This window comes from Lolium perenne, chromosome 4 (assembly GCF_019359855.2).
Source record: "Lolium perenne isolate Kyuss_39 chromosome 4, Kyuss_2.0, whole genome shotgun sequence".
NCBI lineage: Eukaryota > Viridiplantae > Streptophyta > Magnoliopsida > Poales > Poaceae > Lolium > Lolium perenne.
Window position 1 is genome coordinate 162716881 of NC_067247.2, and position 72089 is coordinate 162788969.

At 42.8% G+C, this 72089-nt stretch overlaps 2 protein-coding genes and 1 long non-coding RNA gene across 4 annotated transcripts in view; all 3 read left to right on the plus strand.

The window, feature by feature from the left end:
* Positions 1–838, plus strand: part of LOC127348722 (non-specific lipid-transfer protein 1-like) — a 1007-nt gene extending 169 nt beyond the window's left edge. Inside the window, exon 1 of the mRNA XM_051374649.1 lies at positions 1–838. This exon is cut by the window's left edge and continues 169 nt beyond it. Coding sequence (XP_051230609.1) covers positions 14–526 — 513 coding nt within the window. The 5' untranslated portion in view covers positions 1–13 and the 3' untranslated portion in view covers positions 527–838.
* A 29501-nt stretch (positions 839–30339) lies between these two features.
* Positions 30340–32445, plus strand: LOC127294382 (uncharacterized). Of its 2 annotated transcripts, none has more exons than XR_011742989.1 (4): positions 30340–31208; positions 31385–31454; positions 31675–31781; positions 31863–32445. It is a non-coding gene; the product is annotated as an uncharacterized lncRNA (long non-coding RNA). The 2 variants fall into 2 exon arrangements; XR_007846596.2 differs by having other exon boundaries at positions 30352–31208; positions 31895–32445.
* A 5060-nt stretch (positions 32446–37505) lies between these two features.
* On the plus strand, positions 37506–38296 carry LOC127294381 (probable non-specific lipid-transfer protein 3). The gene is made up of 2 exons (XM_051324185.2): positions 37506–37939; positions 38029–38296. The coding sequence occupies exons 1-2, from the start codon at positions 37584–37586 to the stop codon at positions 38036–38038; spliced, it is 366 nt and encodes a 121-aa protein (XP_051180145.1). The 5' UTR covers positions 37506–37583; the 3' UTR covers positions 38039–38296.
* The last annotated feature ends 33793 nt before the right edge of the window (positions 38297–72089 follow it).

The following is a 72089-nucleotide window of genomic DNA, read 5'->3' on the forward strand; positions in this document are numbered from 1 at the left end:
TGTTCTGCTGCCGATGATTAATCACTCCACAATTGGAAAATATAGTGCCAAATCCACCAAGTCCTATTTAAGCTCATACATTCCCTCGTATCCTCCTCGTCTACAAAAGCCTCAGAAGCTATTTGCACTGCTAATTAGCTTGAGAGATCAAGTGATGGCACGCGCTGCAGCCACCCTTCAGCTCCTGCTGGTCGCCGTGGTGGCAGCGATGCTCCTCGCGGCGCCTCACGCCGCCGACGCGGCCATCTCCTGCGGCCAGGTGAACTCCGCCCTCAGCCCTTGCATCCTCTACGCGCGGGGCCTCGCCGGCGCCCCGTCAGCGGCTTGCTGCGGCGGCGTCAAGAGCCTCGCCGCGGCGACGAAGACCACTGCCGACAGGCGCGCCGCATGCAGCTGCCTCAAGATGGCCGCCGGCCGCATGACCGGGCTCAACAACGGCAACACCGCCAACATCCCGGCCAAGTGCGGCGTCAGCGTCCCCTACGGCAACATCAGCGCCTCCGTCGACTGCTCCAAGGTCAATTGATCTGGAGATCACTCGACGGTCGACGCCACACACGGCGTTTAGCCCGGTCCACCATCGGTGCCGAGACAGCTGACTTGAGGTTAAGTATGCGTGGTGTTTACTAAATAAAAGCTTGGGCAGCATGCACGGATGGTACATGGTACGTAAGTATGTGCGGTTTGTATACATGTACGCTGTCTAGCTGTCGATGGACGGTACCAGCGTTTACTTAAGAGTCTATGTTCGGTTTGCCCCACTTCGATCGAGCAGAATGTTGTAGTTTGTGACAGCGTCAGCAGTGTTGATGAATATACTTTCCCCGTCCTCAAATAATAAGTGTGTGTTTGAACATGTCTAATTCAAGTTTTATTAGCTCACTACAGGAATGGGCCTATACGCCGACGGCCAAACCCTACGCCGAGGGCATTTTATCGGGGCCGTCGGCGTACGGCCTCGCCAGGGCAGCGCCGGAAGCCGACCGTCGGCGTCTAGGTACCGTCGGCGTATAGGCTCCTACGCCGAGGGCCGTCGTCGGCGTCTACCTGGCCCTCGGCGTAGAGGTCTCCATCACCTCCCCTCGCACCCGCACCGTCACCGCCCTCTCACGGCGTCAGACAGACGCCGAGGGCTACCCTCGGCATAGGGCATGGCCACCCTATGCCGACGGCCACCCTCGGCATATAGACTTTTTTTTTTATTTTTTCTTTTTTCTCTCTCTCATATTACTTTATATTATGTTTCTATTATTTATTTACTAGTATGCATTATGTAAAAAATGGTTCTATTTTTTAAGAATTCGTAGATGGCATATGTAGGTCCCACGGGTGACGCTCTTCGCAGACGGGTCAACCGGAGCCACTAGGCCCAACATTTGCTATCGATGTACATATGGGTAGATCCGCGGGGTCCCCGCCCTACGGTTTCCCTAACCCTAACTCTAACCCTAACCCTAACTCTAACCCTAACTCTAACCCTAACTCTAACCCTAACCCTAACCCTAACTCTAGCCCTAACCCTAACCCTAGGGTTTCCACATACATTGCTAACTCTAACCCTAACCCTAACTCTAGCCCTAACCCTAACCATAGGGTTTCCACATACATTGCTAACTCTAACCCTAACCTAACCCTAACTCTAACCCTAACCCTAGGGTTTCCACATACATTGCTAACCCTAACTATAACCATAACAGATCACTTGGTAAAACCCTAACCCTAGGGGTCCCGCCCTAGGGTTTCCCAAAAGCAGATCACCGGAGCGTCAGAATTGTTGGAAAACTTGCTTCTGCCCCTAACATACATGTACAAGTGTGATGTAAGGTTTGGCTAACCTTGGATGTACCCGGCGTTGACGATTTCCGCATAATGGGCTACCAGTTGGTAAAATCCAGGATCTGTATGTGGAAACCCCCGCCATGGCTCGAACGGAGCCTATTTTATGGTAAAGTATGCCCAACCTATCGTTTCCATGTACATATGTCCTAAACAAAGCAAACTAAATAAAAAAGTCCACTGGTAAACCCTCGCACGGAGAAAGCTATAGGGGTAGATGTGTGGGGTCCCCGCCCTAGGGTTTTCCAAGTTCTGAGACCACCGGAGCGTCGGAATCGCTGGAAAACTTGTGTGTGCCCACATGGCATGCACAAAAGTGATTTGAGATGGTTTTATATCCAAGGATACCCCCCCAAGGTGTGTCCGGCTTCTCGGACAGGGGGTTCCTACACTTAGGCAGATTCTGGATGTATAGGGGGGAACTCCCTCGGAGGTGAACTGGAGAGAAAAGTGATACATTTAAGAACTTAAGACCCAGACACGATACAAAACACTTAAATAACTAGACCCACACACATACCAAAGCGCTTAAAGTACTAGACCCACACACGAACTGAAACACTTAAAGAACTACACCCACACACAGGAACCAACACACTTAAAGAACTACACCCACACAGGAACCAAAACACTTAAAGAACTAGACGCACACACAAACCAAAACATTTAAAGAACTACACCCACACACGAATAAAGCACTTAACGCTAGACACACGAACTCGACACACACACATATTAATCAGAGAAGTCAAAATCTTCGTCCTCGCTGGGGGTGTCCTCTGAAGCGGTGGTTGTGAAGATCCACGACCACCGTTCATCATCCTCCCCCCATGTCGACGCCTCTCCTTTGGCGTACTCTGCTTCAACCGCAGCCTTCCTCTGCCGCTTTCCCGCCCTCCTCTCTCTCAGGTACGTCTGCTGGTCCGTCCAGAATGCGCGTTCTGCCTCGTCGGCTCCGGGATGGTCTCTGCGCCACTGTGCCATGAACTGCTCGTCCGCCTCGGTGGTATCAATCCGTCGCTGGCCAGACCTGTACCGCCGCCGCGCTTCACCCTGTGAGCGAAGTAGCGGCTCAGTAGAGAGACTCTGAGCTTCCGTCAGAGACCTGACCTCCGGGAAGTTCATTTCGTGGCGCGGCCGGCCAAACCTCCAAGCTGCAACGTCGTATGCGCGGGCAGGAGCCTCCTTCGTGTAGAAGGTGCCGAGCCACACACGCGTACCACCGGCGGTGATTTCAGCCGCGAAATGTCCCGCAGGCCGCAGGCGAACGCCGATGAAGCCCGTGTTGCTACGGCGACGAGGAGCCATCTCAGCGGCAGCTCAGCTCAGAGGATTTTGTGGTGCTGTTGGATGAGAGAAGTGATGAGGGGAGAAATGTTGCTGGTGCTGTTAGTGGAGAAGACATGGCTATATATAGGCCGACGAGGGGCTGAAACGGCGGGAAAACTTGGCGGGAGAGAATGGGCGGGAAAACTTGGCGGAAGAGAATGAGCGGGAAAGGGTGGGCGGGAAAACTTGGCGGGAAATCATGGCGGGAAAAAAGGGCGGGGAAGAAGCAGCGGGAAAGGGTGAGCGGGAAAAAAGGGCGGGAGAGAAGTAGCAGGGCGTAGGGAATGGCCCCAAAACTTGTGTGTGTCCACATTGAATGCACAAAAGTGATTTGAGATGGTTTTATATCCAAGTCTACCCCCCAGGTGTGTCCGGCTTCTCGGACAGGGGGTTCCTACACTTAGGCAGATTCTGCATGTATAGGGGGGAACTCCCTCGGAGTTGAACCGGAGAGAAACTTGAGATCATATGGGATGATCCTTGTTTCCACATGTACCTATGGCCTAACCAAGCTCAAATGGAGGCATATGCCCACCGGGGGAGCCCCGATGGGATGCAGTCAAAGGGGTAGACCGCGCGGTCAACAGAACTAGGGTTTCATCGGAAATCGAGCATCCGATCAAGGGAATGGCCCCAAAACTTGTGTGTGTCCACATGGAATGCACAAAAGTGATTTGAGATGGTTTTATATCCAAGGCTACCCCTGTGTGTCGGCTTCTCGGACAGGGGGTTACTACACTTAGGCGGGTCTGCATGTATAGGGGGGAACTCCCTCGGAGTTGAACCGGAGAGAAACTTGGGATCATATGGGATGATCCTTGTTTCCACATGTACCTATGACCTAACCAAGCTCAAATGGAGGCATATGCCCACCGGGGGAGCCCCGATGGGATGCAGTCAAAGGGGTAGACCGCGCGGTCAACAAAACTAGGGTTTCGTCGGAAATCGAGCATCAGATCTAGGGAATGGCCCCAAAACTTGTGTGTGTCCACATGGAATGCACAAAAGTGATTTGAGATGGTTTTATATCCAAGGCTACCCCCCCAGGTGTGTCCGGCTTCTCGGACAGGGGGTTACTACACTTAGGCAGATTCTGCATGTATAGGGGGGAACTCCCTCGGAGTTGAACCGGAGAGAAACTTGGGAAATATATAATTTAATAAATATAATTGACATTAATAAAATTTAAATACAAAAAAAATTGAAAAATACAAAAAAAGGGGCTATGCCGAGGGCTGCCCTCGGCATATGCCTGGCCCTCGGCATAGGGACGGTCGGCCGGGTCAGTTTTATGTGCTGGTCTGGCTCGACCAGCACCTAACCTAACCACCACGCGCCCTCTCCCCCGAGCCCGAGCTCCCGCCTGCCCGCCGCCGCCTCCCGCCTGCCCGCCGCCCTCCGCCGCCGCCTCCCGCCTGCCCGCCGCCCTCCTCCACCTCACTCCTGCCCTCGCCGCCCTCCTTCGCCGCCCTCCTTCCCCGTCGCCATCTCCCCTTGCCGCCCTCCTCCTCCCGGCCCGGCCTGCTCGCGCCGCCTCCTCCGCCTCCACGCGCCCCCTCCCGCCGGCCCGCCGCCCTCCTCCTCCTCACGCCCCCGCCCGCCGTCCCCGCCCACCGGCCCGGCCTCCTCCTCGCGCCCCCGCCCACCGAGCTCCCTGGCCGGCCTCCTCCTCGCGCCCCTGCCCACGGTAAGATTTTTTTTTTTTATTTGTGTATTGGTTTTAGTTGTTGAAATTGAAATGTGTAAGAAAATAGTAATTGAAATGTGTAATTGATTTGAAATAGAAAGAAAGAAATAGTAATTGAAATTGAAATTGAAATTGAAAGAAATAGAAATAGAAATTGAAATTGATTTGAAAATTGGAAAGAAATAGAAATGAAATGGAAATGTGTAATAGAAATAGAAATGAATTTGTTTAATAATGGAAATAGAAATGCAAATGTGAATTTGTTCTAATAATGTGAATTTGTAATAGGCCATGTGGTGACCGCCTCGTCATGAGCACCCCGGCGTGACAATCCCGGATCTTTGACGCGCTTCTCGACGTTCGCCGACATCGACACTCCGTTGTTGGACTACTTCCTCTTCAGCCGAGGGTGAGCTAAATTTCCAACTTCTTCTCCGCATTTTCTTATGTCACTAGATTCATTTTCCAAGTCCAGTTGCGTAACCTAGGTGTCACTTCCCGTCCGCGAGCGTTACGCGGATAAATATGCATTAGTGGTCCGCATATTTTGAACCGTAACGCTTGCGGCATTTACGGGACAGTCGACGGATGCGTAGTTGTCTACGTTTTCCATGTTCTACTCCGGTCCGAGTCAGGATTTCGGCGGCGCCTCCCCGTTGTTCTCCGGATGCACATCCTCTCGGCTTTTTGCCGAGACGTGTATCGGGAGAGCAGCGGGGAGGTGCTGCCGAAATTCTGACTTGGACCGGGGTAGAGCATGGAGAACGTAGCCAACTACGGATCCGGCGGCTGCTAGGAGCCCACCTAGTAGAGATGTAGGTTGATGCATGCGTTTCGCCCGGTAAAATAAATAAAAATATGATGCATTTAATTTCCTATTTGATATAAATGCTATGTACGTGGTTTGGCTCCCAATAAAGCGAGAGGATGGCTGATAATGGATGGATGTACAATGAGCGTGTTAGTGCGGCGAGAAAACAGAGATGAGTGGACAAGGAAGACCCATTTTCTAGTGAATGAGTTAGCGCGTGGTACAAAGGGGCTGGTTCGGGCACTTTGCCCTGTGTTCGCTGCGTGAAGCGTCAACGTCGTGGGAAGGATGAAATGTATAGACACCTTCTGCAATATGGGTATATGCATGGGTACGTCACGGAAATCGACTTTGATGAGCGCGAACGTGACAGAGGTGAGGTGATGCGGCAGCGGCTCAATGGCAATGCGTACGATGGAGTTAGAGACTTTCTAGATGATCTCGTCCATGCCGATGTCCCGGATTCGCCGCCAGAACCGGAGGCGCCGCTGTAATCCGGATGCGCCGCCAGAACCGGAGGAACCAGAGCCAACCGCGAAGGCCTTCTATGATATGATTGCCGCGGCTAAGAGGCCTCTGTACGAGGGCGCCGCGATTTCTCAGCTCGATGCCATCTCCCAATGTCTAGCCGACAAGACCCGGTACAACACCACCCGTGAGGGCTTTGAAGCAAGTCTGAAAATAACTGGTAACATGTTGCCCAAAGATCATTGTCTGCCTCAAAGCCTGCACGCGACGAGGAGAATGATGAAGGACCTCAACATGGATTATCAAAGGATAGACTGTTGTCCGAAAGGCTGCGTTCTATTTTGGAGACAGTATGCGGAGGACAAGTACTGTCCCATCTGTAAGCAGTCTAGGTATGAAGAGGTAACGGGAAAGGATGGTCAGGTGAGGCAGTCAAGCACCGCAAAGTCGATTCTTCGATATCTCCCATTCATAAAAAGAATCCAGCGGCTTTACATGCACGAGGAGACAGCCAAACAGATGACGTGGCACAAGTATGGGAAGAGATTCGTGGACGAAAACAAGAAGTTGAAGATGGGACATCCATCCGATGGTACGGCATGGAAGAACTTCGATACAAAACACCGCCTTAAGGCAGCCGAGGCTCAGAATGTCAGAATTGCGATAGCAACAGATGGCTTCAATCCATATGGTATGTCCAATTCCAATTACAGTTGCTGGCCCGTGTTTGTTATTCCGCTCAATCTCCCTCCCGGAGTCCTAATGACGAGGAAGACCATGTTTCTGTCGGCCGATCATTCCAGGCCCTCATTACCCGGGGAAGAATTTGAGTGTCTACATGCAGCCGATTGTGGAAGATTTGAACCACTCTTGGCACCACGGGACATTGACGTACGACCGAGCATCGAAGACAAACTTCTGCATGAGAGTTTGGTTGCAGTATACCATGCATGACTTGCCCGGGTACGCCCTAACATGTGGATGGTGTACAGTTGGTAAGTGGCCATGCCCGGTGTGCGAGCATCGGCTTGAGTTCCTTTGGCTACGAAGGGTCGCAAGTATGTTGCGTTTGACACGAATCGACAGGTCCTCAAAAAGGAGGCATCCGTTTAGAGAAGACAAAAAGAACTTCAAGAAGGGCAAAGTTGTGCATGAAAAAAAAGATGTGCCGAAGTTTGATGGTACACTTGTTGAAGCCGAGCTACGTGCTCTCGTGCCGGCAGCGACGCCAACTGGCCATCAATTTGAGGGATATGGTGTAACGCACAACTGGACTCACGAGGCGGCTTTAACGAAGCTCGAGTATTACAAGGACCTCGAACTTCCCCATAACATCGATGTGATGCACACTGTAAAGAATGTCGCGGAGTCCGTCTTTCACACATGCCTGAACATTCCCGGGAAGTCAAAGGATAATGTCAAGGCTAGAGTCGATATTGAGATCCTCTGTGATAGGGAAAAATTACACATGAAGCGTCCTATTGGCCGTCAAAAGAATTGGTTCAAGCCGCATGCCAACTTCTGCCTTGATTCCATCCAAAAGAAGGAGGCATTCAGGTGGCTCAAATACGTCGTGATGTTCCCGGATGGTTATTGCTCGAATATGAGTAAGGGAGTTAATCTTTCGACGGGAAAAGTCACCGGAGCTCAAGAGTCACGACTATCATATATGGATTCAGCGGCTCATGCCGGTGATGCTTCGAGGGTATATCCCCGAGAAAGTCTGGCGAGTGCTTGCGCAGTTGAGCCATTTCTTCCGCACGCTATGTGCTAAGCAGATATGTCCCGAGGTTATTGCAAAGCTACAACATACAGTGCCGGAGTTGCTATGCAATTTGGAGATGATATTTCCGCCAGGCTTCTTTACTCCGATGGCACATCTCATTGTGCACCTCGCCAACGAGGCACTCTTGGGTGGTCCGGTGCAGTTTCGTTGGCAGTTCTGTATTGAGAGAGAGTTTAAGTATATTCGAAAGATAGCGGAAACAAGGCCAAGATTGAAGCATGCATAGCTGAGGCAATATGCCTTCGGGAGATGGCAGATGCCGCGACAACGTACTATCCCGATGATGTTCCCACTCAGCATAACCCGGTCACTCGTTACAATGTCGACGTGCCCGAGAATGACCCCAAGCTAAAACTATTCCAATTCCCCGGTGGCAAGGCTGGTAAAGGAACAAAATATAAATTGGAGAACGAAGAGAAGGATTGTATAATGCTATATGTGCTTATGAACATGGAGGAAGTGATCCCATTCGTAAGGTAAAATGGTGAACAAATTACTTTGCAGCTAGTAACCTCGTCTCGGTCTAATGCTTATTTTCTCCTTTCAGCGAATTCACGGATGAAATGTGGCCGTATGATGAATTGCCCGAAACCTCGGAGATGGACACTCTACTGAAAGACGGTGCTCCCGGAATTAATAAAAACTTTGTGACATGGTTCATGGAAAAAGTAATTTCTAACCTTTCCTCTTACATTGCAACACGTGACTTGTCCCTCTTATTACACGTAACTAATGCACACAACAAATTTGAAATGTTCTTGTAGGGCCGTGAGAGAAACGTTGATATGATAGATGAGTTGAAATGTGTTTCCCAAGGTTGTAGCCGTGAGGTGACCAAGTATGAGAAGTATGATGTGAATGGGTTTCGCTTCCACACAGAGACGCACCAGAAGGGCCGGGCGAATCCCAAAACGATAAATACTGGGGTCTTCACCAAAGGAGCCAACAACTTTGATTACTACGGAAGGTTACAAAGTGTATACGAGTTGACATTCAATCGTACGAACGTGCAACTCAATATCGTCGTGTTCAAGTGTCATTGGTTCGACCCAATAGGTGGACAGAGAAGTGATAAGTCCATTGGGTTAGTTGAAGTTAAGCTTTCAACCACCTATAGCGGAGCCGATATCTTTATTGTGGCTCACCAAGCCAAGCAAGTTTATTATTTGCCCTACCCATGCCAGAAAGCGGAACTCAAGGGTTGGGAAGTCGTCTTCCAGGTATCGCCACATGGTAACCTACCGATTCCCTACGAGGATGATTACAACAACATTGACCCCGTGACATACGAGGGGATTTTCTATCAAGAGGAACAGGACTTCGGGGAATATATTTTAGAACCGTTTGTTCAAGAGGACCTCGGGAACGATGCGAAACTCGTGGTGAGTCAGTGGTGGATCTAAAGGACATATCTATGCTCGAGAAGTTACTTGAGGCGAATGACAATTATGATGAGCCTCCACCCGTCGACCCTTCAACTTTGTACTCACAAGATAGTGATAGTGATAGTGGGCCAGAGAAAGAGAAAGAGAAAGAGATGGAGTATGAGAGTGAGCATGAGAGCGATGATGGCTGGTGAGGGTCTTTTATTCTTAGTATTTATTATGTCAACATGCTTCTTAATTGCATTGTGCCTTTTATTCTTAGTATCTTCATTTTATTATGTCAACATGCTTCTTAATTGCATTGTGCCTTTTATTCTTAGTATCTTCATTTTATTATGTCAACATGCTTCTTAATTGCATTGTGCCTTTTATTCTTAGTATCTTCATATAATATGTCTTTGTGCTTAACTGTTTTATTCTTCTCAATGCAGGTGACTGGACAATATGAGCAGCGGCAAGGCAGACTCCGAGAGCTTGCTTAAGACGCTGGCGCAGGTGAAGAGGAATATTCCTAGACCCACTAGACGGAGTGATCGAGCCCCGGTGCAAAATCCGCGTTACGCCGATGGTACCGATGGAGGACGAGGACGAGGAGGACGAGGTGGAGGTGGAGGACGAGGACGAGGAGGACGAGGTGGAGGACGAGGTGGCGGCGGGGTACACATGGACTTTGACGAGCCACCCTCCGCTTCTGGCGACGTGGCTCCTGAGTTGTACCTAGAGGGTCCGTCTAGTGGGGAGGTGGAGATGGAGACGGAGTCTACACACGAGTCGGACTCTAGGGCTGAGTTGGAGGTGATGGAGGATGGGGGTGCGCCGAAGCCCTTGAAGCTTCGTGGAGAAGCTAGAGTCCCCGATGCGAGGAAGGAGCCGAAGACCCATGATGACAAGGCCCTTATCATTCCTTCGAGCGATGAGTAAGTGTACTACTTCAGAAATTTCGAACATGTATTTTCATCTTGGGCATAATAAACAATTTGGCATGTGTACTAATGTGTGATTTATTTGCAGCAACTGGACATGGGATGCCAAGCCCCCCCGCATGCCCAACAGCTTGCTTGGGGCTACGATTAAGAAGTTACGGCCCGGCAGATACACTCCCCTTAGCACGGTCCCCGGTGGCCCGACGAAGCTAGCCACTACTTGGGCGGACTATGAGGATGCCCCTGCCGTAGGCTTCGCGGCTTGCCGAGGCTGTGACCACCAAGTTACGGGTAAGGCATATATTTCTCGAGCACCGTTCATAGTTGATGACCCTAATGTGCTAACTCATGACTTTCACAACTGATTTATGCATGATTGAAGTGCTTCTATCGTGTGGACCCGGAGCATGACACGCAGGCGCGTCTCACTTTGCGTGGCGCTTGCGAGAGGTTGACACCGCAGCATGGTACAACCAAAAGTTCACCAGCGCTAGTGCCTTCTGGGCTAACAAGGGTAAGAGGGTCAAGAAGGAGTACTATGTTGGTAACGAGCCTACGGAGGAATGGGCAATGACCATTGAGGAGTACATGTCGGTGAGTAAAATGTCAATGAGATTCTACATTGCTGCTAAGTTTTCATTGAATTATCTTGAGCTGAGTATTGCGTTTTCAGGTTTGTCCGGAGTGGGCCGAGCAGCATAGGGAGGCATGGGAGGAGCTGATTAGGCGAGGTGGCTCAGGCGGGACGAGGAGTTTGCAGCCGTGTCGAGGCGTAACATGGAGAACCGAGGCACCGGTGGCACACACTGCGCGGGAAACCGCGACTACACCCGCTTCAAGGGGAAAAAGGTATGTATATACATGGAACGACCTTCATTCATTTCCCGCCATGTCTCATTTGTGGTACGCTTAACTTTTCTTTTCGCGATGCTGGTGGCCGAGGCACCACCTGGGGTGGTGCTTCATGATGCCCAGATATATGACATGATGCGGACGAAGCGAAGCCCAATCCCGCATTGCCTCGGCCACGGTACTACGGCAATGCCAAGGCCGCCAAGGAGGACTATCGCGACATGGTCAAGTCTCGTCACCCCGAGGTGGATGACCCCTTGAGCATTCCGGTCGACGAGGAGTCGTTGGTCCTGTCGGGGCACGGGCGTCCGCATGGCCGTTTCCCTTGAATGAATAAGGCGGTCAAGCCTACCCACTCCACGAGCTACACGCGCCTCAAGCATACCCTCACCGCCGACAGCCCCCAGCCTCGTCCACGGCCTGCTCGTCCACCCGCCTACGATGTAAGTTTCCTCATTTTCATCCTCTTTCCGGTTTTCCTTCCTACATGGCTAAGTGTTTACGAGATTCATTGTTTCTGAAATTGTAGCGACTTCGAGGCGGCCTTCGAAGCCTGCAATGAAGCGTATCGGCAGGCCGTTGCCCGGTGGAATAGGCGGAATACGGCCTATATCACGTATATATAATAAGTCTGAATCTTCCTTCTCGCGCAAGTAGATGACAAGTCTCGGTTTGATGCTTTATTTACGCAAAGCCTAACTTGTAACCTATCTTGCAGGAAATGATGATCTCTATGTCTACTGGTACACCGCCACCGGATCGAGTTGCCGTGGCGGGGGACATGCCTATCATGCCATCGAGGGCAGCTTTCGCTGCGACTTACTACGGATCCACACCGGAGGTAAGTTCTTTGCCAAACCGGTAGTTACCACTTTCCTTTGCCTCGCAAGTTGCTAACATGTAGGGAACACGTAGGGAACGGGATGGTCCGGGAACCAGGCATCGCCGGGTGGGCGCGAGGTCACACCGGTTCATGAAGGTGGTCGGTCTCTGGTCGGTCAGCCGGTGTGTCTGCGTCGACTACTCCTGGGACTACTCCCGGTGCCTCTCCGTCGACTTCTCCTGGGCGTGCTACCGGTCCTTCTCCAGGTGGTTCTTCTGCAGCTTCTACCGGAGCGAAACCCCGGGCTGCTCGTTTCGCCAACGATGTGGGCGGACACACCCCGCCCGGGTCCTTCCTCCGCTAGTCAGCACCGGGCTTCTTGCTTGCCATCATTTGCTAGCTACTACTATGTATTGGATGACATGGCACTCTCCTCTTGTATGCTACTACATGCACCATGTATGCTACTATGTGGATTTCATGCTATTTATGTGAATTATGGTGATTTTGGATGAATTATGGTACATTTGGTTGATTTTGGATGAATTTGGTCGATTTTGGATGAATTTGGTCGATTATATGATATTTATGTGAATTTGGTCGAATTTGGTCGATTATATGAACTGGAACTGGATTGCATTGCAAGCTGGGCCAGGCTGAAAACAGAAAAAAAAATGGCAGGCTCCTATGCCGAGGGTAATGCCGTCGGCATAGACCCTGACATAGGGCCATATGGTCAGGTCTATGCCGAGGGGGTTGCCCTCGGCGTAGCCCGACGCGCCAGGTGCTGCCGCGTGTCCACGGTGGCGCTGCATGGGGCATGCATACGCCGAGGGGGTTGCCCTCGGCATAGCCTCCCAGCTAGGGTGCGCCTCCGTGCGCCACGTCGCCTCTCCCGTCTCTCTACGCCGAGGGGTTGGGCCGTCGGTGTCTCTGGCCGCTCCGTTAACGTCGACGGCGCGCCGCCACGCTACGCCGACGGCGTCAACGCCGAGGGGCTTCTTCACCGTCGGCATAAAGCCAGGACGCCGAGGGTTAGCTCTACGCCGACGGCCCACCTACCTATGCCGAGGGACCCAGACGCCGAGGCGACACGCCGAGGGCTGCCGTCGGCGTAGCCTACGCCGAGGGCAAGGCGTGGCTACGCCGAGGGCAGCCGGCCGTCGGCGTAGAGTAACATTCCTGTAGTGGCTTCGATCAATTTTCTACAAAAAAAAAGTAGTAGCATGACACTAAATTAATATTGCTAGGAGTATGTTGCTATTTTTATGTAAAAAATCAGTCAAGGTTTTAAATGTTTGACTTCTAAAATGAGAAAATGTACAATTACTCACAAACTCGCGGAGGGAGGGAGTATATATTCAATACTAGCAAGGCTTCAATCGTTGAAAATTGTATAGAGATGCAGCAGGGAGACTTTTCCTCCAGCTCGGCCCCTACTTTCCCTTGTTTTGTCTCATCGGTATCACTTTAAACTCCATAGAACTTATTTTTCTCTGTTTTTAAATGCCCAGCCACACCAGATTGAACTTGTTGAAACAATAGACTAATTCTAACGGGAAAATCACTAGTTGTTGACTTGTTGACGTAACCTATAAAGCCTTTCATGGAGAAAAGTGAATGGATGAGAATGAGATATATACACACAAACCAAACTTGTTGCTCTCGTAGACCTACTCTATTTATTTTTAACAAATCGTAGACCTACTCCGGGGGAATATTAGGCTCTATCGAACATACAGGAAATTGGAGATAGCACTTTACTTATGTGTTGGTGGAAAACAATTTCTATAACATACTCAAGCACGTATCTGTAGTAAGGCCATGCATGCACCGATGCACGGCTAGTATTCCTAGTCGGACTCTGATGCAACAATATCTAGGCCCGTATAATTTTCTTTCCCAGAAACCTACGACCTCAGGCCTATAAAAACTCTGGCCCATGTGAAAATTAAAAGCTGGCCCATATGTAATACCATGCAAACTGCAGATCCTGGAGTGGGTGGGATGGAAACGGATGATGGGAGCAACTGATTGCCTGCTGATAGTTGGATATGCTCTGTCTGGAGAAGTTTTGGTCTCATGCTCCTGTTACCTCGAGTTTCTTTTTGCTTGTTTTTTGTTTGAGGTTTTTTACATTGCTCTGTAATAATATATATAAATCCTCTGAACGCCAGCAGTAAATGGCGATCCCCTCTTTCCTGCTACATAAACTCATGTTTTTTCGTTATCGTGATGGTAATGAAAATCGATCCCATGTTGGATCGTTTGGGGAAAAAATGTAACACAATGTAACTCAGCTATTCGTATTCTTTTGGACTGACCCGGGAACAAAAAATAATTGATGTAAAATATGTAGGTAGGAAAAATTGGACACAACAAAAACGTTTCCGTCCACCGTAGGGTTTCGGACCTTTGGTTACTGGACAAAATTTCTCTTCACGTCGTTTACACTACAACAAACAACCGATTGTCAAAATGTGCCCCAAGTGTATTGTGTTGGACACTCGGCGAAGCATCTTTTCTAAACCGAGTGCCATAACAAACACCGGGTAAAGGGTTTAATGCCTACCAAATTAAAGTAGCAGAATTGCTAGTTCTTCCTAAACTGAGAACAAAGCTCATGCTTAGTAGATTCTTGCAACGATCAGATTTATGCACTTGAGATGCAAGTTAGGTTGCAACTTAATATTTCAGTTACAAGTTGGGTTACAACTTAAATTTTTCAGTTGCAAGTAAGGTTGCAACTACGAGAATGACCATGAACCATTAGGTTTACTTTGTGATCCGTATTAATGGTGTGTTGCAACATTGGTTACAACTTAGATTAGAGAACATCATTAGACCGAGAATGAAATTAGTTTTCAGTAGCCTAAGAACTTGTAACACCCTTAAAGTCAACGATTGAGTGTCTGGCGGGCGACAGTCGGCAAGGCATAAAAACTCTGCAAACTAGAGCACCACGTGACCATGCTCACTGCGGTCGATCCCGTATCTAGTTATGAGGAGTGCTCAAGGCAAGGAGAAGACTACTGGCTATGGTGGGATCTAAGCTTCAACCTAGCTCTGACCCTTTTCCCTAGTGGTCGTGGTCCTCCTTTTATAGTTGGAAGGGGAAACCATATATAGTAGCAGACAATATATGGCCATCTGCCCACAGCTGGGGGTGATTACAAAATAACCCTACACCACATGTTTCAAGGAATGGCACGCAGTATACGACAAAGATGCACCAACATATAGTCCCGTCTCTTGGCCTGGCTCTTCGGGCCTTCATGCCTTCCGCTCCCGGGGAAACTTCCTTTCCTGCCAAGTTAGGGCCGCAGGCCCCCCTCCACCGGCCTGGGCGTAGGTACCCTCCAAAAATGGCTAGGATACAATCTTGTCTAAAAAAAACTTTAAACATGGCAGGGAAAATGCTAAGGGGGGTGTAGATACGACACGACTTCAGGTGGTCTTGCCACATCCTCTTTAGGCGCAAAGCGGTCAATACTGACTCATGGCTATGTGTCCCACCTTGGGCCCGTATGGAGGGCATCACTGCTGATGACTCATTCCTATGGAAAGGGGGAAGGGCTCAACTGTGCTCGCGAGAAACACGCCAAGACTCCTTGGCGGTTAGTTGCTCACTCCAACTAACACCCTCAATCCTTCCAAGTTAGCTTGGAAGGGTGTGGGGCACAATGGCCCACACTCAGTGGATCCGAGATACCCTAGTTTTCTCGAGAGACGACACCGAAAGCTAAAACTCATCATTTTATATTCTATATAAAAGATGAATGACCATGTTGACTCTATGCCTACACCTTACACATGAGTAGTCCAATTAGTGACATGGGCAATTGGACGGGCCCAGTAACCTGCCATCATGCCACATATGGGGAAAGTACAAATCAGTGTCACATCATCCAAAAGTTTCTTGTTACTTAGCAAAAAAGAATTTCTTATTTTAGTGAAAAACTAAATGTGTGTTTCATCGAATAATTTTCTAGCACTGAGTGGTGGGTGATACATCTCAAACGTATCTATAATATTTTATGCTCCATGCTTGTTTTACACCAATTCATATATGTTTTGCTTACATTTCGTTGCACTTTTACTTGATTTCCGACACTAACCTATTAACAAGATGCCACAGTGCCAGTTCCCTGTTTTCTGTTGTTTTTGTATTTCGGAAAAATTGTACATGAAATATTCTAGGAATTGGACGAAACAAAAGCCGAAGTCAATATTTTACCGAAACGAAGATGAAGTCCAGAGGGAGTTCGAAGAGGCGCCACAGGGCGGCCAGACCACCCCATGGCGCAGCCTGGGTGTGGCCCGCGCCTAGGGGTGGTGTGGGCCCCCGAGGCACCGCACCGACCTAAATCCTCCGCCCGCTTATACATCTTCTCAGAAAACCCTGGATACATGAGCCTCCATCCACGAAAAGTTCCGTCGCGGACGCCATCGCAGAACCCATCTCGGGGGGTTCTGAAGCTTTTCCCGGCACCCTGCCGAAGGGGGAAATCATCGCCGGAGGAATCTACATCGCCATGCCCACCTCCGAAGTGCTGCGGGAGTAGTTCATCCCTGGACTATGGGTCCATAGCAGTAGCTAGATGGTTGTCTTCTCCAATTTGTGCTTCATGTATAGATCTTGTGAGCTGCCCTACATGATCAAGATCATCCTTATGTAATCCTACATGTTGTGTTTGTTGGGATCAGATGAATATTGTATACTATGTTGAGGTCGATTATATATTCATATCATATGTTATTTTTGATCTTGCATGCTCTCCGTTGCTAGTAGATACTCTGGCCAAGTAGATGCTTGTGACTCCATGATGGGGTATTTATGCTCGATAGTAGGTTCATGCATCTAGTTTTCTAGGAGAGTGACAGTAACTTCTAAGATTGTAAATGTGTTGTTGCTACTATGGAGAAAACAACAATGTTTTATCCAATGGTAATTCTATTATTTACTTTACACACATTGCTTAATGCGATAATCTACTGCTTGCAACTTAATACTAAAAGTGGTTCGGACGATAACCGGAAGGTGGATTATTAGTCATAAACGCAGTTGGATTATGGTCTATGTATTGTGTTGTAATGCCCAATCAAATCTCATAGTAATCATCTTGTCATGTATGGTCGATATTCTGTCAATTGCCCAACTGTAATTTGTTCACCCAGCATGCTATTTACTTTTATGGAGAGACACCTCTAGTGAACTGTGGACCCCGGTCCTTTCCTTTACACTGTAAATTCAACCACTGCAATCCTACTCTGTTTACTTACTGCAATTCATGTTTCCTTTAATTACTGCAAACATCTCTTTCCACTTGATACGTCTAATCCTTTCTGTTCAGCAAACCGGTGAGATTGACAACCTCACTGCAAGTTGGGGCAAAGTACGTTGGTTGTGTTGTGTGCAAGTTCCACGTTGTTGTTGACGCCGGTAGTGCGCCCTGCCACTAGTCAGCTAGCAACACCTTCAGAAGTCACGTCTTTCTCCAACTGGTCGATTAAATCTTGGTTTTGTACTGAGGGAAAACTTGTTGCTGTGCTCATCACACCTTCCTCTTGGGGTTTCCCAACCGCTTCCACAACAACGCTCAGCAAGATTGCCTGGCGCCATCACCGGAGCACGATCCAGATTTTCTGGCGCCATTGCCAGGGAACTGAAGAAAAGTTACACCACAGAGATTTCCAACTCCCACAGCAATCTGCGCTCAGCAAGATTTTCTGGTGCCGTTGCCGGGGAGAAAGAGGATTTCTGCAAGGGGAGTCTCTCATCTCCAATATCTTTACTTTGTTATAGTTTGCTTAGTTTACTTTTTTTTATTTGCTTTATCATATAAAAAACATGAAAAAATTAGTTTCTTTTATAGTTGTTATTTTGTTTCTAGTTCATTATGTTGTTCCCTAAGTACGCTCTGAAGGAGCTATCTGTAGGTAGTGGTTCTATAATTGGGAAAGATAATATGAAAAAATCTTCAATCATGTTAGTAAGCATAAAGATATTGAGGATAAATCCCTGGTAGAACTTGCTCCTAATTATGAAACTATTGTAGCTTGTTTTGTTCAAATGCTGGAGGCTAGATTTGTTAGCCTTAATCCTATTATGCAGCAAAAGTTTCTTAAACTCTATGAAGTTGAGGATGATGAAAAGAAAGACTTTATCCTAGAAACTTTGCCTAGAGAATTTAAGATGTTGTTATAGAAGCTAGGAAAGATTTTGATCGGTTTGAGATGCTAGACTCATGTGTAGATATCTTTGGTACACTTATAAAAATAGACAAAACCAAAGATATGAGAGAAAGTAAAATACCAATACCTTTCAAATTAGTAGCAATGCATGAAGCTTGGGAAAAGAATTTTGATTGGATTGTTCCTGAAAATCCATTTGATGAAAGTAGTGAACCTAAAAGTGCAGAGAAAGGATCTTCTAAAACCCATATTGATAAAATACAATTTTTTGTTGAAAAGACTTCTCGCATTGATCTTAATTCTTCTTCACTCGATAATACTTGATGCTCGCTCTTTTTCTGTGCCTAGCTGAAAGGCGTTAAAGAAAAGCACTCTTGGAAGATAACCCATGTTTATTTACTGTAATTTTCCTTTTTGTTGAGTCTTGGAAGTTATTATCTCTTTAATAACATCTTCTTATTATTTTTATTTTGTTTTTCTACCAAGAATAATCTCTAATAGGAAGAAAGTAGGATTTAGGGGAAGTTGCTGTCCTGAAAACATAATTTGTGCTGTTACCATAAAAATTCATAAAAATAGCCAGAGAGGAATTTTGATCTGTCATGTTTTATGCATATGCCCCAGGTTATTATCTAACTTTCTTTAGTTGACCACTTTTCGAGATGAGCGACATAGGATTTTCTAAAAAAATCGATCTTTACCTGTTATTCTGTTTTAACAGATTTCTGCACTATCTGCATTTGCCTCTTAAATCTCTTTATTTTTGAGTTCTTTTGATCAAAGAGAATTTTGAAAGGTTGCTATAGTAGCTAATTCTTCAATAGATGTTTGATATTTGTTATCACTAAACCCAACTGGATTTGTTTATTTTGATTGTACCAATATTGCTAATAGAGAATTGTGTGAAGTTTTGTATGAAGGAAGTTTCAAGTGTAAGGAGAGAAGAATGATGTGATGAGATAAAAAATAGATAAAAGCTTAATCTTGGGGATTCCCCTGCGCCCTAAGAAATATTCAATAGGTACAAGCGTCAAAGCTTGGGGATGCCCAAGGCATTCCCTCTTCATCAACAAAGTAGCAACTCATCTTTCTATGCGCTATATTTTATATTTTTATTGCTTCATACGCTATGTGTTATTCTTGGAGCGTCTTTATTTTTGTTTTGTTTTGTTTTGTTTGATGTAGCATATGTTGGATCCCGGCACATTTATTTTGTACAAAGACCCGCTTCGTTTTAATTGCATAGAACTCTCTAGTTTTCGCTCTTACTGTTCTGCGAGTGTTCTAGTTTTCTGGTACTGCGTTTAGCTCTTGTTCTTTCACTTGAATTTTGTTCAGAGCTCGTTAGTATTCTTTATTTATTTATGACTAGCTCTCTGGTCTATAATGTATTTCATATCTGAGCGCTATTTCAAATAAGTTGATTGGTGTTGGATACGAGTAGAATATGTCATGACTATAGTGATGCAAAAGGAAGCTTGTCTAGACTGTGGCATAGACTTCGGCATGTCATGTTGGATGTTATTCTTGTTATATGCTTAATATTTATTCTTGTATCATGACTTGTCTCAAATAGCTAAGAGTGCATAATGTGTCATTGAAAGATTCATGTGTTGTTTCTATCATAAAAGCATAATATTGCGGTATTCTCATTTGATATTTTATTGAGTTGACTTGGCGCATGATTATACCATGTTATGACTATAACCAGTCAACTAAAGACTCTATGATCATTTAGTTTTTGACTTGTAATATCACTTTATGCTTTGATTGATAATGTTTTGTTGCTATGCATGATTATGGTCATTATTGCTCTCTTAGTTGGTCGCTCCTAGTCTTTTCCTAGCCTTTGCTTGTGATGAGTATGATCTCTACTCGTGCATCCAACCACCACGAAACAAATTTTGCCAATTGTGTCCACCATATCTACCTAGTAGCATTATTGCTATTCCAAGTAATTCATCATGTTTTTATTTATCTTCCAAATTAAATTTTTGCATGAGAAAATTAGTCAGTAAAGCTCTCACGAACATGATGGCACATTTACTTTCTTGCACCTAATAAACTTGATCATTGTGCATATCTTAGGAGGTTTATATGTTTGCAAATTGTGAGTTGGGAGTTAGTATAACCATGCTTTCATGGGGAACACTTTCGACATTGCACCTATATTTAGTTGATGTCATGTTCTTTTATTTATGGATGCCTAGCGGTGCAAAATAAAATGAAAACTTGTAAGTCCATGGAATTTGTATATGAGTTAGAGAAACGACTGGACCGCTAATCTAAGCCTTGCATCATTCATGGTGGAAATTTACAGCTAAACCATAGTGAGCATTCTATGAAGCGTTTGCAATAAAAAGCTATAGCAATAGTAAATAAAAAAGTTGTTGAGATGCTTGTTGTCTGTTTGTCTTGTCATTTTGGCATGGGATTGCTCCTACAAGAGTACCTCCATATCATCGGGCAAGAGGAACCCCGTTAGCGGTTCTCAATGATACATGTATACTTACAATGACAAGAACTTATTTGGGACCTAAATTGAGTAGCATGAGGTTTAGGTACTCGCATTCAAGCGGCATGAGATTTTCAACTTGTGATTTGCAAGCATATAGCTCACATTAACTTTAACCATTCAAGATGCTTATGATAGGGGCTATGAGAGCTCAAAGCTAATAAGTACCATACTTTTGGAAGGTTTATAAAACTTGTTTATCTTGCTTACTTTGCAAAGAGTCTATCTTTTACTATTATGTTGAGTCTTCATCTTCTACTTTATGCACCAATTAAGAGAGCGTAGTTGTTATTCTTAGTTCAATGTGCATAGTCCCAAAATTATTATTGATTGATTCATGATTGTGAATATTGCTTATTGTCAAATTACTTGTATCTATTCACCCTCTCAACTTTAAAGGTGTCCTAGCATTTATGTTTTGCTATTCCATAAAGGACATGTTGAGTACCACGTTGTTATGTTTAATCTATGCTCATAAACAAACAGTTGCTTTCAATGCACTATTATTCATGATAATTGGTTTGAGTTAGTCTTCATGTTATAACATAGTTGGTAAGTTCTATTGAATTATATCTATCATGCCTATGTTTAGAGTACTTAGATCCCATCTCACAATGCTTTACATGCTTGATCAAGATTGTGTTGGCTTCATGTCACCTCAAAAATTATTTTGTTATCACTTACCTACTCGAGGACAAGCAGGAGTTACGCTTGGGGATACTTGATACGTCTCAAACGTATCTATAATTTTTGATGCTCCATGCTTGTTTTACACCAATTCACTACATGATCAAGATCATCCTTATGTAATCCTACATGTTGTGTTTGCTGGGATCCGATGAATATTGTATACTATGTTGAGATCGATTATATATTCATGTCATATGTTATTTGTGATCTTGCATGCTCTCCGTTGCTAGTAGATACTCTGGCAAAGTTGATGCTTGTGACTCCAAGAGGGGGTATTTATGCTCGATACTAGGTTCATGCTTCTAGTTTTCTGGGAGAGTGATAATAACTTCTAAGATTGTAGATGTGCTGTTGCTACTAGGGAGAAAACAACAATGTTTTATCCAAGGGTAATTCTATTGTTTACTTTACACACATTGCTTAATGCAATAATCTGTTGCTTGCAACTTAATACTGAAAGGGGATCGGACGATAACCGTAAGGTGGATTATTAGTCATAGACGCAGTTGGATTACGGTCTATTTATTATGTTGTAATGCCCAATCAAATCTCATAGTAATCATCTTGTCATGTATGGTCGATATTCTGTCAATTGCGCAGCTGTAATTTGTTGACCCAACATGCTATTTATCTTTATGGAGAGGCACCTCTAGTGAACTGTGGACCCCGGTCCTTTCCTTTATACTGATAAATTCAACCACTGCAATCCTGCTCTGTTTACTTACTGCAATCCATGTTCTCTTTAATTACAGCAAACATCTCTTTCCACTCGATACGTCTAATCCTTTGTGTTCAGCAAACCTGTGAGATTGACAACCTCACTGCAAGTTGGGGCAAAGTACGTTGGTTGTGTTGTGTGCAGGTTCCATGTTGTTGCTGACGTAGGTAGTGCGCTCTGCCACTAGTCAGCTAGCAACACCTTCAGAAATCACGCCTTTCTCCTACTGATCGATTAAACCTTGGTTTCATACTGAGGCAAACCTTGCTATTGTGCTCATCGCACCTTCCTCTTAGGGTTTCCCAACCGTTTCCACAACAACGCTCAACAAGATTTTCTGGCGTCATCACCGTAGCACCATCAGTGGGGACAGTGGATTTTATGTGGCATCACCAGATTTATGCTCGATTCTCTTAGATTTGCCATGCTTTTCTTGCGTTAGCTTATCTGTGTTATGTAGTATAGATGAGTCCATAAACACTTCTTATCATTGAGACGATTTTGCTTGGCTTATTTAGAGAGTTGAGATGAAAGCATTTATCTAATATCAACAATTATGCAGAATATTGTAAAACATATTTGTGAGTTTTAAGAAGATTTTTTCACTCTCAAAATTACGCATATTCATACTAAAAAAAAGGAATTGTACGAGGATTAATGAAGCCTACACTTTAAAGATGTTTCTTTCCTTTTACGGGCCTATTGTTTTATTGGTTTCTTTTAAGCGAATGTTACCAGTGTCGATGGAAGGGTTGATTAATATGAAGGATTACATTTTGAAAGGTTATGCGCGTGGCTTGGCAGGCATCTATCTAAATTTAGAGTGGAAGTTATATGTTTTTTTTGCGAATTCAGAGAGCTTTATTTTTATTGATTACTGATAGCATACAATCACTCGTAAGAGTATTTGTGAGAAAATTTGGGTTATAATTGATCCACACATATCTCCTCCTATCAACACTAGCTTGCTTAGCACATAAGTGGGCAGCCATATTTGCATCACGGCCAACTGAAACAATGCTAAAACTAGAAAAGGCTCTCCTAATCTCCCTAATCTCTTGGCATATGGACATAATTTCTGATCTATCTTCATCAATCCTATTACAGAAATTGACAGCTAGCTAAGAATCACTCTCAATAATTACCCGGTTATAGTTTCTCTCCATGGCCAGTCTTGCACCATCAAGGATAGCCCTTGCCTCCATAATAATAGCACTATCACCCTCCCCATACCAGATAGCTTGTCCTCTAATCAGACTGCCCCAGTGGTCATGAACAACCAAACCGGTGCCCCCAGACATTGTAGCTTCAAGGAAACTAGCATCTGTGTTGATTTTGATCACTCCTTCATCGGGTGCCTTCCAGCGATCTTTTTTGTTTGGGGGTCTCTTCGGATTCCCACTTCCAACCTGAGCCAGGTCGACCGTGGTCTGCATCACCCACCTGACCGAATCTGCAACCGATTGGTCCCCCTCTCCATGCTATTGAGCATTTCACTCCTTCCAGGAAGCCCAACATCCGCATAAGGTCAAGCTGGTGTGCTCTTCCGACAAACAACTACCATCAATTAGGTCCATCGCCCATGATCTTGGGTGTAGTAATGGAATTTTGATGCCCGCCATACTTCTAAGTTCTGACCAGAATATTTTTGCCCATGTACAATCAAAGAGGGCATGCTGGATAGTTTCTTCATGTTCTCCATAAGCTTCACAAAAGGCGAGTTGCTCGATGTGTCTATTTTTTAGTATTCCCCTAACAGGAATAAATCGCTTCATGACTCGCCACCAAAATCATTGCACTTTCGGTGGGACTGACAATCTTCATAGATTTTTCCAACAAGCATTATGATCCTCTCCTGACCCCGAGGGTTGGGAGGCCCGTTGACTTCTTGAAATCAAACGGTATGCGGACTGAATTGAGAAAATTCCATTTTTCTCATGTGACCATGCCCATTCGTCCTCAGCAAATCTACCAAGCGGAATTTGACGGATAGCACGCCTATCTGTCTCTATAAAGTTCACCTCCAATTTTTCCTCGGACCAGCACATTAGTTCTATGTCAATCAGCTCATCGACCATTGTAATTTTTGCCTCTCGCGGCTTACAGATTGGCCGATCATTTATGTAGCCGCTATTCATGGATCATCAAAGGCACGGATCGAAGACCCGTCTCCAACTCGTTTAATCAATCCTTTATTCAAAGCTTCTCTTCCATGAAGAATTGCTCTCCAAACATGTGACGAGTTCCTCTTCTTTCTCGCATCCAGAAAATTTGAGTTCTGAAATCCTTTCATTACTCTAGCACATAAAGAATCAGGTTTAGTCATCGGTCGCCACCCCTGTTTTGCAAGCATGGCTTGATTAAATAAATGGAAGTCCCTAAACCCCATTTCTCCAGCTCGCTTTGGGATCGCTATGTCACTCCATTTTTTCCAATGTATTTTCCTTTTCAGTTCGTCTCCCCCCACCAGTACCTAGCAACGACACTAGTGATCTTCTTGCACGTTTTCTTTGATAAGCGGAAGCAACTCATAGAGTACGTCGGTATTGCTTGGCAGATAGCTTTCACCAAAACATCCCTGGCTGCTCCACTCAGATTCTTTGCCGTATATATATAAGTACTATACTATTTGGGAACTGGCTTCATTTTTGTAAGAATTTTGGACTTATTTCTGAGCTCATGTGGTGCTGACAGCGTTCTTTTGGTGTGTATTTTCGGTACTGTCTTGGAATTTATGGGCTCCTTCTCTTCTCTTGAGTGGTGAGTTTATTTGTGTAACGCCGGGGTGGATGTAGCCGTTTCTATCTTCTGATCTGTGTCAGTTACCCAGAGTTGTAGCATCTCGATGTTCCTTTTGGTTCAGTCAAAGAGTTGCCAAAATCTCCACCGCTTCCAGATAAAAAGTGGCCCCACCGCTTCCGTAGAGTTCTCTAGAGACCAGCCCAGCACAGCTGCTTAGATCCAGACATCCGCTAAATCCCCTTCCCCGCACCTCCACCGGACTTGCCTCCACTTCCACCACGTCGTCGACCCGTGCCGCCTCCCCTGCGCTTGCCGCTGCTATTTTCTGCCTCCTTCCGCGTATTGCCCTCTCCAAGTGGAACCCGTCCAAGCGCGGGACCTTTTTCCGCTCGCTGTCTCCGACCTCGGCACCGGCGAGCTCGCGCCCATGGAGGATGCCGTCGGCGAGCCCGCAGTCATGGAGGGAGTCATCGGTGATATTTCCCGCGACGGATTCCGTATCGACTCGGCCAACGGCAACGCCTTCATGCGCCAGTTCTTTGGTCTTTTATTGTTCGTTGCTCATAAGATTGTGAACTCATTTTTTTTCGATAACAAAGATTGTGAACTCATGCATTCTTCCGTCAGGTTCTGAACCATCACCATGCAATCTCTTGTTTTTATTACATGGCCTATCAACCTGTTTTGGTTCAATGATGTTTTTCTCTAATTTTGCTTCCATTGATTCTGGTTTTCCCGTGCCTTTTTATGTATAGGTCCGTTTATGAATGCGTGCAGTGGTCCCGTCGCCTCCACCGGTTCCGCGTCTGCATCTTCGTCTTGACAATGTTATTGGCTGGTAGATGATCTGGTTCTCTTGCTGCTATGCGTGCAGGGGCGTGAAAGATCTGCAGGTTGTGGAAGTGCTGCTACGCTTGCAAGGCGAGGTACATCACTAGGTCGTGGATAGACTATGGAGTAGGTCTCCACTCTATACGTGCATGAGGCCGCGGTCTCAGCTGTTCAATATTTGCATGTTCTGCCTTCTACTTGGCTTAGTTAAAATTGGCGAGGCGTGCATCAGAAACTAAGAGCTGCAGCCGGTGGGCTTTGCTTTCGATTTTCAGTTATCGGCATTAAACTGACTACTGGTTCCTGTTTTATCTGAATTTGCTAGCTGATGAATTGAGATCAATGGTATGTCTGAAATGTTTCTAGGTATTCTGAATTTTAGTGTTATTGCCTTTCATCCTATAAAGTGCATGTATTATAAATTCACTACTGTACATGTTGCCGGTGAATTTGTCACTGGACAGGAATACACTGGATGGTTAGTTTATGCACATTTTACTGTTACATTTATTCTTCTTGTTTTTAAAAAAAAAATTAATACATGAATGGCTTATTACTGATGCATTTTAAACTGTTGCATTCTTGCAACAGAAATTGACAGGTTTTCTGACAGGATGATTTCAATACACACGTTCCTCAGATTAGGCAGACACGTTTGTGTGCGGTGGTGAGTTAGGACTGTTCGTGGCTTCCCATGTCTTCAGTAAGTAATGGACATGCTATGCATTCTTATTCTTGGGTACCAAAAGTGCCTACCACCAATACAACATCGAGATTTAACTGTATTTTTTTACCGATCTATATCCTGTAATCTATATAGCTTTCCGGAAAAAGCACTGGCAGTGAAATGAATGGACCTCTTCTTATTTTTGTCTGACATCTTCCTATTATGCTTATGCCAAATCATTATGAGCCACAAATTCCAATAGATATAATGATATTTTTTATTTTTAGAAATGTACAGAATAGATTAACTAGACAACATGCAATCAATATCACTAAATTCTGCCCATAGTTATAATTAGACAGCTCAGAAGTTTTCATGTCAATGCAAAGTAAAAACGTTTGTTCCTGATTTGATGTTTGTTCAGTTAACATTCACTTAAGCAATATGTCCATAAAGAAGTAGAATGCCCTTACATACGTTTACACAGGATGCCAATGCATGTGTAGTTGTGTACATGCGTGATGAAGATGATGGTTCTTTGATAAATATTGCAGAATACGACCAAGAGTACGACAAAGAAGATCCAGTATGAGTTCAGTATCATGGCTTTGGCCATTATGATTCCCTACAGATTGCACATCGATCTGCAATGATAAGAATGTATAATATTGGAGTTCGAAATTCAAAAGGTATGGTCAAGGTATTATAGTCTTTGTCTTTCCATATCTATACATTGTTGAGTGATACAGTGAGAGTGAATTTTAAATTTTTAGCCTCAATGTGCATTACAAGCTTTGCAGCATTAGCTATGTCAAGAACCCAGATTCGGATGTCCTTTGTTGAACTAGAATGAATGATAGTGGACAAACCATACTTTAAAAATATTTTTCAAACGTTCCTTTGATCTACTTTGAATGTATCATGATGCCTCTTCGGCTTTTGTTTAACATTACGGGATCTTGGATTGCGTAAACGATGCCATTATGATATATACTCCCTCCGGTCGGATTTAATCGACGCGGAGGGAGGCTTCCGCATGCATCTCATTAGCAGGAGTGTGCGTCAATTAATTGAGTCCCGAGGTAGTAATATTCAGTTCAATATTTCCTTTGGCTGTTAATTTTTAGATACCTACACGGAAATTTGTGTTTGAGTACTTTTTTTTTGGAAAACGATATGATTCGAGCAAAAGCTAACTACAACATATCATATCTCTTTTTTCTCTATACGCATACATCTCTTTCAGAAATGCACATGGATAGGAGAAAGAAGTTAAATCGTATGAGATGATTCTTATTGTTCTATTTTTTGTGGTCTACTGATATATTTTGGATTCTTTTCATTTGTTGTATTTCTTTTAGGTTTGCATAGGAATTGTTCAACTGTTCCTGGACCTTTGCCCTTAATTGATTGGCAGACACGTTTATCTGCTGGTTAGCCTTTGATGGTGATAACCCTTTCTTTATTTACAGTGTTCGTTTCATGCAGACGAAACTAGGTAGCTTACATCTCTCTGTTGTTGCACATTTTGAGCTAAACAGACTTCTTGTCATGTGCTTCTCTATTTCGTCTGATGGATTATTTTATCTGTCACTTCTATACCTTGGCACATCTGTAGTTCTTTGTTAGTTCAAATCTTAAAGTAAGCTTTAGTTAAATAAAATATGTTTCATCTGACCATAAGACATTGATTCTAAACTTTTCTCCTTGCAGTAAATACCAAGATTTCACCTCCAAAGAACAGGTAAGCTAACCTAAAAGAGAGAAGGAAATAAGTATTCAAACTGATGAGGCAGATAATCTGCATCGAGGTATCCATTTTGTCAGCACCTGCCATCGAAAATACCGTGTAAAATGTTATCCTTCTACCTACTGATTTAGCAAGTCTAAAAACTATCAATGTGCCCTCATATCAATCCCTTAAGTATCCATATAATGCTACACATTTTTTAACCACCTACCTATTGCTGTAAAAAGCCTGCACACTACCAATGAACCCTAACATCAAGTAGGTAAGTATCCATGCATAAGCATAATATTTTTGTACTCGGTTTGGTCCCAATGTGCTTAAGTATCCCATTTCATTGATTTTCTGAACCATCAATAACCGAGATAGGATTTTCAGTTGGTTTAGGGTCACATATATCATGCCTCAGTATGTAGAGTTCTCAAATAAATCATGACTAGGAGGTATTCCGCCTTTTGCTATTTTGTTTTTGTTTTGATTCACTATCTTCTGAATCTACTCATTCTGTTCCTTCTTCAGTTGTTTTACGTCCATATGTCTTTTGCTCTTTTTTCTTGAACATACAAAGCAGTTTGTTAGTTTTGGAATTTGTGTATTGTGATTAAAGTAGGGAACACCCTGTATTTTACAGATTTTTTATCTATACAGTTACATATGTGGCATTTTTAAATTTATCAAGGTGTTATGGCATTCATCCTTGAGACCAAGATGCAAAATGCCAAGCAACAGTGTAATATAAAAAGCTCATTGTTTGTCTAAGCTGGCACTTACAGAAAAGGTATTCGTGGTATGTCTTTTGCATACACCAACACACAATGTAATCTGAAATGCTCATCATTCGTTCTCCTATTTCATTTATATCCCTTAAAGAATCATCAGATAAGTGATTACGCGGATTGGTTGTAACTGATTCTGTTCAACCATTTTTCTCCTATGCTACAGGCTAAATGTCTACTGAAAGCAGAATTACAGGGACTGAAACAGGATTCCTTACAGAGGGAGAAAAAAGGTCTACGGCATGTCTCCACAAAGTGACATACATAGAAGCCAAGGAAAGCAACAAAATGAAGGGCTGACAATAAAAATGTATTTAATTAATTCATATATTCAGGAATATATGCACATGTTACCACTCACTATGTTGATTTTGTGATATATCGAAATTGATGTTAGCGAAGATGCTTATTTTTTGTACAGGATCTTATAGCACCTTAAGGCAGTTTATAAATGTATTATATTTATCTATTCGTAACACAAAACTGTTTCTTGCAGTCTGCTCCCCCGCAGCAAAGCGTGAATCGTGAATATTTTTGTTCCCACTTGCAGTTGGTCAGAACGAGGTCCAACTTCTGATAAGCAGTTTTTTTTCAAATTGCTTAAGTTCATGCCCTCCTCCGTGTCATAATCGATTCTGTTTTCTTAATACAAGAAATACGATTCTGTTTTCTTAATACAAGAAATACCGCTTCTAAATATTTCGAGTAATTCAGACAATGAATCCATATGTATGGTGATGTCCCTACAATTTCTATTTCCAGTTTTAGTCTACATTGCCGGTGTTGTCGTACAGAGGAATCCAATATCATGTGAGCTACTTTGTTTTTTTCTCATAGTATCCCGTTTTATAGGATAGATGGTTATGAGAAAGTTGGTGTCTCACGAGGTTGCTGGAACTTAACCACATTTTCTTGCGTTATTCTCGACTCTTGCATGCATGTCTCCTGACAAAAAAAGGGGCAGCACATTCATCGAATTGAGCACTCTCGACAATGCATTTATTGATTTGATCACCGGCAGTCCAAGCAGTAGAGGGAAACAATTCTTCTGAGTACAACATATGCCTACATAAAATTCATGTGGCATATTAAGAAAATTCAGGAAATACAGGTAAGTTTGAGACATATTTCTTCTGAGTACAACACCTGCTTGCAGAAAATTCACGTGGCAGATTAAGAAAATTCAGGAAATACAGGTAAGTTTGAGAAATACGACATGATAATCTCCTTTCAGTACCACTACAAGATGACATCTGAAGGACACTACGGGGGATAAGTAAGTAAGATGTCAGATGTTTTCACGCATTGCTTATCCTCCCTTTTATTTTACACTTTCAGTGTTGTAATTTAACATGGAAGCATCATTTACTATCGACTACCTAACGGCGCGGCGTGCCGCCGCGCCTATCGTTGCTAGTACTATACTTAACCGGTAACCAACTTCTTTTTTCTTACAATTTTGGATTTCTTTTGAGATTAACAGCATGATGACACGTATGCTAATTTCTGGTTCAATCCTGCAGTGATTTTTCGGTGTACACTTCCGGTGATGTGTTGGAATTTATTTGCTTCTTTTCTTCTGTTTCCTGGTCTGCTTCGTTATGGCCTGGGTGGATGTAGCAATTCGTCTCTGGCCCAATGAATTTCACAGCGTGTGTAATTGGGCTTCGTTCAGCGGCTGGTCAAAGCCGTGCTGAGAATCCCCACTACCGAACGATTTGAGCGGTCGCCCCACCTCTCCTTCTCTGTCCCATCCGCTCTCCTCTCCATTGCCGCCGACCCCGTTCTGCCCGCGGCGCCGATGCCCGTGCTAGCCCAGATGGTGCTCCCGTGCGTTTCCCTACGGATTTAAGTGGGGTGGACGTGCGCCTGCTCGCTGGCTGAGCGGTCGGATTGGAGGGGTGGAGAGCTCGGGCGGCGCTACGGGCTCTCTTCGTCATTCACCGGCGGGCATATAGCGGTGCTCCAGATTCCCTCTCCATAGGACGGGGCTTGCTCCTCTCTCTGGTTGCCGTGGTGCCTACCGAGCCAATTATGACATGGCACGCCCTGGCTTGCCGTTCTGAGGAGGAACTCGGCACCCTAATCCCCTTCGCCGGCGGCTGGCGGCGCGGTGGAGCCGCTCGGCCCCCTCCTCTCCGTCCGCGGCAGTTGTGCACATGCGTGCTAGAGGGCTTCATCGGGCTGCACGACGGTGTCAGACGGCCGTGGTGGCCTCTGTCGTCTGTGGTGCTGACGGTGGTAGTGCTGGGCGAGCGCCAACGGCGGAAGGATGCATAGTTGGCCGGCGCGGCCGAGACCGACATATGACGACCATGGGCGGACGGTGGAGTATAGGCCGTGGGGAGCACGACGAGGGGTCGAGTCTACGCCGTGGAGGACCACGATGACGACGACTATATCCACGCGACTCTTACTGCTGTGTAGGTACGTCCGCCTCAACCCCCTCTCTACTCCTGAAAGTTCATGTGTTCTAGGTACGTGTCGCACGAATCCGGTGAAGAGAATGGCTGCCCTTTTCCCCCTTCTCCAACTCTGATTCAATCTTTTCTCTTTGAAGTTTCTGGATTCTCTGAAAGTGACCAGTGTTTTTAACTGTTCAGTATGCTTCAGTTGAATAGATCAAAACGAGGGGCTGGTCATGCGTTTCAGAAGAACACGGATCAAGAACAGGTACATAATGTTACTTCATAATGATGTGTTGTAGCTCCCATATAGGACAGCTTTATAAATTCAAGGTGCTATTTCTGGTTTATTTTGAAAGTACTTTTATGCTCCATGCAAAAAAAGTGCTACCGGATCCTGAATATTGATAGTACTGCCAGAATCTTTTATTTTTAGATGCTGAATTCCGTCCAGCATTTTGGTCTAAAAATATTATTATATTTGTTAGGATGCAGATTGTGCTCCTGGAAAGCCACCTCAATGATCGATGTACTGGAGGAAGCATTGGGTTCTTATCCTGCTCGAGAGACTCTCGAACGAGAGCCACTCATCAAGGTGACATTTTAACTTCATCCATTCATGAACAAGAATACATGAATAGTATATTCATTACTTGAAACTGAAGTTTTTTTTCAGCCCAATCAACCGAACCTCTTGCCACTGCACAGGAAACTATTTCAGCAAGCTCCTACATTGCTATCTTCACGTGGTGCTGCTGTGTTTACTCGCGCGTGCTGTGTGGCCGCTGCTCTCTCTTTTGTGTGTGTGTGCTGCAGCATATAGCTGCACATGGTGCTCCCTCCCTCTAGCACATGTGTTGTTGTTTTGTTCCTCTCTCACACATATGGCTGGTGTTGCTGTTCCTCTCTCTCTGATCTAGAGAAATTTGTGCATGCAAAATTGTTTGATCATGTCTATGAAGCCTAAAAAGTTCATTTGGGCCTTCTATTGCAGTTTATCAATTGTGATCTTGTGTATGTTTTGCTTAGTTCTCGGATTTATAAATGATGTTTGTTCCTATCTTTCTCCATTTAGTATGACACGAACTCTTAAAAAAATATTGGTCTTCTCAGTTGATTATTGCTAGGAAGGGTTTGAAGAAAAACAATGGGCATGTAATGTTTAGGTCTTTTAAAGCGCATGCTATACTTTTGTGTTGTTCGAAAAAAAAATGATAATTAGAAACCATAGATGATTGACTTTACCTTCTATTTATTACAATACTTGCAGCTGCTGTTTGGGGCTTTGGGGACTTGGTGGAGATAGCTAACCGCTTTGCCCTGGATGGATGGATGCTTGGATTTCGATAGCTGGAGATTAAATATTTTCTTATCTACTCTAATGTTCAGGTGAAATTTAGGGTTGTGTAGTTTTTTGTTCATGCCAGCGTTTTTCACGCCGTAGCACCTTGGACAGGGAAGTAGTTGTTTTTTGGTTCCCTGGAGATCTTATGTTTCTTGTGTAAATTGAATTAGTTTGACTGAAATCCACCTTTTTTTTCATGAGAATGACAATGTTTGCTAGACATCTTTCTGCATGTTTATAGACACATGAAAATTTTATAGGGTGAAGTTCTGTAAATGTAGGAATTTTGCAGAACAGAGATTCATGAGCCGTGCCACATTTATCTTGGTGCTTATGTGCTGATGTTAGAAGTTTACTTATAGTATTGCAAAGAGAAATACAATACTGCATTTTTCAAAGGAATGATCATGTAGATATCTATAGCAATGAATTAAGGGTAATCTATTTTTGTACTTTATTCATCAGAGGTGGGAGTCAGTTATGATGGTAACTTAAATCAATTCCTAAGTCCTAGCTATTCCTTCTCTACGAATTTGAGAAGGTTTCTGCATATTGGTGGTGAAAGCCAGGCTGCTGATTTCATCTTGGACATGGAATAGCTCCCAAGGGCAGTCGCCGAAATAGAGGAGGAGATTTAATTTTGAGGTATAGGTTCTGTTGATTTAATTCAATTTTTGCACACAGATTTGAAATCTTGCTTGCTACCATTTTTGACTGTGGCTGCATCAAGTCAAAGACATGTTAGTCTTCACCATTTCGTTAGAGTAGAACAAAAATCTTACCATATCAAGCTATGCTCTGTTTTTATGGTATCCATGCCCCTGAAGAACTAGATCTTGATTAGCAGCAGAGTCTCATTGCCGGGCATGCTGGGAGAATGAAACTTCAATTTATTCATAATGGTTCATTATTAGGCCGTGCAGATCCATTGTTAGGACACCAGCCGCTTGACCAACTTATCTGAATTGCTTCCCGCCTGTACCATGTTTAGTATCACTAATATATCATTGTATTTTAATTCAGTTATACGCATGTATGCTGCTGCACCCAATGGACATGCTCATTTGTGATGAAAATACGTACTTAGATTATATGTTTTGTTGCGTCGAATTGTTTTCCTTTGATTGTTATCATTCACGCACAGATCTGGTCATATGATTTATGGACCAGGGGATGGCATTTCATTGCAGTGTCAGAAATAGTGTTCCTTAGCTGCTGCGTTTGTCTCGGTTTCCATCTATAGACGTTCTCCAGAGTAGTGTTAGGCTCTGGATCGAGCTAGAACATGTAAATGGCGTGCTGTCGTTGAAGTATGAAGGAGTAGCCCCTAAGTTTGAGCTCTTGAAATTTTATGCTGTAGACATCAACAGCCAGTCGCTTTCAGAACAACCATCTCTCAAGCCTCAAGGAAACTGTACTCCCAGGTCTCTGCTCTAAATCTACATTGGCCTTTGCTTATTGCCCACAGAGAATGGAACTGTGTTTAATCAACTGAAGATGAAACTCAAAGTGCAACGATTTTCTCTCTTCAATTGAGAAGGATAAATTCCAAACTAGCTGGACTAACTAGATAGCAGTAGTAGCACATACGAATCATTTTCAGTGATCCAAGAAAGAAGAACGTACCGATTACTCAGTTAGTTGGATATCGGATTTGATGTGCACCTGGGTACTCCCGAGCCGCCGGAAGTATTTCCGCCGACTGGTTTCCTTCCTTTTATCGGCGGAGCCTCCATCTTGCCCCTCCCTAATACGCCTGTTCACACCCGCCAGTGCCAAGGCTGAGCGCAGGACCTGGACCATTACCACCCCCGGCGCAGGAGACGGCTTCGGCCGCCCACATCACCCACTGCCGACCGCCGCCATAGGAGAGGACTCCGCTTGCGTCTGCTCCCGCGACCGCCCCTGATGTCGGCCGAATTGCTGCCATGGCGCGGCGCGGGAAAGGGCTCCGGCCAGCCACATCCGCCACCGCCGTCGCAAGAGGGGACTCCGCTCGCGTCCGCGTCTGCTCCGCGACCGCCCCTGATAGCAAGGCCCTGGTGTTCTCTCCTTCCTCTTTCTTCTTTTCATCATTTCGCCAAGATACTCAGGTGTACTTTTAACACTATTACAAGATGAACAACCTATAGAATAGAGATATTGCTATTTTTTTCAGAGAAAAATAGAGACATTGCTCAAATGTGGAAAACTTCAGGCAGAAGTAACCAAGAAGGCCTGGCCCATCAATACTGCCTTTTATTCAAACCAATTGCCAAAGAGGCATTATCCTGCTGTGCTCATTTACCACCACCAAAAATTACCGTAAACCAGCCACCATATGGCGCGGCGTGCCGCCGTGCCGATCATTGCTAGTATCCATTTACTAACTTTTTAATCCGGGCCACTATGTGTTCAAACTGGTCATCAGCAGATCGGCCCAGGGCTGTAGGGAGCCCTAGGTATTTTTCTACCAGCGCCTCGGCCTCAATGCCAGAGAATTCATGTACCTCCTGCTCCAGTTCATCGGTGCAATTGGTGCTGAAAAAGACCGCTGATTTGGACCGGCTAACAAGCTGGCCGGATCCAATCCTATATGTTTCAAGGATGTTGTGCAGTCTCTCAGCTCCATTCGCCGATGCTTGAGAAAAAACGAGGCAATCATCTGCAAACAATATGTGTGACAACCAAGGAGCATGCACCCCAACTCGTATGTATATATGGAGAATGTATCCTATGCACCCATCCATTTGGTGAAACCTATGCACCCAACGTATAAATTACATGAAAAAAGTTGTAGAAAAAATCTGAGAATAATTTAGCACGTAGATACGACATATATCTGCAATGCTACGAAAGAAAACTTGATCGAAACTTAGACAGATCTTGAAAAATAAAAATAACAAATTTAGCTCTTGTGATATTAATGGGCTGAATTCACAGCCCAGCTAGAAATAAGTACTACTTAAACATGATTTGTCTTTTTAGTTCGTGATATGTACCTGGATCTTGAAATCGAAATTTTGTGGCATTGTAGATCTATGATGTATCTACATTCATAAACATATTTTTTACAGTATATTTGCATGTATTTTGTAGGTTGGTGCACAAGTTTCACCAAATGGATGGGTGCATAGGATACGTCCTCTGTATATATGGTCGTCATACTAACTTGTTTTAAGTCTTTGTATTTTCTTCAGACGGGAAGGACAAGCTTAGTTGCTCGACCCGATTAAAGGAGCTAACAAATACGGTTGGAAATTGATTGTAGTCGTTACTAACTCTTAGCCTTGGCAGGGAAGAATCGGCGTGTCATATCACACCTACCAGATGGCTTAATTCTCTGTAGGGAATGGTTACGATTCATAGGACCTGACAACGAACAAAATTCATATATAGGACAATTCATACCACCGCTACCGATTAATGAGCTATCTACTTGGCGTGCTAGCTACGCTAGTGAAAAGGTATCGCCAACTACTTTACAATAACATGGTCCTAGGCTCCTAGCTGCGGGATTAATTAAACTATTGATCAGAAAACTGCACAATTCTGCAAGAAATGTCAGGTGTTGTAGCTCGCCGTACATTTTTTCTTTGCATAGTTTCATCTTTTCGTCAACATAAATTTTCTTTCCAATTTGAACCAAATGCCACAGTAAAAATTAACGTTCATATAATTAGTTATGTTTCGACCTTTTTTTTTGAGGAAAATTATGTTTCGACCTGGTACCAATTAACTCAATGCTAACTGCTAATTTTCACTTGAATTTTGATATTTTGAGGAAATTTCAGTGAGGTATTGATCAGGGTTAGCGCACACATATATAGGCCAGCTAGTTTATGGCTTCACTTGTGGTGGAGTGTGTCGTGCCGAACCGTTAGGTCGAGTTAGTTAGGTAGAACTTTCAGTAAGGTTATACTCTTTTTTGTGTGAATAGGACACTGACATTAAAAGAAACATCGAATAGTATAAAGCAGACCAAGAAAAACGAAAATTACAACGAGATCCGAAGCCCTTCATCTTCAACCTCTAGACAGTGTCGACGGCACGCCGCCGCTCCTTCCTGAGTCGTCCTGACGTTGTTGGTTGCGCGGGAAGTCGCCGAATGGGTCGAAAAGATCACATCCGTTCCAGAGACGAAGAAGTAGGATGAAGTACCGATGAAGCTCCTTGACGATCAGAAGATCCCCACAGCCAAACAAAATCTTCAAAGACCACACCATACCCACAAGCTTCTCGACGTCCCTGTCGAGATCGGGTGGAAGCTGCATATATGAAGTGTCATGTCATACAATTATGATACCAAAGGATGGTGCTATGGTAAAATCATTCGCCCGAGCACAATAAAAAACGAAAGACGCACCCAATCGCACCATCCCTCTACGGGTCATCTCTCCTACCATCTTCTCTTCCTCTGGACTTTATCCTCCTATCTCACGTAGCCAGCACAAACATGGCGCTCGACCAACTAGTTCTCTTCTCCAAATCCTTCTCCTGAATTGAATTGTACCCTGATGCCATCTCTGCGGTAACCTTGTACGGATTCCGGTGACCAATTCCAATGAAGCCGAAGTGCTCCATCAAACATCCGGGTTGCCTTTGCCTGGCGAGGTTAATTGCTGGCTAGCCATTATTTTTCCTCAAGCTGATGCATTGGATATATAGGAACCAATTGTTCACTACATCCTAAAGACCGAAGACCGGATCGGGCAGAAGGTCCCATATACAAATTTTCCATTTTCTAACAGCTAGTGGATTTTTCTTTTCGAGAACACACAGTAGAATTGCGGGTCTTTTATATTAAACTTGAAAGTGATGAAAATTCAAAAGGATCCTAGAGAAATAATGACAATGACGATCGAACTCTCACTTTAATTAAAAAGTACAAAATCCCAATTGCCAACGACTTCCCAGGGACAGGTGGACGGCCAACAAACTGATCGTCCAATCATGCACGCCATGCACACCTCCCTGCTATTTATACCCCTCCAATCCAACTCCTCTCTTCCACCAACGTACGCCAGTACACTCACTTAGCAACGCAGAGAAATCGATCTCGTCAGATCATCGATGGCGGCTAGCAGCAAGGCCACCGCCTTCCTGGCCCTGGCGGCGTTTGTGGTGGTGCTGATGGCGGCGGGGGAAGCGTCGGCGGCGGTGACGTGCGGCCAGGTGGGATCGTCGCTCGCGCCGTGCATCCCGTACGCGACGAGGAAGTCGGCCACGCTGTCGCAGGGGTGCTGCAGCGGCATGAAGAGCCTCAACGCCATGGCCCGCACGAGCGCCGACCGCCAGGCGGTGTGCCGCTGCCTCAAGAGCCTCGCCGGCAGCGTCAAGTCCGTCGACCTCGGCGTCGTCGCCGGCGCGCCCGCCAAGTGCGGCGTCAATGTGCCCTTCCCCATCAGCATGTCCACCGACTGCAACAAGTAAGTTACAGTAATTGCTTATGCTTAGCTAGCCACCTCTATTTTCTTTCTCGACCGATTCCTGACTATTTGTTCTTCATGTGATGCAGGGTTAACTAAATGGATAGATCGATCTATCAAGGGTTCCCTACGTGTGCAAGATTCTGAATCACTAAGATGAAATAAAACGTGCGTGTGTTCATGTGTTGCACGTACGCAGTATGTACGTCTGGTGTGGGTGTCGTCGTGTGTCTACGCCAGTGTGAACTGCTACTCCTATTGATGTGTAGTCCTATATACTTCAGTGTTCTATCCGACCTACTCCTACTTGATGGGTCAATTAATATATACTACTAGTACAAGGCAGTAATTTGCTTACCGTTTCTGTTGGTGCTGGTTGTTATCGACAGCTTAACATTGTCTATCGAAACGGGTCTATCTAGATTGTAGACCACGACCCTACAAGGTCGCATAAAAAAGAAAAAAAGAAAATCAAAACTTGTGAAAAAATGACTATGAGAAAATTGCGTAGTTTTCATAAAATAAGGCGATGGGTTTGTAAATTGCCCCCTGAAGCTGATATCCACTTTGGCACGTAGGTGTAGACCGACGAGCGCGCATTGCCTAAAATTATAGTTTAAAATTTTAAAAAAATTATAAAAATATATCTGGAGGTACACCTAGACACCATGTTGGTACACAAAATGTCTCGAAGAAATAACATTTTTTGTGGCCCGTGTAAAAAAGACAAATTTCTATGCTCCAAAATAGGTTTTAATGAAACATCTTTTTATTCTTTTTACATTTGAGTTTGATCGTTCTCTCTTTCTATCTCTCTTTTCTTCAAGATCTGAATAGGTGCATGTCCGCAAAGGAGAGATAAATCGGGCTTTCTTCTTTACCCCCTCATTATTCAACACGTGAATAAAAAAATTATTGTATTCCCTTGGATCTTTTCCGGGATCTTTACTCGTTATTGATCAAGGAATGTACAAGGAAGATGGGTGATAGGGTACAAGAAACAAACTGTATTTTCTTTGCAAACTTTTCTGAGCGAACATAAAATGTCCGGATGTACATCTGAGATTCTTTTTCATAATTTTTAACATTTTAAAGTGGATTTAAAATATAGTTTTCATAATAAGTGCATCTAGACCTATGAGCCAAAACACCATATCCAAGAGTAACTTCACAATTTTGTTGGGGTTAACAATAAATTGCATTATGATAAATTAGCAAACATGGCAGGTACTAGAGAGCCAAAGCAAACAATATACATGCTACCTGCAGGGGGGACGCGCTGAGCCCAGCTGCCCCGGCTGCCCCTGCCTACAAGTTCACATAAAAAAAAAACTTGTAAAACTTTGACCATGAAAAACTTTTCATTAAAACAAAAGTATGCATGCATAAATTTGCCCCAGAAGTACCGTAGTTTTGTTGGGTCTATGATAAATTTTTGTGTAATAATTAGCAATCAGGATATATGCTACAGAGCTAGAGAGAATAATATACATGATGTCTACCTTCTGTTCTCTCTAGCATGTAGAACAAACCTTTGTAGACACTAGTGCTCCTTTTGGTCTCTTGGGGAACAACACCGGAGCTAGGATAACCTTGGTGTAGCGGCAGTATGGTCACCGATGCAAATATCCTTACAAGGCCACTTCCAAAACATCGGTGGCCAAGATTTGTGAAGAACGCTGTCCCTAGAGAAGAACAGGCCGGAAAGGACATGAACAATGCCCCAAGTCCAGCGAGAAGTAGTCCAGGAACACAAAACACCTATGCATCCTGACAGAGCCCGGGACTAGCCAATCATCATCGGTTAGAACTAGATCTAGAGGAGTGCAGCACCCATAAACAAAACGAGATCAGCGCAACAAACAAGCAAACTGGAACTGGATCTGCACAATCACCTTAGATGCAGCTAGACAGATCTTGGAAGATTGGCCTCACTAAACCAACAATGGTCCCGAAGCTGGTCGAACCTCTCTGAAAGGAGAAGAAACCAACAAACTGTTACAAGTAGACTACCTTCTAAGCACAAACACAAAAATAGATTCACCACTCCAAAAGAGCAGCGACCAATCGATTCACATCGTGCTTAATTAACGCCACCGACGAGGTGGATGAGGAGTTGGAAAAACCTTATTCTTCGTCCACATTACACATCCATTGCACCCATCGTGCCTCTTTCGGATGACTAAGCTCTAACTTTAAGACCCTAACTATAGCGCTAAGCGTAGGTCCAAGGTCCTCATCTTGTCTTGTTACTGGAGCATCAAGCATAGGAAGCGAGGACCCGTTGAATTGCTCTCCAGGGAAGGAGAAGACGGAGAGAAATGTGATCTAAACCAGCTCTGAGGGTTGTTGTATCTTAACGTTGGAGAAATTTATTTTCTTCTTCTTTTTCTGACAATATAAAGAGTACAACATATAAACTTGAAACTTTAAGTTTCTGTCAACACCCGGATTTTTAAGTCCAGATGCCTATTATGCCATACATCGCAATCCCAGGAAGATTGTTTTTGCGAGACATAACAGTTGAATATCATAGTCATCATTCATTACAACACCATAATAGTCTTACAACAAAAAGGATCACATGATCTAGTCTCATTACAACACTTGATCTAATGATCAATACTTAACACATAGCGGAAGCAAAGTCGTAGAAGTCCATCTAATCCACAGGCAACGCTTGACGTTAGGAGAAGCTCCTAGTTGTCATAGACGTCCTGCTGTCCGTCCTCCTGATAATGCTGCTCTTCTTCATAGTCTGGCCATTTGAATAGTCAGGGACACGGCCGTGAGTACTTTCAAGTACTCGCAAACTAATACTAGTGTAAGCACTAACAATTTTATTGAGAGTATTCTAAGCTCTAGGTTATTTGCATAAAGCCAGTTTTATTTCAAAAGCATTTAATACCCAAAGTCTCTTCAATTGCCTAACTTAACTCAAGTGGGAACATTAGTGTCATTCCCACAACTTTGTTGTGATTCAAATCAAAGTCACTCTTTTCAAGTTCAAGTCCCAAGTCACCTTTTGGAAAAGTTCTGATGATGGAACAGTATGGCCTTTCCAACTGTCCATGACCGAGGACGCGGCTATTTGAATAGGTTTACACTCTGCAGAGGTTGCACACTTGTGCCACAACATTTGATTACATCCGTCAGGGATAACCCTGAATAATCATAACTCAGTATGCGGATCATCAACCATTAACCTTTCACTTATACATCCTAGTATAGGCACCTATCCCCATGAGTTTGGCCTCCCAGTGATAACCAACTGCTATCCTGGGAACTGCACAGGGCTTGGGTAGTACATTCAACTCTTTTCACGTCATTTCACTTTCAACGGAGGAAGCCTCGGCATAACTAATACGTCCAAAACGTATCTACTTTCCCGAACACTTTTGCTATTGTTTTGCCTCTAATTTGTGTATTTTGGATACAACTAACACGGATTAACTATGTTTTCAGCAGAATTGCCCTGGTGTCTTATTTTTGTGCAGGAAATCAACTTTCAGGAAAATCCCCGGAAATAATTGCAATGGGCCTATTTTCACAGAAGACTTACGGAGCCAGAAGACGAGACGGAGGGGGCCACGAGGTGTGCACACCACATGGCGGCGCGGTGGGCCCCTAGGCCGCGCCGCCCTATGGTGGCGCCACCTCGGCCAGCCCCCGTCGCTCCCCTCTGGACTACTTAAAGCCCTTGACCTAAAAACGCACGGGGGTTCGACCAATTTTCCAGAAGACATCCAGAATTCCGACGCTGTCGCGAAACCCAATCTCGGGATCAAAAACTCCGTTCTGGCACCCTGCCGGGACGGGGAATTGAAGGAGATCATCGCCATCATCGCCACTGACGCCTCTCCATCAACCATCCATGCTTCCCCCATCCATGTGTGAGTAAATCCCTCGCTGTAGGCTGAAGGGGATGGTAGGGATTGGATGGGATTGTTCATGTAATAGCCATAAGATTGTTAGGGCATGGTGCCTAGTATCCGTTGTTGGTACTTTTATGATATTGTTGCAACTTGTTATGCTTAATGCTTGTCACTAGGGACCGAGTGCCATGATTTCAGATCTGAACATGTTATTGATTCATGATGTTATTCATTGTTTTATGATCTTACCTGTAAGTTGTATACACATATTGCTGTCCGGAACCCAAGGCCCCAAAGTGACAGAAATTGGGACAACCGGAGGGGAAGGCTGTGATATGAGGATCACATGTGTTCACAGAGTGTTAATGCTTTGCTCCGGTACTCTATTAAAAGGAGTACCTTAATTACCAGTAGTTTCCCTAGAGGCCCGGTTGCCACCGGCTGGTAGGACAAAAGATGTTGTGCAAGTTTCTCATTGCGAGCACGTACGACTATATACGGAACACATGCCTATGGTTATTTAGTACTTGGATACTGTTTTATTATTAACTGCAAATGCCTAGTCTTGATTATTACATGAGTTATCTTATCCATGCAGCGCCCGTTCATCCATCCCTATGCCTACAGTATTTTAATCCTGCTGTTTACTATAATCACTACTGCTGTCTTTATTACACTGCTGCTTATATTTCACTACTGCTACTGCTATAAAACTAATGCTACTGATAAACTATTGCGAGCAAGTCTATTTCCAGGTGCAGCTGAATTGACAACTCCGCTGTTAAGGCTTACAAATATTCTTTGGCTCCCCTTGTGTCGAATCAATAAATTGAGTTTTACTTCCCTCGAAGACTGTTGCGATCCCCTATACTTTTGGGTCATCAAGACTATTTTCTGGCGCCGTTGCCGGGGAGCATAGCTTTATTTGCAAGTTCACCTGAATTGATATTGTTCGCTGCAAATCCTCCATCATGGGTAAACCTCGCGATTTTAAAGTCACCATATTACCATCCACTACAAGAAAAGGTACAACTCTGAGTACCTCCGCTGCTCTTGATTCACCATCTGTGATGAGTCAACTTGTTTCACCACCACAAGCTTCACATGTTGGTACTTCTGCTGAATCTGAAAATTCCTCTTATAATTTTAATGATGCTTCTACTGTGCTTGATGATAATGGTTCATTAGGTCCTTTTCTAGATGCTACAATTGCTAGGTCTAGACAAATTGAAAATACTGAAATTCCTAATGAAAATACTGTTACACCTGTTAATTCACCTGAGTTTCTTGAACACTCTAGTGATGATCTTGATGAAGATTATGTGGAACTTGATGATGATTTTATTGATAAATGTAATGCTACTAGTGGTGCAAGTAATATTAAAAAGCTTCTTGCACAGCGTGCTGTTAGATATAAATTGTCTCCTGGTCCTAAATTTGCCACATCTCCTATAAACATTAAGGATAAGGATATGATTTTTCTCTTGATTTATCTCATATATCTATTGTTGAGAAAACACCTTTTTGTGGTACTGAAAAAGAAAGTGATGTAGAGCACATGATTGAGCTTTCTACTTTGAGTAGCTTGTTTTCTGATGATACCAAGAAGCGTACTTATTTTTTTGCTAAATTTTTTCCTTTCTCATTAAAGGATGATGCTAAAACTTGGTATAATAGTTTGCCTCCTGATTCTATTGATAGTCCAAATGGTTTGCTTGATGTTTTCTTTCGGAAGTATTTTCCTGCTAGTGCTCAACATACTGCTTTGTAGAAAATTTATAGTTTTGAGCAGGAAGATGGAGAGAAATTGCCTGAAGCTTGGGCAAGGTTTTGCTCTCTTCTTAGAGCTCGTCCTGGACATGATTTGGAAAAGCATGACTTACTTGATATATTTTATAGTGGACTAACCATTGAGTCTAGGGCATACCTGGATAGTTGTGCTGGTTGTGTTTTCAGGAAAAGAACTCCGCATTTAAGTCAAGAATTAATGGCTAGAATAAGCCAAAATCATGATGATTGGACTACACCTGAACCAACCCCAACACCAATATTTAAGAAGAGGGGTATGATTGAATTAAATGATGAAGATATGAGGGAAGCCAAGAAATCTCTTAAAGAGAAAGGTATTAAATCTGAAGATATGAAGAATTTACCCCGCATAGAAGATTTATGTAAGATAACTCCCCCTTCATCCACGATTGAGGTACATTCTCTTCAAAAATTTGATAAAGGAGATATTCCTTACTCAAAACCTCCTGATCAATGTTTAGATGAATTTGATAATTATGTTGTTAAGCAAGATAACTTTAATATGACAGTAGAGAATAATTTAATGGAAAATTCTCAAGCTATTAGTAAATTGCATGGAATTGTGGAGAGAACCTCCAATGATGTTAAGATTCTTGTTAAACATTTTCATATGGTTCAAACTCAAATTGATCAACTCACTAAAGTGCAAAATGACTTGTTAAGAAATACTTCTAAAGAAAAACATGCTTATGAAGTAACAACTAGAGGCGGTGTTTCTACTCAGGATCCTCTATATCCTGAGGGGCATCCCAAAAGAGTTGAACAAGATTCTCAACGAACTAAAGAAACTAGCGCTCCTTCTAAGAAAAAGAAGAATAAACATAAAACTGTTGTAGAATCCTCTGAGCCCGTTAATGATCCTAATAGTATTTCTATTTCTGATGCTGAAACTGAAAAAGTGGTAATGAACATGATAAAGATAATGATAAGAATGATGTTTCTGATAAAGAAGAGGTTGAAGATGAACCTAAAAAGCATGCTAAAAATAAAAAGTACACTAAAGAATATTTTATTGCTAAGAAACATGGTAATGAAAGAGAACCTTGGGTTCAAAAGCAAATGCCTTTTCCTGTTAAGAAACTAAAATCAAAGGAGGAAGAACACTATAATAATTTTTGTGATTGGATGAAACCTTTGTTCGTGTACAGCAGCAAGTTTTCCCTCAGTAAGAAACCAAGATTATCGAACCAGTAGGAGTCAAGGGCCACGTGAAGGTTGTTGGTGACGGAGTGTAGTGCGGCGCAACACCAGGGATTCCGGCGCCAACATGGAACCTGCACAACACAATCAAAATACTTTGCCCCAAATTAACAGTGAGGTTGTCAATCTCACCGGCTTGCTGTAAACAAAGGATTAAATGTATGGTGTGGAAAATGATGTTTGTTTGCAATGAGCAGCAGAGAACAATGATTGCAGTAGATTGTATTTCAGATGTAAAAGAATGGACCGGGGTCCACAGTTCACTAGTGGTGTCTCTCCAATAAGTAATAGCATGTTGGGTGAACAAATTACAGTTGGGCAATTGACAAATAAAGAGGGCATAACAATGCACATACATATCATGATGAGTAATATGAGATTTATTTAGGGCATTACGACAAAGTACATAGACCGCTATCCAGCATGCATCTATGCCTAAAAAGTCCACCTTCGGGTTAGCATCTGCACCCCTTCCAGTATTAAGTTGCAAACAACAGACAATTGCATTAAGTATGGTGCGTAATGTAATCAACACAAATATCCTTAGACAAAGCATTGATGTTTTATCCCTAGTGGCGACAGCACATCCACAACCTTAGAACTTTCATCCTTTGTCCCGATTCAATGGAGGCATGAGCCCACTATCGAGCATAAATACTCCCTCTTGGAGTCACAAGTATCAACTTGGCCAGAGCCTCTACTAGCAACGGAGAGCATGCAAGATCATAAACAACACATATATGATAGATTGATAATCAAATTGACATAGTATTCCATATTCATCGGATCCCAACAAACACAACATGTAGCATTACAAATAGATGATCTTGATCATGATAGGTAGCTCACAAGATCTAACATGATAGCACAATGAGGAGAAGACAACCATCTAGCTACTGCTATGGACCCATAGTCCAAGGATGAACTACTGATACGTCTCCGACGTATCGATAATTTCTTATGTTCCATGCCACATTATTGATGTTATCTACATGTTTTATGCACACTTTATGTCATATTCGTGCATTTTCTGGAACTAACCTATTAACAAGATGCCGAAGTGCCGATTCTTTGTTTCTGCTGTTTTTGGTTTCAGAAATCCTAGTAAGGAAATATTCTCGGAATTGGACGAAATCAAAGCCCAGGGGCCTATTTTTCCACGAAGCTTCCAGAAGTCCGAAGGAGAGACGAAGAGGGGCCACGGAGGGGCCACACTATAGGGCGGCGCGGCCCCCCCTTGGCCGCGCGGCCCTGTGGTGTGGGACCCCCGTGCCGCCTCTTGACCTGCCCTTCCGCCTATAAAAAGTCTCCGTGACGAAACCCCCAGTACCGAGAGCCACGATACGGAAAACCTTCCAGAGACGCCGCCGCCGCCGATCCCATCTCGGGGGATCCAGGAGATCGCCTCCGGCACCCTGCCGGAGAGGGGAATCATCTCCCGGAGGACTCTACGCCGCCATGGTCGCCTCCGGTGTGATGTGTGAGTAGTCTACCCCTGGACTATGGGTCCATAGCAGTAGCTAGATGGTTGTCTTCTCCCCATTGTGCTATCATTGTCGGATCTTGTGAGCTGCCTAACATGATCAAGATCATCTATCTGTAATTCTATATGTTGCTGATACGTCCAATTTGCATCACTATTTTATATCATAATTTGCTGTTATTCATTGATATATTTCATATTGGGACACAATACTTATGTTATTTCATCTATTTTGCATGTTTCATCATTATTGGAGGATCGAACACCGGAGCCAGGATTCTGCTGGAAAAAGCGCCGTCAGAACGCAATATTTCGGAAGATCAACTCTGGAAGGAAATTATACCAAAAATCCTATTTTTCAAGATGACGAAGGAAGCCAGAAGGAGGAGCCAGGAGCAGCCAGGGTGGGCCCACACCCTAGGGCGGCGCGGCCCAGGCCCTGGCCGCGCCGGCCTATGGTCTGGGGGGCCCACGACCCTTTTCGCCTCCTTTTCTTCGCCAAACCCTTCGTCCTGAAGACCTAAGCCACAGAGGGTACCTCGCGAAGAGTTACAGCCGCCTCTGCGGGGCGGAGAACACCAGAGAGAAAAGAGCTCTCCGGCGGGCAGGAATCCGCCGGGGAAATTCCCTCCGGGAGGGGGAAATCGACGCCATCGTCACCGTCATCGAGCTGGACATCATCGCCATCACCATCATCATCATCTCCACCATCATCACCGCCGTCATCACCGCTGGACACCGTCACCGCCTTAGCAATTTGGGTTTGATCTTGATTGTTTGATAGGGGAAACTCTCCCGGTATCGATCTCTACTTGTTGTTGATGCTATTGAGAGAAACCATTGAACCAAGTTTATGTTCAGATTGTTATTCATCATCATATCACCTCTGATCATGTTCCGTATGATGTCTCGTGAGTAGTTCGTTTAGTTCTTGAGGACATGGGTGAAGTCTAAATGTTAGTAGTGAACTATGGTTGAGTAATATTCAATGGTGTGATATTTAAGTTGTGGTGTTATTCTTCTAGTGGTGTCATGTGAACGTCGACTACATGACACTTCACCATTTATGGGCCTAGGGGAATGCATCTTGTATTCGTTTGCTAATTGCGGGGTTGCCGGAGTGACAGAAACCTAAACCCCCGTTGGTATATCGATGCAGGAGGGATCGCAGGATCTCAGAGTTTAAGGCTGTGGTTAGATTTATTCTTAATTACTTTCTTGTAGTTGCGGATGCTTGCAAGGGGTATAATCACAAGTATGTATTAGTCCTAGGAAGGGCGGTACATTAGCATAGGTTCACCCACACAACACTTATCATAACAATGAAGATTATTTAGCCGTATGTAGCGAAAGCACTAGACTAAAATCCCGTGTGTCCTCGAGAACGTTTGGTCATTATAAGTAAACAAACCGGCTTGTCCTTTGTGCTAAAAAGGATTGGGCCACTCGCTGCAATTATTACTCTCGCACTTTACATACTCGTATTTTATTCAACTGTTACATCAAACCCCCCCTGAATACTTGTCTGTGAGCATTTACAGTGAATCCTTCATCGAAACTGCTTGTCAACACCTTCTGCTCCTCGTTGGGATCAACATTCTTACTTATCGAAGATACTACGATATACCCCCTATACTTGTGGGTCATCAAGACTATTTTCTGGCGCCGTTGCCGGGGAGTGAAGCGCTATTGGTAAGTGGAATTGGTAAGGAAAACCTTTACTGTTGTGCTGATTTTATTTCTGACTGCTGCTATAAGTCATTATGGAGAGATCTTCTCTTCAATTTCTATTTGGGAAATCTACTACTACTGCAACGGTAGTGGATGAAGCGCCAGGTGAGGAAGTAATACCATATAAAATACCTATGAAAATTATTGAACGTGTTATGGATAACCGCTATGAAGGGGATGGAACTGTCCACCCCGGTGATCATTTACTGTTTTTGCATGAATTATGCGGGTTATTCAAATGTGCAGGTATTGCTATGGATGAAGTGAGGAAGAAATTATTCTCTTTATCGCTGTCTGGTAAGGCGGCGCATTGGTATAAATTACTGGATAATGGGGATTCTCTTGAATGGAATGATATTGTGCCCCGGTTTTATTCTAAGTTCTATCCTCCAAGTGAAATTCATAAGGATCGGAATCGCATATATAATTTTTGGCCTCATGATGGAGAGAGTATTGCCCAAGCTTGGGGGAGATTGAAGTCTTTAATGCTCAAATGCCCCATTCATGAGCTTCCTGGTAATGTTATTATTGATAATTTCTATGCAAGACTTTCTTTTCAAGACAAGACCTTGCTGGATACTTCTTGTTCTGGATCATTTACACGCAACAAAGAAGAGTTTAAAAGGGACCTTCTTGATCGAATCCAAGAAAATACTGAAGGATGGGAGAATGACAAGGATAGAGAATCAGGTATAATTTATGATTATAAATGCATTGAAGCTTTTATGGATACTGATAAATTTCGTAATATGAGTGCTACATATGGTCTTGATTCTCAAGTTGCTGTAAATCTTTATAAAGCTTTTGCCTCTCATTATGAATTGCCAAAGAAGAATTTTGATAAGTATCATGAACCGTATAAAGATAAAATTGATTCATCTATTAATAAATGCGTTGTAGTTGAAACTGCTGATCATGTTATTCCTGAAGCTTATATTGAAAAAACTCCTTTCCCTGCTAAAATGAAAGAGTACTGTTATAAATAGTGCGGTTCATAAAAGTGAAAAGAAACCCGTAGAACACGAAGAACAAATAAAAGTTGAACCTGCTGTTGCAATAATTAAAGATCTTGTGACTGAAAATGTGGAGGATGGTCATATTATTTTCTGTGAAGATGCTTCTAATATTGTTTCACATCCTAATAAACCCAAACAAGCTAGTGTTCCTATGCTATCTGTTAGAATTGGTGATCATTGCTATTATGGATTATGCGATATTGGTGCAAGTGTTAGTGCTATTCCGTATGAGCTTTACACGGAGATTATGCACGAAATTGATTCTTGTGAACTTGAAGATATTGATGTGGTTATTCAGCTGGCTAATAGAGAAACTATTTCTCCAATTGGTATTGTTCGAGATGTAGAAGTTTTATGCGGTAAGATTAAATATCCTGCTGACTTTTTGGTACTTGGTTCTGCTGCTAGTGATTATTGTCCTATTATCTTTGGTAGACCTTTTCTAAATACTTGTGGAGCTATTATAGATTGCAAGAAAGAGAAAATTTTGACTAAATTTGCTGGTGAATCTTATGAGTTTAACTTCTCTAAATTTACTAAAACTCCTTATAAAGCTGATTTGCCTAGTAATGATTTTAAAATGGAGCAATGTGCATCTATTGTTCTTGTTCCTAATAATCCTTTGCAGCAACATTTGGAGGATAGCGAGAGCGAAATTTTTAGGAAAGAAAGAGATGAGCTTGAGGAAATTTTTCTTCGCCAACCTATTCTCAAGCATGATTTACCGGTGGAAGATTTGGGTACAACACCGCCACCAAAGGAAGATCCTGTTTTTGATTTAAAGCCTTTACGATAATCTTAAATATGCTCATATTGATGATAAGAAAATATATCCTGTTATTATTAGTTCTAAGCTTTCAGAGATTGAGGAAGAAAGGTTATTGGAAATATTGAAGAAGCATCGAGGCGCTATTGGCTATACTCTTGATGATTTGAAGGGGATTTCTCCTTCTATTTGCCAACATGCTATTAATATGGAAGATGATGCAAAGCCTGTTGTTGAACCTCAGCGTCGTCTAATTCCAAAGATGAAGGAAGTGGTAAGGAATGAGGTATTACGACTCCTTGAAGCTGGTATTATATATCCTATTGCTGATAGTAGATGGGTTAGTCCTGTGCATTGCGTTCCCAAGAAAGGAGGTATGACTGTTGTGCCTAATGATAATGATGAGCTCATTCCTCAAAGAGTAGTTGTAGGGTATAGAATGTGCATTGATTTTCGAAAAGTTAATAAAGTTACTAAAAAAGATCATTACCCTTTACCATTTATTGATCAAATGCTAGAAAGATTGTCTAAAAATACTCATTTTTGCTTTCTTGATGGTTATTCTGGGTTTTCACAAATTGCTGTTAAAGCTAAGGATCAAGAGAAAACCACCTTTACTTGTCCTTATGGAACTTATGCCTATAGACGCATGCCTTTTGGTTTATGTAATGCTCCTGCTACTTTTCAAAGATGCATGTCTGCTATTTTTCATGGTTTTTGTGAGAGTATTGTAGAGGTATTCATGGATGATTTTTCCGTCTATGGGAATTCTTTTGATAGTTGCTTGCGAAACCTTGATAAAGTTTTGCAGAGATGTGAAGAAACTAACCTTGTTCTTAATTGGGAGAAATGCCACTTTATGGTTAATGAAGGAATTGTATTGGGACATAAAATTTCTGAGAGAGGTATTGAAGTTGATAGAGCTAAAGTTGAAGCAATTGAGAAGATGCCCTATCCGAGGGATGTTAAAGGTATTCGTAGTGTTCTTGGTCATGCTGGGTTTTATAGGAGATTTATTAAAGATTTCTCCAAGATTTCAAAGCCTCTTACTAATCTTCTTCAAAAAGATGTACCATTTGTTTTTGATGACGATTGTAAGGAAGCTTTTGAAACTCTTAAGAAAGCCTTAACAACTGCTCCTATAGTTGAACCTCCTGATTGGAACTTACCCTTTGAAATTATGTGTGATGCTAGCGATTTTGCTGTAGGCGCTGTTCTTGGACAGCGAGTAGATAAAAAACTGAATGTTATTCATTATGCTAGTAAAACTCTTGATGCTGCTCAGAGAAATTATGCTACAACTGAAAAGGAATTATTAGCTGTAGTCTTTGCTTGTGATAAATTTAGATCTTATATTGTTGATTCAAAAGTTACTATTCATACTGATCATGCTGTAATTAGATACCTAATGACAAAGAAAGATGCTAAGCCGAGGCTTATTAGATGGGTACTTCTTTTGCAAGAATTTGATCTACATATTGTAGATAGGAAAGGTGCTGATAATCCTGTTGCTGATAATTTGTCTAGATTGGAAAATATTGCTTATGATCCTGTTCCTGTTAATGATAGTTTTCCAAATGAACAATTGGCTGTAATAAAGGTGAGCTCGCGAGACAGTCCTTGGTATGCTGATTATGCTAACTTTATTGTTTCCAAGTACTTGCCTCCAACCTTTTCAGCTCAGCAAAGGAGGAAATTCTTTTATGATTTGAGGCATTATTTCTGGGATGACCCACACTTGTATAAAGAAGGAGTGGATGGTATTATGCGAAGATGTGTCCCTGAATATGAACAACAGGAGATATTGAATAAATGTCATGGTAGTGCTTATGGAGGACATCACGCCGGAGAAAGAACCGCACAAAAGGTTTTACAATCAGGTTTTTATTGGCCAACTCTCTTCAAAGATGCGAGAAAGTTTATTTTATCTTGTGATGAATGCCAAAGGGTTGGTAATATCTCCAGACGCAATGAAATGCCTATGAATTATACTCTTGTTATTGAACCGTTTGATTGTTGGGGATTTGACTTTATGGGACCTTTTCCGTCATCGGAAGGTAACACTCATATACTTGTTGCTGTTGATTATGTTACTAAATGGGTGGAAGCTATACCTACAAAAAGTGCTGATGGTGAGACCTCTTTAAGAATGCTTTTAGATATTATTTTTCCTAGATTTGGAGTACCTAGATATATTATGACTGATGGAGGTTCTCATTTTATTCATGGAGGTTTTAGAAAAACTCTTGCTAAGTATGGTATTAATCATATAATTGCTTCTGCTTATCATCCTCAAACTAGTGGTCAAGTAGAATTATCAAATAGAGAGATTAAATCTATTTTGGGAAAGACCGTTAATAAAACTAGAAAGAATTGGGCTAGTAAATTAAAGGATGCACTTTGGGCTTATAGAACTGCTTATAAAAATCCCATGGGAATGTCACCTTATAAAATGGTTTATGGGAAAGCTTGTCATTTACCTTTAGAACTAGAGCACAAAGCTTATTGGGCTGTTAGAGAATTAAATAAAGATCCTAAACTTGCCGGTGATAAGAGGTTGTTGCAATTGAGTTCTCTAGATGAATGGAGAAGTGAAGCTTATGAAAATGCTAAACTCTTTAAAGAGAAAGTTAAAAAATGGCATGATAGAAGGATTATCAAAAGAGAATTTAATATTGGGGATAAAGTCCTATTGTATCGGTCTCGTCTCAGATTCTTTGCAGGGAAATTACTCTCGAAATGGGAAGGACCATATGTTGTCGAGGAGGTGTATCGTTCAGGAGCAATCAAAATTAGCTCTCTCCAAGGCAATGCTACGCAAGTGGTGAATGGACAAAGACTCAAGCATTATATCTCGGGTGATTCCTATAATGTTGATGTTGATATTATTCAAGTGGAAACACCGGAAGCTTTCATCAAAGGGCAAATTGACGAATCTGCGAACTCGACTTTGAATAGGTAACAAGATCGGTAATGAAAAGTACGCAATTTACTTTCCGAACTATATTTTTGCTGTTTTTGGAAAATATGAGAAATTACGAGTTCGAAACGGAGTGGAAAGGACGCACGAGGGGGTGCCACCATAGGGCGGCGCGGCCTGACCTGGGCCCGCGCCGGCCTATGGTTTGGCCGCCCCGTCGCCCCTTTCCGACTCTGGTTCGACCTGATACTTTCCGTTTGTCGTGAAAATTTTTGCTATATAATCCCCCGGACCCCTGGAGGTCCGTATATCGTGTTTTCGACGTGTTTTGTTTCGAGCTGTTTACGCCGGGATCTGTTTTCGGTCTAGAAGCACCATGGTCTCCAAAAACAAGGGCAAGGAGTTTCCGGATGAAGATGATCGAGATCTTGGGTGGAAAGAGGAAGACAAGGACGTCAAGAAAGAAGATGAAGAAGAGGTGGAGGAAGATTCGCGCGCACATCCGCGTGCTACCATCGCAAGCATCAAGGTGGTGGACAACCCTTTTAGTGCAAACAAGAGCGCAAGAATTCGCACGGGAGGAGCGGTTCCACGTCATTACCTAGCTCCGAGAACATCTCCATCAGGCACTCATCACCCCTTCCACAATCTAATTTTCAATAATCAAATTGAAGGGACTCCCAAGGCAGCATTGCCTAGCCAATGGGATATAGATCGCTCTAACACTGCAGGAGAGAAGGAGCCTGAGGCTGAAGAGTGGGGAAATAACTCCAAGAGCTGGGACTCGCCATTAGACAGACTCTTTAACCGCGTTGAGCACAACTCAGAGATGATTCGCAATCTCATATACAGGATTGACGAGCTTCAGGAGCTTATTGAGAAGCTTGTCAGGAATTCATCACCACCATCGCCGAAGGAGTAATTCATCATCGGTATTGGCATCCCCTTGGTTTGTTCCAAGCTTGGGGGAGTGCCGCGGTATCACATTATCACTACCTTTTACTTTTATTGTCAAGTAGTGTCATATCATGAGTAGGGAAGTTATCGTATGAGATGGGTTGCGTTTGGAAGTATCTCTCCTTTAGTTGGTTATCTATGTATCCCTTGGTGTGAGTTATCGTTATGGAATATTAATGAGAAGTCTTATCATTTACATATTGCATATCTTATTTTAGTTTGCAATCTCTACTATATGATTCACCTTGTTGTTAGTATTGGTATCACTTTGGGAGCATTGAATAAATTTATTTGGTTTTGGCAAACTTAGCATTGGTCAATAACAACAACACTTTGAGGTTTAAATAGAAAAGAGAAATACATGTAGATGTTTCATTTTCTTTCTTGTTAGCTCATAGCTTATTATTCTGAAGTTAAAACTGTTTGTGCCCAAAAGGAAGATGCATGATTGTCTCTATCATATGTATGTTTGTTTGTTTCCCTCGACTCTTATGCTTGCTAATTAACCTTGCTAGCCAAAGACCTGTACTGAGAGGGAATACTTCTCGTGCATCCAAACCTTAACCCAAACCTATGTCATTTGTGTCCACCATACCTACCTACTACATGGTGTTTTCTGCCATTCCAAGTAAATACTTCATGTGCTACCTTTAAACAATTCAAAACTTAGTATCTCTTATTTGTGTTAATGTTTCATAGCTCATGAGGAAGTATGTGGTGTTTTATCTTTCAAACTTGTTGGGCAACTTCTACCAATGGACTAGTGGCTTCATCCGCTTATCCAATAATTTTGCAAAAAGAGCTGGCACTGGGATTCCAGGTCCCAAATTAATTAAACTAAGTAGACACTCCTCCATGGTATGTGATTGATGGACGGCACCCGAAGGATTCGGTTAGCCATGGCTTGTGTAAGCAAAGGTTGGGGGGAGTGTCATCATCATAATAAAACTAAAATAAAAAGGCACTCCTTCATGGTATGAGATTGTTGGCAGGCACCCGAGGATTCGGTTAGCCATGGTTTGTGAAAGAAAGGTTGGAAGGAGTGCCACACAAAATGAAAATAATATGGGAGCCGCTCTTAGGAGGTTGTCTGGCAAGGGGGTTAGAATACCCGCTACCAGTCGTTGACAACAACAAACACCTCTCAAAATGTTACTTTTATTCTCTTTATATGATTGCAAAACTGAAAAAGCTCTAGCACATGATTTAATCCCTGCTTCCCTCTGCGAAGGGCCTATCTTTTACTTTATGTTGAGTCAGTAAACCTATTTCCCTCCATCTCAAGCAAGCATTTGAGTAGTTGTGATCAAACCATTATATTGTGATTTGCTACATCATGTCTTTTATTCTTCTTTGTTTAGTACAAGTTTTATTTGAATGAATATAGCTTTGCAAGTTATCAATGATTATGAGAAGACCATTATGCTTGAGTATGCAAGTTGTGCCTTATAAACTTTAACATGAGAGCGCTGCTCAATGAGATAAATATAATCTGTTAATTGTTCTCTAACCAAGAACGAAGTTTGCCATCACCAGTCATGATTTCTCATGCACCTTTACTTGTGATTACCTTATACTTGTTTCAATATGAGTTATAAGAGGTTGTTTACTATAATGTCCTGTGTGAATGAATATGATGCTTCTTGTCCGTATTTTATTTATCGACTCTTCACTCCATAAACATGTGGTCATGCCTATCGAGCTCAGTTTCGCTTGGGGACAAGCGAAGTCTAAGCTTGGGGGGAGTTGATACGTCCAATTTGCATCACTATTTTATATCATAATTTGCTGTTATTCATTGATATATTTCATATTGGGACACAATACTTATGTTATTTCATCTATTTTGCATGTTTCATCATTATTGGAGGATCGAACACCGGAGCCAGGATTCTGCTGGAAAAAGCGCCGTCAGAACGCAATATTTCGGAAGATCAACTCTGGAAGGAAATTATACCAAAAATCCTATTTTTCAAGATGACGAAGGAAGCCAGAAGGAGGAGCCGGGGAGCAGCCGGGGTGGGCCCACACCCTAGGGCGGCGCGGCCCGGCCCTGGCCGCGCCGGCCTATGGTGCAGGGGGCCCACGACCCTTTTCGCCTCCTTTTCTTCGCCAAACCCTTCGTCCTGAAGACCTAAGCCACAGAGGGTACCTCGCGAAGAGTTACAGCCGCCTCTGCGGGGCGGAGAACACCAGAGAGAAAAGAGCTCTCCGGCGGGCAGGAATCCGCCGGGGGAATTCCCTCGGGAGGGGAAATCGACGCCATCGTCACCGTCATCGAGCTGGACATCATCGCCATCACCATCATCATCATCTCCACCATCATCACCGCCGTCATCACCGCTGGACACCGTCACCGCCTTAGCAATTTGGGTTTGATCTTGATTGTTTGATAGGGGAAACTCTCCCGGTATCGATCTCTACTTGTTGTTGATGCTATTGAGAGAAACCATTGAACCAAGTTTATGTTCAGATTGTTATTCATCATCATATCACCTCTGATCATGTTCCGTATGATGTCTCGTGAGTAGTTTGTTTAGTTCTTGAGGACATGGGTGAAGTCTAAATGTTAGTAGTGAACTATGGTTGAGTAATATTCAATGGTGTGATATTTAAGTTGTGGTGTTATTCTTCTAGTGGTGTCATGTGAACGTCGACTACATGACACTTCACCATTTATGGGCCTAGGGGAATGCATCTTGTATTCGTTTGCTAATTGCGGGGTTGCCGGAGTTGTGAGAAACCTAAACCCCCGTTGGTATATCGATGCAGGAGGGATCGCAGGATCTCAGAGTTTAAGGCTGTGGTTAGATTTATTCTTAATTACTTTCTTGTAGTTGCGGATGCTTGCAAGGGGTATAATCACAAGTATGTATTAGTCCTAGGAAGGGCGGTACATTAGCATAGGTTCACCCACACAACACTTATCATAACAATGAAGATTATTTAGCCGTATGTAGCGAAAGCACTAGACTAAAATCCCGTGTGTCCTCGAGAACGTTTGGTCATTATAAGTAAACAAACCGGCTTGTCCTTTGTGCTAAAAAGGATTGGGCCACTCGCTGCAATTATTACTCTCGCACTTTACATACTCGTATTTTATTCAACTGTTACATCAAACCCCCCCTGAATACTTGTCTGTGAGCATTTACAGTGAATCCTTCATCGAAACTGCTTGTCAACACCTTCTGCTCCTCGTTGGGATCGACATTCTTACTTATCGAAGATACTACGATATACCCCCTATACTTGTGGGTCATCGAGAAAATAGTCTTGATGACCCACAAGTATAGGGGGTGTATCGTAGTATCTTCGATAAGTAAGAATGTCGATCCCAACGAGGAGCAGAAGGTGTTGACAAGCAGTTTCGATGAAGGATTCACTGTAAATGCTCGCGCACAAGTATTCAGGGGTTTTGATGTAACAGTTGAATAAAGTACGAGTATGTAAAGTGCGAGAGTAACAATTGCAGCGAGTGGCTCAATCCTTTTTAGCACAAAGGACAAGCCGGTTTGTTTACTTATAATGACCAAACGTTCTCGAGGACACACGGGATTTTAGTCTAGTGCTTTCGCTTACATACGGCTAAATAATCTTCATTGTTGTGATAAGTGTTGTGTGGGTGAACCTATGCTAATGTACCGCCCTTCCTAGGACTAATACATACTTGTGATTATACCCCTTGCAAGCATCCGCAACTACAAGAAAGTAATTAAGAATAAATCTAACCGCAGCCTTAAACTCTGAGATCCTGCGATCCCTCCCCGCATCGATATACCACGGGGGTTTAGGTTTCTGTACTCCCAACCCCGCAATTGGCAAACGAGTACAAGATGCATTCCCCTAGGCCCATAAATGGTGAAGTGTCATGTAGTCGACGTTCACATGACACCACTAGAAGAATAACACCACAACTTAAATATCACACCATTGAATATTACTCAACCATAGTTCACTACTAACATTTAGACTTCACCCATGTCCTCAAGAACTAAACGAACTACTCACGAGACATCATATGGAACATGATCAGAGGTGATACGATGATGAATAGCAATCTGAACATAAACTTGGTTCAATGGTTTCACTCAATAGCATCAACAACAAGTAGAAATCGATACCGGGAGAGTTTCCCCTATCAAACAATCAAGATCAAACCCAAATTGCTACGGCGTGACGGTGTCCAGCGGTGATGACGGCGGTGATGATGGTGGAGATGATGATGATGGTGATGGCGATGATGTCCAGCTTCGATGACGGTGACGATGGCGTCGATTTCCCCCTCCCGGAGGGAATTTCCCCGGCGGATTCCTCGCCCGCCGAGAGCTCTTTTCTCTCGTGTTCTCCGCCCGCAGAGGCGGTCAGAATCTCTCGCGAGGTACCCTCTGTGGCTTAGGTCTTCGGGACGAAGGGTTTGGCGAAGAAAAGGAGGCGAAAGGGTCGTGGGCCCCTGCACCATAGGCCGGCGCGGCCAGGGGCCGCGCGCCCTAGGGTGTGGGCCCACCCCGGCTGCTCCCCGGCTCCTCCTTCCGGCTTCCTTCGTCATCTTGAAAATAGGATTTTTGGTATAATTTCCTTCGAGTTGATCTTCCGAAATATTGCGTTCGACGGCGCTTTTTCCAGCAGAATCTGGCTCCGTGTTCGATCCTCCAATAATGATGAAACATGCAAAATAGATGAAATAACATAAGTATTGTGTCCCAATATGAAATATATCAATGAATAACAACAAATTATGATATAAAATAGTGATGCAAATTGGACGTATCAACTCCCCCAAGCTTAGACTTCGCTTGTCCCTGCGAAACCGAGCTCGATAGGCATGACCACATGTTTATGGAGTGAAGAGTCGATAAATAAAATACGGACAAGAAGCATCATATTCATTCACACAGACATTATAGTAAACAACCTCTTATAACTCATATTGAAACAAGTATAAGGTAATCACAAGTAAAGGTGCATGAGAAATCATGACTGGTGATGGCAAACTTCGTTCTTGGTCAGAGAACAATTAACAGATTATATTTATCTCATTGAGCAGCGCTCTCATGTTAAAGTTTATAAGGCACAACTTGCATACTCAAGCATAATGGTCTTCTCATAATCATTGATAACTTGCAAAGCTATATTCATTCAAATAAAACTTGTACTAAACAAAGAAGAATAAAAGACATGATGTAGCAAATCACAATATAATGGTTTGATCACAACTACTCAAATGCTTGCTTGAGATGGAGGGAAATAGGTTTACTGACTCAACATAAAGTAAAAGACAGGCCCTTCAGCAGAGGGGAAGCAGGATTAAATCATGTGCTAGAGCTTTTTCAATTTTGCAATCATATAAAGAGAATAAAAGTAACATTTTGAGAGGTGTTTGTTGTTGTCAACGATCGGTGGCGGTACTCTAACCCCTTGCCAGACAACCTCCTAAGAGCGGCTCCCATATTATTTTCATTTTGCGTGGCACTCCTTCCAACCTTTCTTTCACAAACCATGGCTAACCGAATCCTCGGGTGCCTGCCAACAATCTCATACCATGAAGGAGTGCCTTTTTATTTTAGCTTTATTATGATGATGACACTCCCCCCAACCTTTGCTTACACAAGCCATGGCTCACCGAATCCTTCGGTGCCGTCCATCAATCACATACCATGGAGGAGTGTCTATTTAGTTTAATTAATTTGGGACTGGGAATCCCATTGCCAGCTCTTTTTGCAAAATTATTGGATAAGCGGATGAAGCCACTAGTCCATTGGTGGAAGTTGCCCAACAAGATTGAAAGATAAAACAGCACATACTTCCTCATGAGCTATGAAACATTAACACAAATAAGAGATACTAAGTTTTGAATTGTTTAAAGGTAGCACATGAAGTATTTACTTGGAATGGCAGAAAATACCATGTAGTAGGTAGGTATGGTGGACACAAATGGCATAGGTTTGGGTTAAGGTTTGGATGCACGAGAAGTATTCCCTCTCAGTACAGGTCTTTGGCTAGCAAGGTTAATTGGCAAGCATAAGAGTCGAGGGAAACAAACAAACATACATATGATAGAAACAATCATGCATCTTCCTTGTAAGCACAAACAATTTTAACTTCAGAATAGTAAGCTATGAGCTAACAAGAAAGACAATGAAACATCTACATGTATTTCTCTTTTCTATTTAAACCTCAAAGTGTTGTTGCTATTGACCAATGCTAAGTTTGCCAAAACCAAATAGATTTATTCAATGCTCCCAAAGTGATACCAATACTAACAACAAGGTGAATCGTATAGTAGAGATTGCAAACTAAAATAAGATATGCAATATGTAAATGATAAGACTTCTCATTAATATTCCATAACGATAACTCACACCAAGGGATACATAGATAACCAACTAAAGGAGAGATACTTCCAAACGCAACCCATCTTATACGATAACTTCCCTACTCATGATATGACAGTACTTGACAATAAAAGTAAAAGGTAGTGATAATGTGATACCGCGGCACTCCCCCAAGCTTGGAACAAACCAAGGGGATGCCAATACCGATGATGAATTACTCCTGCGGAGATGGTGGCGATGAATTCCCGTCATCAAACTTCCAAGGAAGAGGCTCTCCATCAAGAAACGACATCTTGGTCTCGGGGATCCTGAAACTAGCAGCACGGCTTATGTATTTAAACCTGTTTTCATACTCACAGTTCTGATTCTGAAAATCATATAGTTGTGCTTGGAGCTTGTTGGTGGTGTCGTGAAGTGAGAGGATGTCGCTCCAAAGCTTTGCAGTTTCCTTCTCATGTTCAGCAATGAGTTCAGACACAATCCTGTGGAAGATATCCACCTCACGCTCAGCCATCTTCTTGTACTTGAAAACCTCTTGTTCTAGCTTCTCCATCCTATCTTCCAGGCTTCCTTCTCCTTTAGGACCCTGGACATCCTTGACCTGCAGTTCTCCTTCAACGAGCAGCAACTCCTTGGGGTGCATCCTCAGCTCCTCCATGTACAACTTGCCCACATCCTTGCTGGAGCTGTCCTTCGGAGTTTCCGACGAAGACATGATGGCTCTAGATCCGAAGCAAATCCTGGCAGAAACAGCTCGAAACAAAACACGTCGAGAACACGATATACGGACCTCCAGGGGTCCGGGGGATTATATAGCAAAATTTTTCACGACAAACGGAAAGTACCAGATCGAACCAGAGTCGGAAAGGGGCGACGGGGCGGCCAAACCATAGGCCGGCGCGGGCCCAGGTCAGGCCGCGCCGCCCTATGGTGGCACCCCCTCGTGCGTCCTTTCCACTCCGTTTCGAACTCGTAATTTCTCATATTTTCCAAAAACAGCAAAAATATAGTTCGGAAGGTAAATTGCGTACTTTTCATTACCAGTATTGTTACCTATTCAAAGTCGAGTTCTGGCAGACTGTCAATTTGCCCTTTGATGAAAGCTTCCGGTGTTTCCACTTGAATAATATCAACATCAACATTATAGGAATCACCCGAGATATAATGCTTGAGTCTTTGTCCATTCACCACTTGCGTAGCATTGCCTTGGAGAGAGCTAATTTTGATTGCTCCTGAACGATACACCTCCTCGACAACATACGGTCCTTCCCATTTCGAGAGTAATTTCCCTGCAAAGAATCTGAGACGAGACCGATACAATAGGACTTTATCCCCAATATTAAATTCTCTTTTGATAATCCTTCTATCATGCCATTTTTTAACTTTCTCTTTAAAGAGTTTAGCATTTTCATAAGCTTCACTTCTCCATTCATCTAGAGAACTCAATTGCAACAACCTCTTATCACCTAAGTAAGTTTAGGATCTTTATTTAATTCTCTAACAGCCCAATAAGCTTTGTGCTCTAGTTCTAAAGGTAAATGACAAGCTTTCCCATAAACCATTTTATAAGGTGACATTCCCATGGGATTTTTATAAGCAGTTCTATAAGCCCAAAGTGCATCCTTCAATTTACTAGCCCAATTCTTTCTAGTTTTATTAACGGTCTTTTGCAAGATAGATTTAATCTCTCTATTTGATAATTCTACTTGACCACTAGTTTGAGGATGATAAGCAGAAGCAATTCTATGATTAATACCATACTTAGCAAGAGTTTTTCTAAAACCTCCATGAATAAAATGAGAACCTCCATCAGTCATAATATATCTAGGTACTCCAAATCTAGGAAAAATAATATCTAAAAGCATTCTTAAAGAGGTCTCACCATCAGCACTTTTTGTAGGTATAGCTTCCACCCATTTAGTAACATAATCAACAGCAACAAGTATATGAGTGTTACCTTCCGAAGACGGAAAAGGTCCCATAAAGTCAAATCCCCAACAATCAAACGGTTCAATAACAAGAGTATAATTCATGGGCATTTCATTGCGTCTGGAGATATTACCAACCCTTTGGCATTCATCACAAGATAAAATAAACTTTCTCGCATCCTTGAAGAGAGTTGGCCAATAAAAACCTGATTGTAAAACCTTTTGTGCGGTTCTTTCTCCGGCGTGATGTCCTCCATAAGCACTACCATGACATTTACTCAATATCTCATGTTGTTCATATTCAGGGACACATCTTCGCATAATACCATCCACTCCTTCTTTATACAAGTGTGGGTCATCCCAGAAATAATGCCTCAAATCATAAAAGAATTTCCTCCTTTGCTGAGCTGAAAAGGTTGGAGGCAAGTACTTGGAAACAATAAAGTTAGCATAATCAGCATACCAAGGACTGTCTCGCGAGCTCACCTTTATTACAGCCAATTGTTCATTTGGAAAACTATCATTAACAGGAACAGGATCATAAGCAATATTTTCCAATCTAGACAAATTATCAGCAACAGGATTATCAGCACCTTTCCTATCTACAATATGTAGATCAAATTCTTGCAAAAGAAGTACCCATCTAATAAGCCTCGGCTTAGCATCTTTCTTTGTCATTAGGTATCTAATTACAGCATGATCAGTATGAATAGTAACTTTTGAATCAACAATATAAGATCTAAATTTATCACAAGCAAAGACTACAGCTAATAATTCCTTTTCAGTTGTAGCATAATTTCTCTGAGCAGCATCAAGAGTTTTACTAGCATAATGAATAACATTCAGTTTTTTATCTACTCGCTGTCCAAGAACAACGCCTACAAAGAAAATCGCTAGCATCACACATAATTTCAAAGGGTAAGTTCCAATCGGGAGGTTCAACTATAGGAGCGATTGTTAAGGCTTTCTTAAGAGTTTCAAAAGCTTCCTTACAATCGTCATCAAAAACAAATGGTACATCTTTTTGAAGAAGATTAGTAAGAGGCTTTGAAATCTTGGAGAAATCTTTAATAAATCTCCTATAAAACCCAGCATGACCAAGAACACTACGAATACCTTTAACATCCCTCGGATAGGGCATCTTCTCAATTGCTTCAACTTTAGCTCTATCAACTTCAATACCTCTCTCAGAAATTTTATGTCCCAATACAATTCCTTCATTAACCATAAAGTGGCATTTCTCCCAATTAAGAACAAGGTTAGTTTCTTCACATCTCTGCAAAACTTTATCAAGGTTTCGCAAGCAACTATCAAAAGAATTCCCATAGACAGAAAAATCATCCATGAATACCTCTACAATACTCTCACAAAAACCATGAAAAATAGCAGACATGCATCTTTGAAAAGTAGCAGGAGCATTACATAAACCAAAAGGCATGCGTCTATAAGCATAAGTTCCATAAGGACAAGTAAAGGTGGTTTTCTCTTGATCCTTAGCTTTAACAGCAATTTGTGAAAACCCAGAATAACCATCAAGAAAGCAAAAATGAGTATTTTTAGACAATCTTTCTAGCATTTGATCAATAAATGGTAAAGGGTAATGATCTTTTTTAGTAACTTTATTAACTTTTCGAAAATCAATGCACATTCTATACCCTACAACTACTCTTTGAGGAATGAGCTCATCATTATCATTAGGCACAACAGTCATACCTCCTTTCTTGGGAACGCAATGCACAGGACTAACCCATCTACTATCAGCAATAGGATATATAATACCAGCTTCAAGGAGTCGTAATACCTCATTCCTTACCACTTCCTTCATCTTTGGAATTAGACGACGCTGAGGTTCAACAACAGGCTTTGCATCATCTTCCATATTAATAGCATGTTGGCAAATAGAAGGAGAAATCCCCTTCAAATCATCAAGAGTATAGCCAATAGCGCCTCGATGCTTCTTCAATATTTCCAATAACCTTTCTTCCTCAATCTCTGAAAGCTTAGAACTAATAATAACAGGATATATTTTCTTATCATCAATATGAGCATATTTAAGATTATCGTAAAGGCTTTAAATCAAAAACAGGATCTTCCTTTGGTGGCGGTGTTGTACCCAAATCTTCCACCGGTAAATCATGCTTGAGAATAGGTTGGCGAAGAAAAATTTCCTCAAGCTCATCTCTTTCTTTCCTAAAAATTTCGCTCTCGCTATCCTCCAAATGTTGCTGCAAAGGATTATTAGGAACAAGAACAATAGATGCACATTGCTCCATTTTAAAATCATTACTAGGCAAATCAGCTTTATAAGGAGTTTTAGTAAATTTAGAGAAGTTAAACTCATAAGATTCACCAGCAAATTTAGTCAAAATTTTCTCTTTCTTGCAATCTATAATAGCTCCACAAGTATTTAGAAAAGGTCTACCAAAGATAATAGGACAATAATCACTAGCAATGAGAACCAAGTACCAAAAAGTCAGCAGGATATTTAATCTTACCGCATAAAACTTCTACATCTCGAACAATACCAATTGGAGAAATAGTTTCTCTATTAGCCAGCTGAATAACCACATCAATATCTTCAAGTTCACAAGAATCAATTTCGTGCATAATCTCCGTGTAAAGCTCATACGGAATAGCACTAACACTTGCACCAATATCGCATAATCCATAATAGCAATGATCACCAATTCTAACAGATAGCATAGGAACACTAGCTTGTTTGGGTTTATTAGGATGTGAAACAATATTAGAAGCATCTTCACAGAAAATAATATGACCATCCTCCACATTTTCAGTCACAAGATCTTTAATTATTGCAACAAAGAGTTCAACTTTTATTTGTTCTTCGGGTTCTACAGGTTTCTTTTCACTTTTATGAACCGCACTATTTATAACAGTACTCTTTCATTTTAGCAGTGGAAAGGAGTTTTTTCAATATAAGCTTCAGGAATAACATGATCGGCGGTTTCAACTACAACGCATTTATTAATAGATGAATCAATTTTATCTTTATACGGTTCATGATACTTATCAAAATTCTTCTTTGGCAATTCATAATGAGAGGCAAAAGCTTTATAAAGATTTACAGCAACTTGAGAATCAAGACCATATGTAGCACTCATATTACGAAATTTATCAGTATCCATAAAAGCTTCAATGCATTTATAATCATAAATTATACCTGATTCTCTATCCTTGTCATTCTCCCATCCTTCAGTATTTTCTTGGATTCGATCAAGAAGGTCCCTTTTAAACTCTTCTTTGTTGCGTGTAAATGATCCAGAACAAGAAGTATCCAGCAAGGTCTTGTCTTGAAAAGAAAGTCTTGCATAGAAATTATCAATAATAACATTACCAGGAAGCTCATGAATGGGGCATTTGAGCATTAAAGACTTCAATCTCCCCCAAGCTTGGGCAATACTCTCTCCATCATGAGGCCAAAAATTATATATGCGATTCCGATCCTTATGAATTTCACTTGGAGGATAGAACTTAGAATAAAACCGGGGCACAATATCATTCCATTCAAGAGAATCCCCATTATCCAGTAATTTATACCAATGCGCCGCCTTACCAGACAGCGATAAAGAGAATAATTTCTTCCTCACTTCATCCATAGCAATACCTGCACATTTGAATAACCCGCATAATTCATGCAAAAACAGTAAATGATCACCGGGGTGGACAGTTCCATCCCCTTCATAGCGGTTATCCATAACACGTTCAATAATTTTCATAGGTATTTTATATGGTATTACTTCCTCACCTGGCGCTTCATCCACTACCGTTGCAGTAGTAGTAGATTTCCCAAATAGAAATTGAAGAGAAGATCTCTCCATAATGACTTATAGCAGCAGGCGGAAATAAAATCAGCACAACAGTAAAGGTTTTCCTTACCAATTCCACTTACCAATAGCGCTTCACTCCCCGGCAACGGCGCCAGAAAATAGTCTTGATGACCCACAAGTATAGGGGGTGTATCGTAGTATCTTCGATAAGTAAGAATGTCGATCCCAACGAGGAGCAGAAGGTGTTGACAAGCAGTTTCGATGAAGGATTCACTGTAAATGCTCACAGACAAGTATTCAGGGGGTTTTGATGTAACAGTTGAATAAAGTACGAGTATGTAAAGTGCGAGAGTAACAATTGCAGCGAGTGGCTCAATCCTTTTTAGCACAAAGGACAAGCCGGTTTGTTTACTTATAATGACCAAACGTTCTCGAGGACACACGGGATTTTAGTCTAGTGCTTTCGCTACATACGGCTAAATAATCTTCATTGTTGTGATAAGTGTTGTGTGGGTGAACCTATGCTAATGTACCGCCCTTCCTAGGACTAATACATACTTGTGATTATACCCCTTGCAAGCATCCGCAACTACAAGAAAGTAATTAAGAATAAATCTAACCACAGCCTTAAACTCTGAGATCCTGCGATCCCTCCTGCATCGATATACCAGCGGGGGTTTAGGTTTCTGTTACTCCGGCAACCCCGCAATTGGCAAACGAGTACAAGATGCATTCCCCTAGGCCCATAAATGGTGAAGTGTCATGTAGTCGACGTTCACATGACACCACTAGAAGAATAACACCACAACTTAAATATCACACCATTGAATATTACTCAACCATAGTTCACTACTAACATTTAGACTTCACCCATGTCCTCAAGAACTAAACGAACTACTCACGAGACATCATATGGAACATGATCAGAGGTGATACGATGATGAATAGCAATCTGAACATAAACTTGGTTCAATGGTTTCACTCAATAGCATCAACAACAAGTAGAAATCGATACCGGGAGAGTTTCCCCTATCAAACAATCAAGATCAAACCCAAATTGCTACGGCGGTGACGGTGTCCAGCGGTGATGACGGCGGTGATGATGGTGGAGATGATGATGATGGTGATGGCGATGATGTCCAGCTCGATGACGGTGACGATGGCGTCGATTTCCCCCTCCCGGAGGGAATTTCCCCGGCGGATTCCTGCCCGCCGGAGAGCTCTTTTCTCTCTGGTGTTCTCCGCCCCGCAGAGGCGGCTGTAACTCTTCGTGAGGTACCCTCTGTGGCTTAGGTCTTCGGGACGAAGGGTTTGGCGAAGAAAAGGAGGCGAAAAGGGTCGTGGGCCCCCCAGACCATAGGCCGGCGCGGCCAGGGCCTGGGCCGCGCCGCCCTAGGGTGTGGGCCCACCCTGGCTGCTCCTGGCTCCTCCTTCTGAGCTTTGATTTTGGTAAGTATTCCCGCCTGTCACGCGGGTGACCCGGGTTCGTTCCCCGGCAACGGTGCCAGAAATTTGCTTGATGCGTGTGGTTGGCACGTCCGTTGGGAACCCCAAGAGGAAGGTGTGATGCGCACAGCGGCAAGTTTCCCTCAGTAAGAAGCCAAGGTTTAATCGGACCAGTAGGAGTCAAGAAGCACGTTGAAGGTTGATGGCGGCGAGATGTAGTGCGGCGCAACACCAGTGATTCCGGCGCCAACGTGGAACCTGCACAACACAACCAAAATACTTTGCCCCAACGAAACAGTGAGGTTGTCAATCTCACCGGCTTGCTGTAACAAAGAGTTAACCGTATTGTGTGGAAGATGATTGTTTGCGAAACAGTAGAACAAAGATTGCAGTAGATTGTATTTCAGTAAAGAGAATTGGACCGGGGTCCACAGTTCACTAGAGGTGTCTCTCCCATAAGACGAACAGCATGTTGGGTGAACAAATTACAGTTGGGCAATTGACAAATAAAGAGAGCATGACCATGCACATACATATCATGATGAGTATAGTGAGATTTAATTGGGCATTACGACAAAGTACATAGACCGTCATCCAACTGCATCTATGCCTAAAAAGTCCACCTTCAGGTTATCATCCGAACCCCCTCCAGTATTAAGTTGCTAACAACAGACAATTGCATTAAGTATTGCGCGTAATGTAACTAGTGACTACATCCTTGAACATAGCACTAATGTTTTATCCCTAGTGGCAACAGCACATCCGTAATCTTAGTGGTTCTTGTCACTCCTCCAGATTCACGGAGACATGAACCCACTATCGAGCATAAATACTCCCTCTTGGAGTTACTAGCATCAACTTGGCCAGAGCATCTACTAATAACGGAGAGCATGCAAGATCATAAACAACACATAGACATAGCTTTGATAATCAACATAACAAGTATTCTCTATTCATCGGATCCCAACAAACGCAACATATAGAATTACAGATAGATGATCTTGATCATGTTAGGCAGCTCACAAGATCCGACAATGATAGCACAATGGGGAGAAGACAACCATCTAGCTACTGCTATGGACCCATAGTCCAGGGGTAGACTACTCACACATCACACCGGAGGTGACCATGGCGGCGTAGAGTCCTCCGGGAGATGATTCCCCTCTCCGGCAGGGTGCCGGAGGCGATCTCCTGGATCCCCCGAGCTGGGCTCGGCGGCGGCGGCGTCTCTGGAAGGTTTTCCGTATCGTGGCTCTCGGTACTGGGGGTTTCGTCACGGAGACTTTTTATAGGCGGAAGGGCAGGTCAAGAGGCGGCACGGGGGCCCCACACCATAGGGCCGCGCGGCCAAGGGGGGGGCCGCGCTGCCCTAGGGTGTGGCCCCTCCGTGGCCCCTCTTCGTCTCTCCTTCGGACTTCTGGAAGCTTCGTGGAAAAATAGGCCCCTGGGCTTTGATTTCGTCCAATTCCGAGAATATTTCCTTACTAGGATTTCTGAAACCAAAAACAGCAGAAAAACAAGAATCGGCACTTCGGCATCTTGTTAATAGGTTAGTTCCAGAAAATGCACAAATATGACATGAAGTGTGCATAAAACATGTAGATAACATCAATAATGTGGCATGGAACATAAGAAATTATCGATACGTCGGAGACGTATCAGCATCCCCAAGCTTAGTTCTGCTCGTCCCGAGCAGGTAAAACGATAACACAGATAATTTCTGGAGTGACATGCCATCATAATCTTGATCATACTTATTTGTAAAGCATATGTAGTGAATGCAGCGATCGAAACAATGTATATGACATGAGTAAACAAGTGAATCATATAGCAAAGACTTTTCATGAATAGCACTTCAAGACAAGCATCAATAAGTCTTGCATAAGAGTTAACTCATAAAGCAATAATTCATAGTAGAGATATTGAAGCAACACAAAAGAAGATTAAGTTTCAGCGGTTGCTTTCAACTTGTAACATGTATATCTCATGGATATTGTCAACATAGAGTAATATAATAAGTGCAATAAGCAAGTATGTAGGAATCAATGCACAGTTCACACAAGTGTTTGCTTCTTGAGGTGGAGAGAGATAGGTGAACTGACTCAACATTGAAAGTAAAAGAATGGTCCTCCATAGAGGAAAAGCATCGATTGCTATATTTGTGCTAGAGCTTTGATTTTGAAAACATGAAACAATTTTGTCAACGGTAGTAATAAAGCATATGCATCATGTAAATTATATCTTATAAGTTGCAAGCCTCATGCATAGCGTACTAATAGTGCCCGCACCTTGTCCTAATTAGCTTGGACTACCGGATCATCACAATGCATTGTTTTTACCAAGTGTCACAAAGGGGTACCTCTATGCCACTTTGTACAAAGGTCTAAGGAGAAAGCTCGCATTGGATTTCTCGCTATTGATTATTCTTCGACTTAGACATCCATACCGGGACAACATAGACAACAGATAATGGACTCCTCTTTTATGCATAAGCATATAACAACAATTAATAATTTTCTCATTTGAGATTTGAGGATTATTGTCCAAAACTGAAACTTCCACCATGGAGCATGGCTTCGGTTAGCGGCCCAATGTTCTTCTCTAACATATGCATGCTTGACCATATGGTGGTAGATCTCTCTTGCTTCAGACAAGACGAACATGCATAGCAACTCACATGAAATTCAACCAATGAAAAGTTGATGGCGTCCCCAGTGAACATGGTTATCGCACAACAAGCAACTTAATAAGAGATAAAGTGCATAATAACATATTCAATACCACAATAGTTTTTAAGCTATTTGTCCCATGAGCTATATATTGCAAAGGTGAATGATGGAATTTTAAAGGTAGCACTCAAGCAATTTACTTTGGAATGGCGGAAAATACCATGTAGTATAGGTAGGTATGGTGGACACAAATGGCATAGTGGTTGGCTCAAGTATTTTGGATGCATGAGAAGTATTCCCTCTCGATACAAGGTTTAGGCTAGCAAGGCTTATTTGAAACAAACACACGGATGAACCGGTGCAGCAAAACTCACATAAAAGACATATTGAAAACATTATAAGACTCTACACCGTCTTCCTTGTTGTTCAAACTCAATCCTAGAAATTATCTAGACCTTAGAGAAACCAAATATGCAAACCAAATTTTAGCATGCTCTATGTATTTCTTCATTAATGGGTGCAAAGCATATGATGCAAGAGCTTAATCATGAGCACAACAATTGCCAAGTATCACATAAAGCATTACAATCAAAATCTTTAACCTTCATCTTAATGATGGGCTCCCAACCATCCTCTAGCTTTTTAGGAATAGAGGCTTCACGCTCTAGTTTCTCTTCTCTAGCTTTTATGAGAGCATTTGTAATATGATGCGTGAAAGCCAAATTTATAGCACTAGCATTAGGACTTTTAGCAAGTTTTTGCAAGAACTTTATAACTTCAGAGATGTGGCAATCATCAAAATTCAAACCATTATAATCTAAAGCAATGGGATCATCATCCCCAATGTTGGAAAAAATTTCAGCAGCTTTATCACAGCGAGTTTCAAAGCAGTTTTAGCGATTTGTGCAGTTTTTCGCGCTTTGCATTCGAAGTGGAAACATTGCTAACACCAATTCTTTTATTAGTATGAGTAGGAGGTGCAGCAACATGTGTAGCATTAGCATTACTAGTGGTGGTAATAGTCCAAACTTTAGCTATATTCTTTTCTTTAGCTAGTTTTTCATTTTCTTCTCTATCCCACCTAGCACGCAGTTCAGCCATTAATCTTATATTCTCATTAATTCTAACTTGAATGGCATTTGCTATAGTAACAATTTTATTATGATGATTCTCATTAGGCAAAACTTTTGATTTCAAAAGATCAACATCAGCAGCAAGACTATCGACTTTAGAAGCAAGTATATCAATTTTCCCAAGCTTTTCTTCAACAGATTTGTTAAAAGCAGTTTGTGTACTAATAAATTCTTTAAGCATGGCTTCAAGTCCAGGGGGTGAACTCCTATTATTGTTGTAAGAATTCCCATAAGAATTACCATAGCCGTTGCCATTATTATAAGGATATGGCCTATAGTTGTTACTAGAATTGTTCCGGTAAGCATTGTTGTTGAAATTATTATTTTTAATGAAGTTTACATCAACATGTTCTTCTTGTGCAACCAATGAAGCTAACGGAACATTATTAGGATCAATATTAGTCCTATCATTCACAAGCATAGACATAATAGCATCAATCTTATCACTCAAGGAAGAGGTTTCTTCGACGGGAATTTACCTTCTTACCTTGTGGAGCTCTTTCCGTGTGCCATTCAGAGTAGTTGATCATCATATTATCAAGAAGCTTTGTTGCTTCACCAAGAGTGATGGACATAAAGGTACCTCCAGCAGCTGAATCCAATAAATTCCGTGAAGAAAAATTTAGTCCTGCATAGAAGGTTTGGATGATCATCCAAGTAGTCAGTCCATGGGTTGGGCAATTTTTAACTAGAGATTTCATTCTTTCCCAAGCTTGAGCAACATGTTCAGTATCTAATTGTTTAAAATTCATTATGCTACTCCTCAAAGATATAATTTTAGCAGGGGGATAATATCTACCAATAAAAGCATCCTTGCATTTAGTCCATGAATCAATACTATTCTTAGGCAGAGATAGCAACCAATCTTTAGCTCTTCCTCTTAATGAGAAAGGGAACAATTTTAATTTTATAATGTCACCATCTACATCCTTATACTTTTGCATTTCACATAATTCAACAAAATTATTAAGATGGGCAGCAGCATCATCAGAACTAACACCAGAAAATTGCTCTCGCATAACAAGATTCAGTAAAGCAGGTTTAATTTCAAAGAATTCTGCTGTAGTAGCAGGTGGAGCAATAGGTGTGCATAAGAA

Excerpts from the sequence above, each read along its gene's own strand:
- LOC127294381 (XM_051324185.2), top strand. The coding sequence starts at position 37,584 with ATGGCGGCTAGCAGCAAGGCCACCGCCTTCCTGGCCCTGGCGGCGTTT.